The sequence below is a fragment of the Benincasa hispida genome, chromosome 11 (assembly GCF_027475165.1).
Source record: "Benincasa hispida cultivar pf3 chromosome 11, pf3_genome.v1.1, whole genome shotgun sequence".
Classification (NCBI taxonomy): Eukaryota; Viridiplantae; Streptophyta; class Magnoliopsida; order Cucurbitales; family Cucurbitaceae; genus Benincasa; species Benincasa hispida.
The window spans coordinates 79,565,569-79,627,439 of record NC_143488.1 but is presented as its reverse complement, the minus strand read 5'-3'; the positions used below and the strand labels follow the sequence as shown (position 1 = coordinate 79,627,439).

The following is a 61,871-nucleotide window of genomic DNA, read 5'->3' as shown; positions in this document are numbered from 1 at the left end:
TGTGGCGTCACACACCTTCTCTTGCCCTGAGAGGTGTTCACAAATAGTTGGACTATGTTGTATTTTTCATTTGAGGAATCAGTGGTACTTAAGGAGTGAGATGTAACTACAGGGGCATAACGGTAATTTGGTCCAGCTGTACTTTTGAGCATTTGTGAAGGGTCATCGTACTCGTGGTTAGTTATCCGATGGACACAGAAATATATCTGTGGTAGGAAGAGTTCAGCTGTTGGTCTTTAGTGGAATACCTGACAGTTAACGGATGATGGATCTCGTGCTAAAGAGTTTAGTCAGCTATTCATGTACCGTTGGAACTTCGAGCCACAGGTCCATTAGGTCCCCTGGTTAGCTTGGATAAAGTGGAGAACCAATATTTGGGTTAATTTGAAATGTTCAAATTGACAAGAGGAAGTTCGATTATATATGATATAATTGGACTGGTTAATTATATATGATATAATTGGCTATATGTATGAGATACTTTATTTTGGAGGAAATTAGATATACATATGATTTATATCAAATAGAGGAGAAAATACTATAGTAGATATGTGATATCAAACTATAGGATAAAAATATAATATGATTATATTAATTAATTAATTAATTATATGATAATTAAGCCAAAATTCACGTTCGGACGTGGGTTAGTGGGCAGCATCAATTATTGTAACCGATGAGTTAAAATGAAAATTGTTTTCATTTTTGCATTCTCCATCATTCGCCCAAAATTTTTTCGTGAAGTGTGCATTGGAGAATTCTAAGCGATCGCTTAAGAAAATCAAAAGACTATACGATAGCTCTTCTCTACCTAAACGATTGTCCACCTTGCGCTAAACGATCACACTCTCTCGTTTACACGATCGAATAGCTTCTCTAAACGATCTTATAATGTGCTGATTTAACTAAACGATCGTATACATTTTCCTAAACGATCGTTCAGTAAATTCTACACGATCGTGTAGCTCCTCCTAAACGATAAGCAATTCTGCTATGCGATAGCATTGTTTTCCCTCCCACATGCTTATTGCCTACACGATTTGTGTTTGCTCCTTCCTCTACCAAACTCACCAAATCTCTCCCTTTGGGTTTTCACTCCGAGAATACTCGGGGCTCTTTAGTGCTGGTGTTGTCCCCATTGTAGTCGTGAGTTCGCGTTGTTCATGCTGCTGTAGTCAACGCTTCTGCTGGACGTTGGTAGATCACTTGGAGGGTTCCGCTGTGTTGGAGTTCCGAAGATTGAAATTTGTCTTCAACTGGTATGGAACTCTCTCCCTTATTATTTATCTTGTTAAAGCATGCCGATAATTAGATTTGTTTGTATAACTGTATGTGTTGAATGTATATTATTGTATTTCGGTCACTGTGAGATCGGAGCGATCCGAACGCGCTCATGAAACTCTTAGATATGAGATCCTTCATAAACTAACACCAGGGGTTATCTTAAACATGTATGTAGAGATATACGAGTGGATCATGTTTAAATGATAACCTAAATGGTCTGTAGTAGATGGATAAGGCTGTATACCTTATCCTGGTGACACTACGACTATGAACTACTTTGTAGGTGTTATAATCGTTGTAAAGTGCTACAAATGATCTGATCATGATCATTAATGTGGAGACATGTGAGTGGGGATATTCTATACAAAGGAGTTTGTTTAAGACCGGACCACGAAATGTTTAGTCTCATTATATAACGCAGTTCATAATAGAGGCTTACATTTCACCAGGATGATCATAGGTAAGCTTGTATATATATATTATAAAAGGTTTTTTTATTCTTTAGAAAAGTATAAGCTTAAGAGGTTATATATATATATTTGAGGTGGGGAGGGGAATCGGGTTGGGACCGGGGCCGAGGTCGGGGAATATAATCCTGGTCCCCATCCTCGTTTAGCCATCCGGGAGAAAATTCTCCCCGCTCCCTCCCCCATTCCTCGTCTGATCAAGGATTCCTCATCCCACGGGTTGAATGCACATCTCTACACGTGTGCCGGGGGGTGGGGAGGGAGCGCAGTGCATTGTGCATGTTTTAGGTATCCATAATTGCTTCCAAAGCATGATTAATTTAAGTAGTAATCGATTTTAGTTATGCTATGGTTCATTTGTTAGGATTCTAGGATCGTCCACTAGCGAAAGATAATGAAGCCTAAAGAATGAAAATGCACAGGTTAGATTAGGCTAATCTAGCTTAATGTTCTAATCAATCCAAGAGCTTAATACGGTTAGCTAAGTATATAGGCTTGCGTGACACTACTTAGTTAATTTAGGAATCGACATCACGTTGGCTTTCCTTAGGGAGTTTGTCCGAATTTTCGTACATTCGATTAGACTTGAGAAGTAGATAACCTATGAATATTTGCATGATTAATCGAAGAATTGATCCATAGATAACTCAACAACCTCTTAATCGGTGAAGGTAATGTAACACCCCAAATTTTTATTATTAATGTAATTTCAGTATTTTGTTTTATTCAATAACATTTTTGGAATTTTAGAAATTTAATTGGATTAGGAAAATTTATTTACTGAGTAATGGGTGTATCGATTTAATGGTTTAATCAAGGAGAAATTTTGGAAATTGGACTTTTTATGGCGTATGATTTAATTTGAGATTGATGTCTGATATTAATTTCGAATTGGAAGGAAAAGGGTTGCTTTTGGAGATTTGGGGGAAAAGGAATTTAATAGAATAAAATGTAATAGGAAAAAAAATAAAATAAAGTAGATATTTTATTTTATTATATTATATTTTTTCCTTTCCTTTTATTTTCTTTAATTTTTTCTTCCTGTTTTTATTTCCCTTTCTTCCTCGCCGAACATCCCCTCCACGCTTTCTTCCTCACTGAAAGCCCCCCCTCGCTCGTATTCAGCCGTACGCTGAACTCCCCTCCGCGACCCACCGCCTTCAGTCGCTCGGCGCTCCATGCGCCGCCTCTCCCTCACCTCCCTCCGCCCAGTCATCCGAGCCGTGCCAACCACCGCCGAATCCAGCCAGATCCAGCCGACCGCCTCCCTCGCGTTGCGCGACACCGCTCGCCGTTCGTGGGGTGCAGCCGCGCCACCGTGAGTCGCCCAGTCTCGTCAGCCGCCAGATCTGAGTCGGAGCTTCCCCAGCCACGCCATCGAACTTATTTTCACCGTCGCTTCTCCGTCCAGCCAGCCGTCGGTTCGATCTCCACCGCGCGCTGCCCAGCCCCCACCGCCGTAGTGGTTACCGTCAGATCTGTTTTGGGTAAGACTTTAGTTTTAGGTGTTTTCTTCGAAGTTTTGGGTGTTTTGTTTTGAAATCATGTTGGTTAAAATCCATTATGATTGGACTTTCAAAAGCGAGATTCAGATGATTGTGGGACATTGTTCATCAAGGAAGATACCAATTTTCGACAAAAATGGTTAAGTTTGAGTGAGTAGTTGGGATGGTTGTCTTTTGGGTTAAAGTACTAATGAAAAAAATAAGTTATTAATTTTGGACTCAAATTATATTCAGGTTGACCTTTTGGTTTGAGTTTTGGAATTTATTTTGGGGTCAAGCCAGATTTTGGTAAGTTAAATTTTGGGACATTTGGTTTAATTTGGTTAATTAGATTTAGACCTCAAAGATGAGTTTAAAACTTTGAATTTATTATTTTTGGACTAGGGGTGCTAAATTAATATTTGTAATGTATGTTATAGGGTGGATTCAAAGTCTTCCAAGAGTTGTAAGAAGATTAATTACTTGGATTAATTTGTGACCAAGTTTGAGTTAAGTAATCTTACTACTGGAAACTATCCACGGGCCAGGCACTAGATGTATGCTAGCATGACAAATTAATATTATGACAGTACGATGCATGATAAACTGATAGTATAGTATAACCGATATATGTTCTTGTATGAGGATTTGAAAGATTAATTGTGCACATAGATACTTGAAAGCTAGCATGAGATGATATTTGATTCCATGGTTGTATTTGATCTGAGGATATTAAGGCGTATGTGTATGTTGTAGAGTCATGATGTTGAGGAGTATATGTATGTTATAGAATCATGTTGTGATACTTGTGATGTTGAGGTGTATATGTATGTTATAGAATCATGTTGTGATACTTGTGATGTTGAGATTATGATAGTGTCCTCACTAATTAGTTAGATGCTCACTAGATGTTGTGTTTCTTTCGGGATTCACTAGAGGTGGTATTATCTTTCGGGATTCACCAGAGGTTGTGTTTCCTTCGGGATTCACCAAAGGTTGCGTTTCCTTCGGGATTCACTAGAGGTTATGTTTCCTTCGGGATTTGTTCGTTGATTTCGTGATTCGAGCTCATGAGTGTATTGTATAAAATAATTGAAAAAAATGTGTAAATATGAATGTTCATATGCATTGATGTGTTAGAGATGTGTAACAGGACGCATGACACTCCTCTATTGACGTTCAAGTTTTCCTAAATCAAATCCAAGTATAAATCCAACTTAGGTTCCTGGTAAATCTAGGGTCGAATTCAAGGATTCAGATTAAAGCTAACGCAGACCTTGCATTGTAACTGTTGTAGGGATATCCTAAGTGTATGGAGAAATGAGTTATTCGTCGATCTAAGTTGGATGTACACAAACAAGAATATGATGCGAATGAGATGACTAATTTATCTCTATTTATGCGTTAGACTCTATTCAACACTTCTCAATGCAAATATCATACAATACCTATCTCTAGGATGTATGCGTCAAACACAGGATGCAATAAAACACCAGTGCGTCTATCTTTAGATGTACTAGGCATTCTAACTTGATGTTGGCTAAAGATGTTTTTACCAATTGATTTAGTTGGCTTAAGCGTTCAAAATGGAATTCTGCATGAAGTATAGATGCATTCAACATAAACAAGAAATAAACAATGACAAAGTATGATAGATAAAATATGTGAATTTATAAAGAAATTGATTGTCTTTACAAACCCAATACTTAATCAGATGAAAAGATAGAAGCTATAAGTAAGATAAAATGAAATGAGTCAAGCCGCAGAGTACAATCTCTTGTCTTCTTTGGCTCAATTCTAGTTGTGTACAACTACTTGCGGAAGAATTGGAAGAAGTGTAGCTTCGCTCCTTGATCGATGATGGTGGTGGTTCTCTTCCCTCTTGTTCTTCTCGGCACCACAGCACGACGCTAAAGATCTAAAACTAAGACTAAGCTAAAACTGGATCTAAAAACTGAGAGTTGTGAACTTGGAACTAAAAAAACTCTTAACAACTAGTGGGATTTCTTCTATTTATAGGCGTCGTTCTTCTCCAACTTGATGATGGGCAATATTAAATTCCATACCCTGGTCAGTCGCCTGACACTCAGATGCTTTTCAGACGCCGCCTACTGCAGGTGCGCATGCTTGCAAGTGGTGATTTGACACAAACAGCCTGAATCAATGAATCTTCCTTACATCGAATCCCTCTGACACATGCCCCATGTGTTAGACTTTGCCTGCAACAGTTTTCTTAATCATGCATTAGCCTCTTGTTGAGATATCATGCGTTAGTGTCGCAGTACTTTAGCAATGAACATTCTTTTGCATGAGTTTGATAATGTTCGAGTAATTCCATGCGTTTCTTCTAAAAATGATGAGATTTTATCATTAAAAACCTTAATTGTTCCAACTTTTGAGCCACAATAACTTGTATTTCTACAAGTTATCAAGATTCACCAGAGGTTGTGTTTCCTTCGAGATTCACCAGAGGTTGTGTTTCCTTCGAGATTCACCAGAGGTTGTGTTTCCTTCGGGATCCACCAAAGGTTTTCTTTGTTAAATTTGTTTTATAAATTAATTAAATAAAACATACAAATATGATATAGTCTTAGTTATCTAATCTCTTTATTACTTTTAAATTTCACATTAGATATTTATTCTATTTAAATTTAACTAAAAGTGTATTTATTAAAAAATTTATGTTCTAAAATTTTTGAATTAAGTGCATCGCACGTGTCCTCTTACTAGTATTTCTAAATGTGAAAAGAAACACTTGAAAGTAAGGAATACTCATTGAAATAAACAAAATTTAGCCAGAATTAGTATGTACTCCATTTCCTAGAGATCGAAAGTTCAAATCTCCATGCAAACTTTCATTCAAAAGAGCCAACCTTTGATTGACTATTTCTAAAATATTGATTTTTCCTTATGTTTGGATCAGAGTAATATGTCTTATAATAAAATTTAACCACCAAAATTAACTATTTTTAAAATATTTATTATTCCTTGTGTTTGGATTTGAGTAATGTCTTATAATAAAATTTAACTGTCAAATTATTCAATGAGACTCCTATGACGTTTCTAGTAATTTTTTGGGCAAATTACAAAAACCACCCCTCAACAATGATGTTCATAACAATTGCAGCCCTAAACTTTCTTCCAACTATGATAAATGTAAAAATCAATACCTAACTTTCTTTCAGTTATTGAATCCATTTAACTAAATGTAACATTAATTTGAATTAATTATATGTGATATAATTATTATAATGTATTTGATACATTATAGTATAAAGTTTATTTTGAGAGGAATTAAGTATTTGAATATGATTCAAATATTAATTATATGGATGAGATTCATATAACTAAATTTAATATAAATGTGATTTATATTAAATGTCATGCATTATTGAGAGAAATAAAAACTATAGGTTATATTATATATGATACAATATAAAAACTATAGGTTATGTGTTATATTTGATATAACATATATTTAACATATATTATATGATAAGATGGTTATATATAATAATAATAATAATAATAATAATAATAATTTATTAAATAATTTGTTATTTATTAAATTTTTTTATATTATTAAATTATTTTTTTGGAAATTAATTTGGGAGAGAGTTGTAATTCCCTCACCTTTTTTCTCTCTGATGGCAGGTTGATTTTATTCACTTCTCCATCTTCTGTGTCTCTCTGGATGTTGAAGATCTCCCTGTCAAATTTACCTCTTTCTCTCAAACTCTTTCCTTCTCCCAAAAGATTTAAGATCCTACACCTCCTGAAATTTTCAACCCCTAAGGAGAATACAGAAGGTTCAACTTGTAGTGGTGTCCTCGTTGAGATCTGTTTCTGTACGTATTGATTGTGATTATTCGTGATCATTTGGAGAGGAGGAATTTCATGAAGAATTTGTTCTTCAAGGGTGAGTTAAATTACTAACCTTAATTCCCAATTCTTAAGAGCATGTTGTAATTTTATTAAAATGCATGATTCTTGTTTTGTGAATTTTGATTCTGTAAAATATTCGAGATTGAGACCGATCCCGCTTCTGCTACGAACCTCACGGTTCTTTCACATAGCGCATGAAAAACACCAATGCGACCGCTTTTTCGATTGAGATATGATAGTCAAATATAATGACTAATTCTGGAATGTCTCCGATTACCGCCTTCAAATTTTCATGAACTAGGTCCAAGCTACATTGTTCTTACCGTTCACGATACTAAATACAAAGGTATGTTGTTAATAGAAATGTGCATCGATATACATTTGTATTTCTCATGCAAGTGGGTCTCATCATCTACAATGATGGGATGAATGCAGTTCAAGAATCCCCTAATGCACGGTCCTAATGCTATGAAACCATATTTAAAGTATTGTTCATCTTCTATTTCGACCTCAAAAAAGTACATGGATTTGAAAGTTTAAGTGCTTCACTGAATGCATTAACAAAGGTATCTGATCCTTTTGGTAGCCCTCGTGCATATACCAATGCATATTCTCTTGTGCGATAAGCCCGTTCGTAGCTTATATTCATTCCATAATCTCGTTGGGCATCTTCAATTATATTCCTTGGGCGATATGATCGATTGACTTGATTGTATTTAGGCTTAATCAAGTGTCCAATAACCCAACTCTTAGCTTGTCGATGATTACCACTCCTTATTTCAAGTGCACATGTATGTATGCTTGGATACTTTGTCACCTTAAAAGAGTCACTTTCTACCTTTTTTTTTTGCACGGGTCCACACTTATATTCCTCCACTAAGCATTGCACGGTTAACAAGCTCTTCACTAACTTCTTACATGGTAGTCAAAATTATTTCTTACGCAAGCATTGAAAAATTTAACAGATAAATCATACTTGGAAAAGAAAATCTGACTAACCTTTATATCCTCTTCATTCAGACGGTTGTGAGTTACTGAGTTAAGTTCATCATAAGATGGGTCATCAGATACACTAGGTATATCTACAAATGATTGAGTATGAACACTTTGCTATAAGATCTGAGGGCATTGCCATTGGTGGGATCAAAGCAGGTGGGGTTGGAACACAAATGAAAGGTGTTGAAACTGTTGTGGACCCAGAGGTTATCCGTATCTATATTCAGTATGAGTCTGTGAAGTGTATCTCATTTGGATGTTGCGACCCATCAAGTTTCATTTCCATCATCTCCCAGGTCATCATCATCGACTATATCGATCGGAGGAGCTTGGACCAATAGATTGTAACAACATTTGATGTGTATGTCAAATCTATCCGGATCAATATTCAGTCGTTGGTGTAGAAGGCTCACTAGTTCACTAATCTTTAGACCTTTCATGTGACTGCCAACATAGTTACTTTTGATCTGGTCTCACTCCCTAGCATAGCATATAAAGATGTAAAGTAACGTCATTGATTTGCAATACGCCAATTATAATAATCGATCAAACCTTGAAATATTACAAAAAAAAATAGTGTATGTTAAATGATCGCCTATAAAAAGGTATACAATTGTATATCATGAGGTACACGATCATATACCACAACATATACAATCCTATACGATCTAATATCTAATAATACACAGTCATGTATGATGTGGTACACGAACGTGTACCTCTTGATATACGATTGCAAATACAATGATACACAATTGCATATATAATGGTACATGATTGATAAAATAACAGTGAACGAACTTCTAAAACTTTCGGTTAACACTTATCGTATTTGTTTCTGGGTGTGTAGAATGATTTTCTTCGAAGAATGCTTGCTCTAGATCCACAAAATAAATTCAATGTAGTTGAAAAGGATATGTGTTCGACTGAAAGTGATAGTGTTCGAGTGGAACTGAAGAGTTGAAAATGATATTCATTTACTTGTCTCATAGTTAAGATCCAATAGCATTGAATTCTAATGGTACAATGTTGGTTGAGAATAAATGGTTGCATTCAATTGTAAAGCGATGGGTGGTTGGAAGGGAAGATCAAAGGATGAATAAGCGTAAAAGGAGAGTAGCATTTAAAACCAGGGACAAAAATGTTATTTCATGGGCAGAAAAGGTCGATGAGAACAAAGGTTTTAGAAAGAGGTCATTTATGGAAGATTTTTTGGTTTTTGAATTATTTTATGAAATTTTCCAGAATGGACAATGGGTTTTTTTTTATAGAGCAATGCTAGTTTTTGAAGAGCCTAAAGGGAGCAACTACATAACCTCCTTTAGAGTTCAGGTATGTCTCCTTTTGGATACATTTTTATAATCTTCCTTTCGCAGGGCAAACTCCAAAAATGGCAGAGATTTTAGGGAATCTTGTGGGTACGTTTGAAAGAGTTGATCTTGAGGTTTTTGGTAGAAGATGGAGTCAAACACTAAGGGTTAGAGTGCAGATTGACATACTCAAACCCTTAATGAGAGCTGTTAAAGTAAAGAATGGTTTGATGGCTAAGGAAAAAAGGATACCAAAAATTTGGGAGATTTTTGTTATGGATGTGATTTAATAGAGTATAATGTAAAAGATTGTGACAATTTTAAAGACACTTCGAAGGCTAAACAAAGGTGGAGGGAGACGGAACCAGGATGAAAAAGGGGAAAGAAACAAACTCATGGAAGCTTAGATGGAGGTATCGAAAGAGCTATTCGGTCTACTCTTGTGGTTACAATGGCCGAAGATGGATTGATTGGAACAACACCAACAAATGAGTTCCAAAATTTAGATAAATGTTAGACAAAGGACTAGAGGCAAACGGAGATTGTTGAAGAGCTAGTTGGTTGAACTTTGGTGAACGTTCAGAGGTTAGAGCAGCAAGGGGAAGACGAAGTTGCGACCGGCGGCGAGAGAAGCAAAGTTGAAACGATAGATTACTATTCAAGAGAAAAGGACAACCTGTTAAAAAAGTATGAAGATGTCAGAAAGAAAGAGACAATTGAGGAATTAATGTTGAATCACATTAATGCTTTTTGACCATTGGAGCAAAAGAAAAAAAGAAAGAAAAAGGGAAGAAAATATAATTAGATTCAAATGATTCTTCAAAAAGTGGTTTTTTCGGTTTCAAATGAGTTTCATTTAAAAAACAATAAATTTTAAAGTTTCATTTGGAAAAATGGAAAAAAGTTTCAAAATTATAAAAATAGCAAAATGAATTTATATAATAAAAAAATACTAATTAGTAAAAGACAAAACTACTCTAAAACAATTAAGTACAAATAAAAATATAGATATACACTACTTCAAAAATAACAAGAATACCACAAATATACTCTACATTCTAGAATCAGTATCGAAACATTCCAAAAGCAAAATTAAAAACACCCAATATGGTCCTTTATGCAAGGGAAGATGACAAGCAATCGATGGGGGTCATTAGTCATTAGAAATACAACAATGGACTTCCTCCAAGGTGAGAAAGAGTAAAGTTGATTTTACCAGGAAAGTTGTCGTTGGCAAATGAATATGTGAAGGAATTGCAACTTCATGATGATGTGACCATTGGAAGTACACCAAACCAGTTGTAGGGAGTCTCATCATCTTCATTTCATGTGGCCATTTTGCTCATTGGATCTTGAAAGCCAATTTTATACACTATCAATTCCAGAATGTCATTGTTGAAAATGATGTTGAAAGTAGAAACAAAAGCAGAAAATATGTATGCAAGCGAAAAAAGATCGGCAACCTGGTGAGGGTGGTCGTTAAAAGTTAGCCAAGATGATGGAATTCAAGAAAGAGTTGTTGAACCAACTATTGAAGACATGAGATTACAAAGGAGAAAATTAGATTTTTGGGCAGCTAAGTGAAGAGAATGAAAAATATGAGATTTATGGTTTTTTTTGTTATCTTTTTTTAATAAATAATAAGAATAATAAGAATAATAAGAATAATAAGAATAATAATCTTATTAATATTAATAATAAATTGAAAAATATATACATACATACCCACATGTTTCAAACATTTAAAATTTAATTCCCATTTATATGTTTCTTTTTAGGTTCAATAAGCCATGCCATTTTTACATGTTTGTATATGAAAAATTGAAAACATTGAAAATATAAAGAAAAAAAATCAAATTGATTTGATAACAATATGTATAAAATAATAATAAAAAAAAATATGTAGATGCAATTGAATTTGTAACAAACATATAAACAAATCAAAAGTTAGTTGGATAAAATCAAATTTGATAATAAAAAATAAATACAAATATAAATTGGAGAGGAAAAACTGTAAGTTTTTGTTTATTCTAATTAAAAAAATTGATAAGTAGTTAGATAAAATCTAATTTGATAATAAAATACAAATTCAAATATAATTTGGGGAGAAAAATCAGGAGAGTTCGTTTATTTATAATTACAATGTATTCATAATTCCATTTTCATAAGCTTTAACAATTACATTGTATTTATAACTCCTATGAAAAAGCCTAAATCGTTGTAGAGGCATAGTAACAAAAGTTATGGCAATGTTTGGAGCAACAATCCAACTTGCAACCAACACATGAACATTTTTCTAGGAAGTGATATTTCTTTTCCCAAAACGTTAAAATAATATAAAAAAATAGCATATACAACTAATTTATTAAAAATATGAGAAATATACGGCTAATTCAAAAAATGTATGTATACAATTATGAAAAACAATATAGAGATTTGAATAAAATATATGGATAAAAGAAGTTTTAATAATATATGGATATTTCAAATATAAATTTAATTGAAAAATCTGGATATTTTATTAAGGTGAGATAAATTCGAAAAGTGGTTAAATAGAATCTAAAGTAATAATAAAATATAGAGATTATGTTAACTACATGTACAAAATTAGGAGGGCTAACTTTGTATATATACCTTGACCCTGTTTTCTATTTTGAAATTACCTGGTATTTGTAATTTCATCACCAACATCTACAAATAAGACAAGGAAAAATTCGAGATTTAGAAATTTGTGGTCATGTGCATGTCACATGAGTTGCCATAATTTTTATTCATGTGCGGTTTTGCCATTTTTCAGAATGAAACCTCAAATTCCGTTATACACTCCAATTCTCCTTTAATTGCACCTTTGGGCCTGAAGCGAATCAAATCAATAATGGGCCAATTTTGATAAAGCAAGGGCAAGAGAATTATTTGTCTAAAGATGGACTTCTGAAAAATAAAATAGAAAAAGAGTGACACAGTGTACAACTAGGGGTGTTCGTGGGTTGGGATGGGTTGAAAGATTTTTTAGATCCAATCCAATTGTTCGGGATGTAAATTTTTTCAACCTAAATAACCCTTATTAAAAAATGAGTCCAACCCAATCTAAAATATTTGGGTTGGTCTGGATCGGGTTAATCGGGTCATTTATTTAAAATTTTACTCAATTTCAATTTATATAGGAAAAATTTTCTTTCAAAAGTACAAAGAAACTACTTTTAAGAGTTGTTGAAGTATAAATTATTCAAAAAATATTAGAATTAAATAAAATTAAAATCAATTAATGTATAAATAATTGTATTATAAGTAACAAAATATATATATTATAAATTTAATAATAAATTCGGGTTGGTTCGGGCTGGTTTGGGTTATATTAAGTGAACCATGAATCAATCGAACCCATAAAATTTTCATTTATTTGAACTCAACCCAACCCCAAATGAGTTGATAACCCAACCCAAACAGATTGGGTTGGGTTGATCAGTTTTTCGGTTCATCGATTTTTTTGAACACCACTATCTACAACAAAGGAAACAAATTTAAAAAACCCACCCATCCTAGTAAATAAAATATGAATTGGATTCTTTTAAATCTTGGAAGCAACTAGCGCAAGCTGATTTTTAGAGAGGTTTAATTTCAAGAAATAATTCGAAGCGTGGGAAGAAACATGATCTCTTAGACTCATCTACTCAAGTAAGTTTAAAGGAAATGTGTAGAGATGATTCCTCTGAATTTATATTAGCGGAGGTTTCTAAGCAACCCTGTCGGTCACTATGATAACATTATGCTGGAATGTTCAGGGATTGGGGAATCCTTGAACATTTCGTCAACTCCGACATTTAGTCGATAAATTCAATCCCTTTTTTATTTTTCTCTAAAAAACTAGAAATAGAGTTGGGTTGGAAAGTAAGCTGAAGGTTAAGTTTAATATATGTTCTTATTCAATAGGTCACTTCGATTCTCTTGTAATTGATATAAATGGTTTATAGAGATTTACTAGTTTTTATGGCAATCCGATGAAGGAGAAAAGACCAAACTCTTGGAAACTTTTGTGTCATTTAAGTGAGATGAACAACCTTCCTTAGTTGGTGAGGGTCAATTTCAACGAACTAGTTTGGCAATCAGAAAAGCTTGGTGGCAAAGCAAGGAAGAAAAGCCAGATGGAGGAGTTTAGAAAGGCTATAAACCACAACAATTTGATTGATTTAGGCTATCATGGAGTACATATATGTGGTCTAACAAGAATCATTCGAGTGAGTTAATTTGGAAAAGATTGAACATATTTTTTGGAAATCTAGAATTTATGGAAGCGAATCCTTATATCAGAGTTGACCATCTCAATTTTAATTGGTCCGACCACAAGCCAATATTAGCTAAGTGGCTTTCCTAAAAGAGTTAGAGTGATTTGTCTAAATCAAGAATTACAAAGAGTTTTTGGCTGCATAGCTTTGAAGAAATATGCTTTACCCAAACGCTTTTTCATAATGGCTCGCTTCGAGGGGCTACGGCTAGAACGGAAAATAAGTTAAATTCTATCAAAAACTCTCATAATGGAAGAACTGACTTGATTGGGAGAGCTTAATGGCTTCGAGCAGAAAAAGAGATAGAAATGCTTTTGGATGAAGATGAGAGATATTGAAAAATTTGTTCTCGGGAAGATTAGCTTCAATGGGGTGACCAAAATAAAAAATGGTTTCATCATAAGGCCTCTTCTAGAAGAAAGATGAATGCTATCGTCGGCTTATTCGATGAAAAAGGTGATTGGATTGAGGAAGATGCATAGTTGGGTCAAAAAGCTACAAAGTTTTTTAAAGATATGTTTACATCAATGAATCCGAATGTAGGGGATATTTCAAACTTCACTAACTTCATTGAATGCAAAGTGACTGAACCAAAATTCGGAGTTATGTAAGAGTTTCTTGAGGTGTGAGGTCGAGGTATCTTTCAAAGAGATGCACTCTACAAAAGCCTCTGGCCTTGATGAGATGCACACTCTCTTTTATCATAAGTATTGGGAGGTGGTGGGTTGTAGTTCAGATACAATGGAGCTTTGTTTGAATATCCTCAACAATGAAGGTAGGGGATCATAATTGATCAATGCTACCTATATTTCCCTCATTCCTAATTGCAAAGACCTAAAATCTATGACTGGCTTTAGGCCTATAAATTTGTGCAATGTGATATATAAGATCATTGCAAAGGTTCTTAAAATTGTCTTAAGCGGGTGTTAGATTCAATTATTTCCCCTTCCCAATCAGCTTTCATCCTTGGTCATCACATTATTGACAATGTGCTTATCGGTTTTAAGTATTTCTAGGCCACTAGCACCATAAGGAAAGGAAAGCAAGGTTGGATTGCCATGAAAATTGACATCAACAAAACGTATGACAGAGTAGAGTGGAGGTATCTCAGGGAGGTTATGAGGAGTTTGGGGTTCGATCAGTGTCGGATTTCTCTTGTCATGAAATGTGTTGAGATTGTAAATTTTGAGGTTCGTCTTAACGGAGTTCCTAGAGGGAAATTCAGGACTTTTAGAGGGTTGAGGCAAAGGAATCCACTCTCTCCATACATCTTTCTTCTTTGTGCTGAAGGGCTTTCAGCGCATCTTGATAAGGAAGTGAAGTTGCTAACTCTATCATCTCCGTTATTCAATTAAAGAAAAATTGTCTTGTTTTATCTCATCTCTTCTTTGCCGATGATAATATCTCATTTTTTAAAGATTTGATGTAGGAATGTCTGGCTATCAAGAAAATTATGCACGATTATGAAAAAGCGTTTGAGCAAAGGATTAATAGGAACAAAATTAATGTTCATAGATAGCAAAATATTGATCAGAATAGACGCTAAGAGATAAACGATTATCTGGAGATCAATCATGTGGAATCTTTTGAGACTTACCTTAGGCTTCCTGAAGGAATCAAATTCCTTGCAGAAGTATGTGAAGGTCATCTTGATGTTAAAAAATTTTGAAAAACATAAAACTATGAGAAATCAAGATAGTACAAGATAAACAAAATTACATAAACATACTTTTGGGAGAGATAGGGTAACATGAACTTACCCTTAAATACCGTCTTGACGTAATTCTTCTTCTCAAATCGATCTTCTCCCTTCTAATGGTGTTGACAAACAACATGCAAAAGCAATTAGGATCTTAAGCACTCTAATTCCATCAATTTTCGCAATCTAGCAAGCATGGTCATAATAAAGAAAATAGGGTTTCAGTAAGTATACCTTTGAAGAATTCTTCTTTCTTTCAATTCCAGCTCGAAATCTTCTCTTTAACAAGTTATAGAACACCATTTGATCTTTCTTACTATCCTGTTAGACCTTAGATTGGATTATGGGATCTAAAAAGAAAATGAATTAAAGGAATTTGGAGAGAGTTTTTTATTTTTTTTTTCAGAACCAAAATGAGAGAGAACCTTTCTCTTCTCTAAAAAATTCAGATTCACAACCCAACTTTCCAACTGATCCAACTCTCTTTTAATAAACAACAGCATGCAAAATCAATTTCTTGAGAAATTGACACCATGAAGACATGCAATTTGAGTGAAGAGTGAGGTGGTCAAAGTTGGAAAAAATCACTAACATGATTTTTCCTTTCTCTAAATTGATTTTACATTAAAATCAATCAAATTAAAATTAAAATTTTCAAAAATGAAACTAAATTAGTTCAATAATTAATTTTTTGATACAATAAATTTTAAATAGAATTAATTTCAATAGTTAATTCTAAATTAATTAAATAATTTAATTAATCAGAATAATTTAATATCAAATATTAAATTAATTGAACACCAATTCCTCAAACATGAATCCCTATTCATGTATTTAATATTTAAAATCATATTTAAATATAACCAAACTCTCGAAATTCGTTTAGTTCAATAATTAAACTTTTAATTATATCATATATAATTAATAATTCCTTTAATTTGAACTTGAACATTTCAAATTCTCTCATCATGCTATTTTAAAGTTTAGTCCATTTATGAGCAAATAGGGGACCTAATGGATCTACAAATCATGGACTCCAACAATTCAAGATTAATTAGTTAAACCATTTAACCCAATTAACCAACATTCGCTGACGACTAGGTCACTCCACTAAAGCCCAATAGGTGTTATATTTATGTCCACTCGATATAACCATAATCAGTAAGTCAACCCTTCACAGGTTGTTTGTAATAACGACCGGGTAAAAAGCTATTTTATAGTGAGATTACATCTTGCTCCTTAAGTCCCATTGATCCTCTAATGAACAATTGGCTTGTGATCCATCATTAAACCGAGTCCTTCTCGAGCCAATGAGAGGGTGAGACCTCTTATTCAGGACTCGGAGTCAGCACTTAAGGGAACAACCTTTCTACTATCCCTAAAAGCAGGTACGAGTGAATTCCATCTTACACCCTATGTCCCCAACTATTTACCCGATGGAATGGGGGGCTTATTGAGCCGACATTGTTGAGTCAACCCTCACTCATGCAAATCTAAGGATAATCTCGAATAAACAGGAGTTCATTGTTAGTTTAGGATTAAAGTCAAATTAACTAGGTCATCGTTTTGAAATAGTCAATCTTATACAGTAAACAACGTTATAAAGTAAGAGTGACTTATTTCTTGGTTTAATCTTATACAAAATTTTTGCCCAGGACGCTCCCACTCGTATGTCTCCACATGAACGATATAGGATCAGATCGTTTGTACTAAATACAAAGTGAGTCGCATCCAATAGTGTCCCCAGAATAAGGTACCCTGTCTTATCCATATACTATAAACTGTTTTGGCTATCAACTCGAACTTGATCTACTTTTATGTCTCCATATATAGTTCAAGTACTCATGTAATAGCCATGGATCTTAGTTTATTGGATTTAGTTTCTTTCTAAAACGAAATGAGCAATTTATATATTCAATAACAACTTTATTGAATAAACTTCAATAACATCTATATTGATAACAAAATAAGTTTATTGTATACATACCATGAGTTTTAGGACATAAAACTCAACACCTTCAACTCAACGCACTGTAAAAGGCTTCTCTCGAATAGAAATTCTTCTGGACACCACCACTTAAGCTTCTTTACTATTCTCAGGACAAGGAACTTAGATTGTGGGTCTCTTGTGTTTTGGGAGAGAGAATGGAATAATGCAGAGAGAATACTTGAGAGTGTTTTGAGAGAGTTAATGTTCATTTTTTTTAAAAAAATGTTTTCTATGTAACAGTACAGAACACGCTTTCTTGAGAAAAATTAAACAGATAATGGTCATGGAGGGTAGTTATTGAAAGAAATGGTTAAGGTTCGTGAGAAAAAATGGGGATCAGACCCAAATCCCAAAAATTACACAATAGTAAAATTTACAGAAACATACAACCATTATGCATTTAAAACTGAAATTGTAGCATACTGATGAAATAAAGAATAGGGAAGAAAAATACATACCCTTGAAGAGCACCTTCTTCGCGTAATTCCCTTGATCCACGATCACGAATGCTTCGATCTGGATCTTGATCTCCAAATCAAGACACCACTATTTGAGAACCCTCTGTATTCTCTTGGGATTGAGAATTCAAGCAAGAGTTGTGGGCTTTGCTTGAATTCAAGAGAGGAAAGAGAGGATGAGAGGGGGAAAAAGAAGAAGATTTCTCTTTTGTGTTTTTTGGGAAGAAAGAACCAAAGAGAGAGCTCCGTCAAAAGCCAAAATTGTGGAAGAACTAAACCTAAACTTCCACGTATAGGTTGGGAAAGATCAGGGGAGGGGATTGTAACTCTCTTCCATTAATTAAAATAAAATAAAATAAATAATATGTTATATCAAATATAATACATAATCTATGGTTTTTATATTAAATCAAATAAAATATAACCTATAGTTTTATTTTCTCTCATTATTACATGACATTTAATATAAATCATATTTATACTAAATTCAATTATATGATTCTCATCCATATAACCAATATTTGAATCATATTCAAATATTTAATTCCTCTTAAAATACTTTATATTATAATGTAACTGATACATTATATTAATTATACCACATATAATTAATTGAATTAATTATATCATATATGATTAATTCTCTCAATTAATTTGAACAATTCAAATTAATCCAAAATTAATTATGTATAATTCCTACAGAGGAGACCTTATGGACCTGTAGATTGAAGCTCTAGTGGTACTTGGATAATTAGTTAAACTATTTAATTACATTACCCAACATTCATTAAAATGTGAAGGCATGTTCCACACAAAATCATTTTCATGTCTCAATCATTTCTATAAATGATCTCAGATCTTTGTTGTTGCCTTATTGATGCTTTACCAAGGCAAATCCACATCGTGGTGTCTTCATTTTTTATTGCTTGATGCATATAGATGTGGATGCTTTAATTTTGATTATTGGCGTTTTGATTTTGTAGATTTAATAGATTCAACGGATATAGAGTTTGATGGAACTGATACTTCAAAAAATGTACAAGATGTAGATACGAATGCTAATACAAATACCACTAATGTTGATTTGGATGAGACATCAGATGTTCCAAATCCACCGTAAAGAAGGAAGAATATGAAACAGTCCATGGTCATTAGAGGAATTAGTGGTATGTAAGGAGTTAGATCTAACTACAGGGGTAAAATGGTAATTTTGGCCCAGATGTACTTATGAGCAATTTGTGAAGGGTTAACACACCGTTGATTAGTTATATCTTATGGACACATAAATATACCTGTAGTGTGAATAGTGCAACTGTCGGTATTTAATGGAGTGACCGCCAGTTAATGAAAATTGGTTAATTTAATTAAATAGTTTAATTAATTAATCAAGTAGCATTGAAGCTTCGATCTATAGGTCCATAAGATCCACTCGTTAGCTCAATTGGGATTAATAAGAATCAAAATAATTTTGCATTAATTTGAATTGTTCAAATTAATAAAGAGAATTAATTATATGAGATATAATTAATATAATGCATATGATACATTATAATATAAAGTTTTATTTGAGAAAAATAAATATTTGATTATGATTCAAATAATAATTACATGAATATGATTCATATATAAATTATAGGTTATATGAGAGATTAATAAACTATAGGTTATATTATATGCAATATAATATAAACTATAGGTTATGTGTTATATTTGATATAACATAAGATCTGTTATATACATACATACATACATATATATATATAATAAAGTAGTCAATATATATTTATATATACTTAATTAAGCTCATTTTTTTTAAACTTAAATTAAATAATGGGGAGCGAGTTATTGTAACTCTCACAACCCACTCTCTCAGATAACCAATGTGAGAGTTGGTTTCACGATAAAAATACAAGAGAAAGACACAGGTTTTTGCTTGATGAAGGTATCTCAAGATCTCTCTCTTTGAATTTTCTGTGTAAAATTTCCTTTAAGAAAAGAAAACTCTTCCTCTCCCAAAATTAATTTTCGCAAGCCTACACACACTGCTTGATTCTCTACCTTGAAAATAATGCGGTAACCCTGTGGTGGTGCCCAGTAATAGTGTTCGTGATTTTGAGGAAAGAGTTTGTACTATTGGAGAATTTGCAATAGATTGGAAAGGAAGCAAGAAGATTAGGGTCTTCAAGGGTAAGTTATGATTCTCCCTTCGTTTCTCTCTTTTGTATTGTGAAAAGCATACTATATGTATGAATATTTATCATAAGTTTTCATCATCTCTGATTTGGTACTGTTCTGTAAAGTTAAATTAAGAGACACGATGTCTTTCATGCTTCTACTTTGGTTTTCAGAATCTTCAATTGGTATTAGAGACAGATTGAGTCTCTTAATTTCATTTTTGAACATTAAAATCAAAGTTTAAGGTGGTTGCATTAGATCTGCATAATGGATATAAGTTCTATGGTTTGCAATTTGGATGTTTCAAAATTGACATTTAGCTTGTTTACTACTTTAAATTACTTGGTTTGTAAGGACTTGTTGTATTTTTTGGGCATTTAATATTGCAATCGAGTCTATTTTCATGTCTGTGTCGATCTGGTCGTGGTTCTGACTCCATTTTGGAGGCTTTTGGAGAAACATTGGATGAACACGGAATTAGGCAGTATCATTTTGTCCCAGAGCACAACTACCCCTTTGTGCAACGTATCGGTGCTTGATAAAAAATACATAGAGTACCATGGCGCTCTTTACAAAGCGCAGCGACAATATGTAGGTCACAGTGCTGCTGCACTTCGACGACTGCGTGCGCATAAAGGTCGTTCAAGCGATCATGGGTTCAAGGCAGCCAAGGAAGTTCAGAAGCTGTTTTATTTATTATTTATTATTTATTAATTTGTAATATTTAGTTCAATTAAAGTTTAGGGATGCCAATTTTGGTTCAAAATTGTTATTTTATTTAATTGTACATGTGATGTATGGTTTTATATTTATATATTTCATGTTGTATGTCATATAGTAAAATTCTACCTTAGGATAAACATTATTCATGCATTATATTTATTATAAATGTTATAATATATAGTTACACGAATTATTTGGAAGATCTCGTGATGGTGTTCTTTGTTGGAGCATCACTTGCTGTTTTCAAATTGCTGTGGACGGGAGGATATGTGAAGATATAGTTGTTCAAGGGTGAATTTCTCAATCCCCTACCCTCTCTCTGTAAATTTGGTAGAAAGTAGGGGTGTACGTGGATTGGGTTGGGTTGAGTTGGGTTGGGTTAAAGGTGTTTTTTTGGACTAAACCGAAAATTCGAGTTGGTTGGGTTGGCAACCCAAAGAACCCAAATAAAGTCTCTAACCCAACCTCAACCCAACCCTTAAAATTCGGGTTGGGTTGAGTTGGGTTGTCGGGTTATAATTTGTTTATTTCTTTTTAATTAAAAAATATGTAAATTTATATACAAAACATAACTAATAACTAAAATCTCATAAAATTCAAATGCTAAATACCGATTATTTCTAAGATATTTATTGCAAACTTCAAATAAAGACAAATATCATAACAATTTTAAAATAAAAATATTTAAAATTCACAAATTAATCAATACAAAGTAATCAAATTTTAAATAAAGAGAAATATATATAGTATATTTTATTTATATATATAAAATTCGAGTTGGGTTGGGTCAACTCAAATTTTTTTTAGCCAACCCATGACCCAACTCAACCCAATAAAAATAGAACAAATTTAACTCAACCCAATTCAAAAATAAAACTAACCCAACCAAACCCTTATATTTTGGGTTGGGTAGTCCAGGTTGTTCGGGTTGTCGGATTATTTGAACTCCCTAGTAGAAAGCATGTTTAATTATATTTTTGTTTATCCATGTTACCGTCCCTTTAAATTTTATGTTTTGTAGAACAAAATTGGAGACACAATTGCATTCGTTTGCTTCTGCTTCAGAATATTCAAAACCCTTCACCTTTAAACGTTCATTTTAACATGGACAAGATAATTTGAAACTAGGATAAGAAAGGAGAATTCACCATTAAAAGCACTTATCGTCGTGGAATTCAATTATCTGAGTCTTCTTCGACTTCGCAGTCGTCTAAAGATAAACTCGTTTGTTTCTAAAAGGCGGTCTGTGACTCAAACACTCTACCAAGGGTAAGGATTGTTGGATGGAGAATTATTAATGATATCATTCCTATGGCTTGTAATCTTTCTAAGAAATAGATTGTTACTAACCTTTCTTGTTCAGTTTGCAAGGCTCATAGGAAAACAACTTGTCATCTGATGTAGGAATGTAAAGTTTCTAAGAAGATTTAGAATATTTTTTCCCTTCTAATGTTAGAAAGTTTTATGTGAACAGGGGCTTTTGGGCTGCTTGTGATTATTGGGAATACTCAAAGGAGATTAATCATAAAAAGCTGATGGGTCAAAGAACATCCTCAATAACAAACTCCCATTAAACCATGGAATCAGAAAAGTGACTAACACCCATGTGAGCAACATGCTCATGAAAAACTTTAGGTGGTAAACCTTTAGTCAATGGATCTGCCACCATAGAGTTTGTTCCTATGTGTTCTATTGAAATTTGACGATTCTGAACTCTTTCTTTAACAAACAGAAACTTCACGTCTACATGCTTTGACTTCGTTTCTATTGTTGTTGGAATACATCACAGCCGACTTATTATCACAAAATAATTTTAGTGGTCTTTCTATGCCAACCACTATCCACAGCCCAGTGACAAAATTTCGCAACCATATTCCATGATTGGATGCCTCATAACATGCTATAAACTCCATAGCCATGGTAGAACAAGCCATAAGTGTTTGTTTAACACTTTTCCAGGATACAGCTCCTCTAGCCAACATGAAGATATAGCCTGAAGTGGATCGCAAAGTGTCTTGACATCTAGCATAATCAGAATCAGAATACCCAATGATCTCCAAAACTTCTGATCTCCGATAAGTGAGCATATAATCTTTTGTTCTCTGTAAATACCTCATAACCCGTTTAGCTGCTTTCCAATGATCCATCCCCGGGTTACTCAAATATCTGCCTAACACTCTAACTATGAATGCAATATCTGGACGCGTACATACTTGAGCATACATTAGACTTCCAATGGCCGATGCATAGGGAACCTTCTGCATCTCCTTAGTCTCGAGTGTGGTCTTGGGGCATTGACCTAAATGAAATTTATCACCTTTAGCGATCGGGGTATCTCCCGGCGCACAGTCTTTCATGCCAAATCTACTCAAGATCTTTTCAATGTAGTTCTTTTGTGACAATCTCAAAATACCTTGAGAACGATCTCGCAGTATTTCAATTCCTAATACAAAAGAAGCATCACCAAGATCCTTCATCTCAAAATTTCTTTTGAGAAATCTCTTAGTGTCATGCAATAAACCTACATCATTACTAGCTATGAGTATGTCATCAACATATAACACCAGAAAGATTGATTTACTCCCACTGAACTTATGATATACACAATCTTCCACAATGTTCACCTCAAAACCAAATGAGGTTATCACTTCATGGAATTTGTGATACCATTGACGAGAGGCTTGCTTGAGACCGTAGATGGATTTCTTTAATTTGCACACCATAGACTTTGAATTATCAGACACAAAGTTTTCTAGTTGTACCATATAAATCGTCTCATCAATGTTCCCATTGAGAAACGCAGTTTTTACATCCATCTGGTGTAGCTCTAAATCAAAGTGAGCTACCAGTGCCATGATTACCCTAAAAGAGTCTTTCGATGAAACCAGAGAGAAAGTCTCTTTGTAATCAATGCCTTCCTTTTGAGTAAAACCCTTTGCAACAAGATGAGCCTTATATCTTTCGATATTGCCATGTGAATCCCTTTTGGTTTTAAATATCCATTTACAACCTATGGGTTTCACTCCTGATGGCAGTTCGACAAGTTCCCAAACGTCATTGTCTTTCATGGATTTTATTTCCTCTTCCATAGCACTTATCCACTTTTGAGAGTTAGAACTTTGTAAAGCTTGTTGGAAGTTGATTGGATCATCTTCCATTACGCCCACATCATCCTGATGTTCTTGAAGAAACACAATATAATCATCTGGAATTGCACTTCTTCTCTCTCTAGTAGATCTTCTTAGTGGCACTTCTTGAGGTTGTTGAGTTTGAACTTCAGGTTCAACAACGGGGACTTCAATGTTGTCTTGTTCTATAATTGGTTCAATAATGAAGTCAGGAATTGAAGCCTGAACATCATTTGTAATCACATGAGGAAAAGAAACCAATTCCTCTTCAAAGACAACTTTCCTTATGTTATCTTCCCCTTTAAACTCAACATCCTCAAGGAATCTAGCATTTCCTGTCTCAAACAATGATCTAGAAGTGGGATCATAAAACTTGAAACCCCGAGAGTGCTCAGAATACCCAACAAAATAGCAGCTAATAGTTCTTGAGTCCAATTTTCTTTCATTAGGCCTATAAGGCCTAGCCTCAGCTAGACAACCCAAAATGTGAAGATGCCTAATACTAGGCTTCTTTCCTGTCCATAGCTCATAAGGGGTTTTAACTACTGCTTTACTAGGTACCCTATTAAGGATATATGCTGCAGTCTTTAGTGCCTCACCCCAGAGGGATTCTGGTAGAGAAGAATGACTAATCATACTTCTTACCATATCCTTAAGTGTTCTATTTCGCCTCTCCGCTACACCATTCATGCTGGGTTTGCCTGACATAGTGTATTGCGGGACGATTCCACATTCCTCTAGGTATTTAGCAAAGGGCCCTGGACGTTGTTCACCTGATCCATCATATCTACCGTAATATTCACCACCACGATCAGATTTGACAGCCTTAATTTTCTTTCCAAGTTGAAGTTCGACTTCAGCTTTGAAAGACTTGAAAACGTCCAAGGATTGAGACTTCTCATGAATTAAATATAGGTACCCATATCTTGAATAGTCGTCTATGAATGTAATAAAATATTGTTGTCCATTCCAAGAGGCCGTAGGGAATGGACCACAAATGTCTGTATGTATTAGTTCTAAGACGTCTGAGCATCTGTTGGCACCTAATTTTCTTATGTTTGTCTGTTTTCCCTTAATACATTCCACACAAACGTTGAAGTTACTTAAATCAAGGGAATCAAGAATTCCATCTGACACAAGTCTCTGAATTCTCTATTTAGAGATGTGACCTAAACGCTTGTGCCATAACATAGCGGAATTCTCATTTAATTTACGCTTTGTACCACATGAATTAGATAACAAGATCTTGTTAAATGAAGCAAAAGAATCAAGCATATATAGATTATCAATTAAAGAACCAGTACCAATAAGCTTAGAATCTTGAAAAAGAAAAACAAATTTGTCCAAACTGGAAATAGAAACTAAATAAATGACGGTACAACAAAAGTCTCATTCAGATCAAAATAACAACCAGTTTTTAAAAGTAGTCTAAAATTTCCAATAGCTTCAACTGGAACTGCTTTGCCATCACTCACATAGATGAATCTTTCAGCATCACTTGACGGCCGGCTCCACAGGCAACCCTGCATTGATATACTTATGTGAGTAGTAGTACCAGAATCTACCCACCAAGTATCTGTAGGTACAGAAGCTAAATTAACTTCAGAACAAACCAAAGTAAGAAGTTTACCCTTCTTTACATGCCATTTGGCGTATTTGGGACAATTTTTCTTGAAGTGATCTTTCCTTTTGCAGAAAAAACAAGGATTTTCAGTAGCTTGTTTCTTGTTTTTATTCTGCTAACATTATGAGATAAGCTCACATTATGAGATAAGCTCATTAATACTCCCTTAATCCTATCTTCTTCTTGCACACATTATGAGAGCATGTTGCCAAATGAGTACTTTCTGTCCTTTCTCTCTTAATCCTATCTTCTTCTTGCACACATTATGAGATAAGCTCATTAATACTCAATTTATCCTTCTGAGTATTATAGCTTATCTTAAACTGAGTGAATTGTGCAGAAAAGTGATAAATACCAGATACACGAGTAAATTTTCATTTATCTCGATATCAAGTGCATTTAATTTACCTTTGAGATTGGACATTTCCATAATGTGCTCCCTTATGTTTCCATAGCCCTTATACCTCATAGAAGTTAAAGAAGTCAAAAGACTACTTGCTTCCCCTTTTTCATTTTTAGCAAAATATTTCTCAATTTGAGCAAGAAACTTATTGGCATTTTCACTTTCTGTGATAGAACCCCGAAAAGACTCCAGAATGGAGTGCCTAATGATCATCAGACACATGCAATTTGACCGTTTCCACTTCTCTATATTAGTCGTATTTGGTTGTTCCTCAGTAGAAGTAGGTTTATTGGTCCTTAATGCAAGGTCCAAATCCATACACCCGAGAAGTATCTCTAAGCTTTCCTTCCAAATCTTGAAGTTCGATCCATTCAACTTAGAGATTAAACTCAGATTTTCAGATATTTGAGTAAGACCAACTGAAACAATAAACAACAAAACATATGCTCACAATTAAAATATAACAAAATAATTTCACATATGTGGTGGGCCCTTTTAACAAGATACTAACACAACATTGTTGTCCAGTCTTTGGACAAAAACACTAACTATAAATGGTACTCTCAACGTAATGATCAAAGTACTAACAATTAACTCGGTCAAAAAATAGCCTTTCTTTGGACCGACTATTTTTCACATGAGCAATCCTTATAATTTTCACATACTATTGCCACATGCAAACCCACAATTTGACCAAATAATTATCTTCCTTTCCGCATAAATTTATGAATATGTACATCTTATATTTTAGAATTAAATTAATCTAGATAATAAAGACTACTTTGGTAACATATTATTTTGACCAATTCAATCTAAAATATAAGACACAATAATATAATAATATTATTGTACAAAAATAAAAGAGGAAGACACCAAATAGTCTTTACTAATATTCACTTAATAATTGCATACACATAATATAACTAAAGTAATACAAACATGTGAATATCGTCAAATATTATCAATCATATTTAAACTTAATCCATAACATGATCAATTAATCTTGAATCCACAACATGATTGATCAAATTTAACCTTAAATCATCAATATGCTAATTTAAATTAGATCTACAAATGACTATCAGATACCCATTAAATTGCAAGTAGATGCAATAAATCAAACTAATTATTAAACGCAAATTCATAATTTTAGCTTCAGATCAAGTAGTAGTCACCAAAACCATACTGAAAGCAAAATAGTTATAACATTGAGTTGTAGTGAGGAAACAAGAAATCACTTGGATTTCTGAAATCGGCAAGAACAATTTAATTAAAAAAAAAAAAAACTTTCAGGCAGGCAACAATTGTTGTGAAACCCACGCACGCACAGCCGACAAAACCAAAATTACTTTAAATCTTTGAATTCTTTAAACCAAAAATACTTTATCCCGCCGATGAAACCAAGATTTAAAGAATTAAAGATTCTATAAGTTCTTTACTGAAACCACAATTATATAAAAAAAACCAATGAAAAATAAATTTAAACCAACAATCCAACATGAAAGTCAGGCTCTGATACCACTTGTTAGCATAAATACTCTATATCTATATTGAATAGATAAACCCTAGAATCATTCATGTCAAATTGTCGAGAATATATACATACCAGATTCCATTGAAAGATTTATGATGACTCTAAAGTGGCGGCTATTATCTTCCTCAACTAAAGCTCCAAATGCCCTAAGTGGGATCTCTCTCTGGATGGGATTCAAGAAAGATTGAGTGCTTATTACTTTGGTATGTTGGGGACCATAGCCTAAGATCTCTTTATATACTAGTTCAATTAGGGTTCCCATTAAACCCTTATTAACCAGGAATGGGCTTCTACCCATTAAGTCCATACTCAATTAGGAATCTAGGGCCTTAATTAATTAGATCGCATAATAAGGCCCAATCTAATAAAATAATCCAATGTGATAAATTATTAATCCACATACATAGCTCATACTTTAATTAAACATATTATTATTTAAATATATCTAACATCAAATTCTCACTTTACTTTGGTGTATCTAGAATCAAAGGAATGCTATTCGTTTCAACCAAGGGTCGTCGAATGAAAGAGACATTATCTTGACAATTGAAGCTTCCTTCAAAGCCTTCTCTGGAAGGTCTCTCACCCACTCCCCTTCGCTTTCTGCCCCAATTCTTACAAACATTACCAGGGAGGGGGTGGTTAGAAGGCTCTTGAGGAAGGTCTTTGGAAACTTAATGTTGATGCGACTTGGTTGGACTCCAAGCGTTGTAGCGGTCTGGGCTGGATTTTGCATGATCATTTTAGATTGCCAATTTTGGAGGATGCAAACATATTAATCATAACTGGGAGGTCAAACGGTTGGAGGCGAACGCTGTGGTGGATGGCTTGATTGAAGTTGTAAGACATTAACATGGAGAAAAATCCTTCGGTGGTGGTTGAATCTAATTCTGTTGAGGTGGTTCGATTGTTGAAGCTTCAGAACTTTGATTTGTCTGAAGTTAATATTTTTGTGAGTAAGGGTCTTAACCTTGCTAAGTTTGTAAATATCTGTAATCTTTATTAGATCTCTAGAAAAGAGAATAAAACTACTCATAATCTTGCATCTTTGGCTTCCTCTCCTAGGTATTTTTTGGTCTAGAAATATGACTTTTCAGCTTCTATTCTATCCTTTATTTCTGAGAGGGAGTGAGTTGTGGTTTGGCATGGTGCCTTTTCTGGTTGATGTATCTCTGTCTAAGAAAAAGTACAATACATTTATCGATCATATATATATCTTTACTAGTTGAAATATGTTTGAATTTATGACCCAACTAACTATTTTATTACCATAATTTAATTGAATATTTCACATAACATTCAAAATTTAGAGGCTCGTTATTTCTATTACAAATATTACAAATTATGTGTGAAATAGATACCCATTGTTAGTGTAAAAAAACCAAATTTCACTCCCTCTTCACTCCATATTTATAGTCACATGTCTTGTAAATAATCATTCTTAATGTCCATGTAATTCATCTCGTATTTGTCAAATAGTGACATTTTGTGGGTTTTGAAACACACACATTGGATAAATTCTATGAAAATTGGAGAAAGTGAAGAATTTAGAGAATTCTCTTATTTTATATTTTGCTAACTTGTTTTATTTTGTTTATTTATATATTATGTTTAATTTATTTGAATACTTGTTTATTTTATTACTATATTTTATTAGTACACAACTATTTTTATTTTTTGTTTTTAATTTTCTTTTAAAGTTATTTTTAGGAAAATTTTCTTTTAAAGTTAAAAAAAACTTATTTGGCATTAAATAATAATAGGAACCATTCGCATCTCATTACATTACATGAGCCATACCATATCCGTGTATGAATTCTCAAGAACTCCATCTTCTTCCTCACAGCCTCCATTCCTGCAAATCGATAACTCACCTCAAACAAATCCATGGCGTCGCCATTAAAATACCCTCTCTCTCTCTCCCCAACAAATTCCTCTTTCCCAAACTCATCTCTCTCTCTTCCTCCTTCTCGGACCTCTTCTACATTCGCTCCATCCTTCTCACGCACTCCCCCGATGCTCAATTCCGCCTCAATCTCTGCAACGCTATCATCCGCAGCATTTCTGCCAACTCCACCAATCTCGCGGCCATGGAATTCTTGAAGGAAATGCTTCTCATCGGCCTCGAACCAGATGGGTTCACATTGCCGCATGTTCTCAAGGCATTGGCTCGGATTCAGGGGATTAGAGAAGGTCAACAGATTCACGCGCGTTCAATCAAGACTGGAATGGTGGGATTCAATGTGTATGTGAGTAACACGCTGATGAGATTGTATTCCGTCTGTGGCTTTATTGACGATGTCCAGAAGATGTTCGACGAATGTCCTCACCGAGACTTGGTGTCTTGGACCACGCTGATTCAAGGGTTTACGAAGGCTGGGCTATACAGGAGAGCGGTTGGAGCTTTTGTGGAAATGTGTGATTTGAAGCTAAGGGCCGATGGGCGGACTTTGGTGGTTGTCCTCTCTGCTTGCTCCAACTTGGGAGACCTGAATTTGGGTCGAAAGGTACATTCCTATATCCGCCATTACATTGACATGAATGCAGATGTATTTGTTGGTAATGCCTTGATAGATATGTACTTGAAATGTGATGATTTGATCTCTGCTAACAAAGTGTTCGACGAAATGCCTGTGAGAAATGTGGTTACCTGGAATGCCATGATTTCGGGATTGGCTTACCAAGGACGGTACAGGGAAGCTCTGGATACGTTTCGTATGATGCAAAACAAAGGGCCCAAGCCAGATGAGGTAACCTTAGTTGGGGTTCTGAATTCTTGCGCAAACCTTGGAGTTCTTGAGCTGGGTAAGTGGGTTCATGCATACATACGTAGAAATCATATTTTAGCTGATAAATTTGTAGGGAATGCGCTTCTTGATATGTATGCAAAATGTGGAAGAATAGACGAATCTTTTAGCGTGTTTGAGAGCATGAAAAGGAGGGATGTATATTCATACACTGCCATGATTGTTGGGTTAGCCTTACATGGTGAAGCAAACTGGGCATTCCAAGTCTTCTCCGAGATGATAGGAGTCGGTATCGAGCCAAACGAAGTAACATTTTTAGGTCTTCTTATGGCTTGTAGCCATGGCGGATTGGTTGCTGAAGGGAAGAAGTACTTTTTTGAGATGTCAAATACATATAAGCTTAGACCTCAAACGGAGCATTATGGCTGCATGATTGACCTTCTTGGTCGTGCAGGGTTAGTGAAGGAAGCAGAAGAGATTGTCCACAAAATGGAAATCAGGCCTGATGCCATTGCTTGGGGAGCGCTATTAGGGGCGTGTAAGATTTATGGAAATGTCGATATCGGCGAAAGTGTGATGCAAAAATTGACGGATTTAGATCCCAATGAAAATGGTACTTACATTCTTATGACGAATCTATATTCTTCTGTTCAGAGATGGAGAGATGCACTGAAATTAAGAAAGACAATGAAAAGCAAGAAGATGAGAAAGAGTCCTGGATGTAGTTTGATTGAAGTTGATGGTGGTGTTCATGAGTTTCGTAAGGGTGATAAGTCACATCCAAAAAGCAAAGTTATATACTCTGTATTGGAAGGAATTGGTACTCATTTAAAGAGCTATGGGATTGTAGAATATAGTACATTTTCCTGATAGATTAAATAAAAAAATGTTTTTTTTTAAAAAAAAAATTAATTTAAACCCCGTTTTGAAGAAAAGAGTTTAAAATACACTTTGAAGGTATTTCAAAAACTATCATGAGTGATTGTCAAACACTCCAATTTTTCCAAAACGACATTTTTAAGGGGGGGAAAATACTTATTTTCAAAATTAAACATTTGAAAAATTAACTAAACACACTCAAAACTTTCTTTGTCACTTGACTTGGTCTTACTGTTTCTTATTAAAAAAATGAAAAAAAGAAAGAAAGAAGAAGATTTGGGCTTTATTTTAAGTCTTATATATGTTTTCCCTTCCAACTAAAATCCAAAATTACAACTTGAGTCAAATTCAACTAGTTATGACATATGCTTTTGACCAATAGGTTTGTGAGTCCATTATCCCAAAGTAGATTGTAAACTTATTTTGCTAGCTATTTTTTTACTGAATTGTTCCTTTTGCTTCTCCACTTTATCTCTCCATATAATTTTTTAGTATAAAATATACTTTTTGACTTTTGAAATTTGAATTTAATTTTTATTTGATCTTGAATTTTCAAAATTTAGATTTAATTTGTATTTGGTCTTTGAGATTTGTAAACACCTATGTTTGATCCTCAATGTTTGAATTTGATTTCTAAGTCCTTGAAGCTTGAAATTGATTTCTAACTCGTTTTTAAATTGTTTTGATCATTGGTTGACTGATATATCTCACTATAATTGTTTAATATATATACTTTTACGTGATTAGACATTCTTTTTTCTCATTTTTCATATTCTGGAACCAATTAAAAATCCCTCCAAATTTTTGTAAATTAAAATATGTATAATATAATATATTATAAATTATATGAGAGACCACGGGATGGTTGAATGTAAAGGAATATTCAGGGTCTATGATACTCTGCATTTGGAGTTGAGGGCGATTGAAGAGGGGGTAAGGATGATTGCTTTGTCTATCTTTTTTCGACCATTGAATCAAATAGTCTCGGGGCTATTAGACTACTTTGTCAAGACAGGAAAAAAATTATCTTTAGCTAAAGACGATTTCAGATGATGTCCTTCGATTGATTTCTTCATGGAGATTCAATCTTTTCGTCATATCTATTGATCCCAAAACAAAATTATTGGTTTTCCTCAATGGGTGTTGAATGAAAATTTTGTTTTTTCTTTAATGGGTGTTGAATGAGATTGATTCTCATGTATGGTTGAGGGTTTTTCTTCTGTGGATGGTAACTCTTGTCAATCAAGTAGGGGTGGAAATAGCTCGGTTTGGTGGTCAAACCAAATCGAACCGAATGTTTTAATATGTCAAACCGAATCGAACCGATTTATTGGTTCAAATCGAACTGCATATGTGATTCGGTTCGGTTTCAAATTCGATTTTGACATTTTAAAAAAATTTATGTTATATTTTTTAAATTAAAAAATGGTTCGGTTCGGTTTTAAATTTGGTTTTGTTCTTTAAATTAAAAATGGTTCGATTTTGAATTCGGTTTTACTCTTTTTTTAAATATATATATATATATATTAGTTAAAAACGGTTCGGTTCGATTTCAAATTCGGTTTTCGAAATTGAAACCAAACCAAACCGAATTAATTCGGTTTCAAAATTTCTTCAAATCGGATTGAACCGCATTTTTCGGTTTCACTGAGTTTTTAGTTCGGTCCAATTCGATTTTCAGGAACGTTTCAGTTTTTACAGTTTGAATGACCACTCCTGCAATCAAGACAAGGATGCTATTTTGTATATTTAATTTTTGTTGCACATCTTTCCCAAATTATATATACACAATTCCTTTTTGACAATTTTATAGTCAAGTTAATATTTAATGAGTAATTACAAGTGGTTCTATGATTTATAAATATAAGGTAAAATACATTTTTTATCTTTGAGGTTTGAGGTCTGAGCTTGATATTCAACTTTTAAAACTGTGACTTTAGTCTCCAAAGTTTGAAAAGTAATACTAAATAGTCTCCCAGGCCAATTTAATAATTATAATATTGTTTTTCTAAATACATGTCATTACAGGACCTTTCCCTTTGCACCAAATACTCCAAAATTGTCCCCCATCCTCCATCTTCTCTAACAGGAGGCCCCTCACCTCCTCACAAACTAGGGTATGTTTGCTGAGTAATCTGAAAACAGAAATTTAAAAAACAAGAGATTAAATGAAAACACAGGTGTATTTCATATTCAAATATATGTGTTTGTTAGCCGACTCAAAAGTTAAATTCCAATTTTAATAGTTTTTCAAAATGTGTTTTATAATGTATTTATAAACCATGAGACTAATTATGGTTACTCATTAAATATTAGATTAAATATAAACTATTTAATTATTATTTTATATTATCAAATAATATATTGTATATTATATATTTTAATTTAACAAAAATAATTGAGTTTATAACATGAAATACTATATTTATTAATGTTTTTATATATTTTTCTAAATATAATTATCCATTTTAAAATGTCAAATTCAAAATCTGAATATATTGTAAACACAAAAAAAAATTGTTTTCAGAATTTTCACCATTTGTATTATAGGACTTGAAAACAGTTTTCAAAAATAGAATTCAAACTGCTTACCAAACACATATTCGATAAACTTAATGAATATGGAAACATAAAACAAAATTTTACTCATTTACCAATAAGGTCCTAAGCTTTCAGTAAGAAAATCCCAGGCTTTCCAACCCAAAACATGTCCTCTATGTTTTATTTGGGTCATTTCCATTATTTTTCATTGTTTAATCAATAAAGGAAATTTGTTCTTCAGATTTGGTTTTTTACCTTTAAAATGTTCAATTTCATTCATATTTGATTTGAGATTGCACATTAACATAACAAATTTTCTTAATGACTTTTAACTCTAGATGACTTCCATTTAGATTTTACTTCTATTTTTAAGAAAAATTGGGATAAAGTTTGGAAGGTCCAAATTGCATATAAGGTTGTTAGGTTCTATCAAAATTTGGTTTATATATGAAATAAAATTCTACGATAGACTTTTATGGAATTGATTTCAGATGAAAATTTGATTATGCCCAAATTCAATTTGATTCAAATTGAATCAAATTTGAAAAATTTATCAGCTTATCTTTCTATTTAAATTTGACCAATTTGTGGATTATAATTTGAATCAAAATTTCTAATTTGATAAAAAATCCAAATTGGTAAATTTGTTTAGAATGATTTTTTAATTTGATAGAATATTTATTTTAAAATTACTCTTATTTTAAGATGAAGTTATTGGAAACATATTGAAGGAAGGGAGAGAGAGCGGAAGATATAGTTTTCAATAAATGTGCATATTTCAATAATAAAAATTGTAAAAGTTGATAGAGTTAAGTTATTAAACATGGGGATAAATGAGATGAATATTGTAATTTTAATTAAAAAAATAGCAAAAACGTGCAATTTATTAAAAATTATTTAGATAAATAGAGTTAAATTTTTGTCATTTGTTAGAATCCGTCCTTAAGAATACGAATTCTCTATCCTCAAAGAAAAAAAATTAAATAAGTGCACACTAAATTTTGATTGTTGGGGGTATTTTATGTAATGTTGATACGTTTTGTGTAGGTTTTTGGTTTGCTGCAATATTTTTTTTGTTATTTAATTCGTAAAATTTATAAATTTAACTTTTTTTTCTAAGAAAAACCTATAACTAATGACTTTTTTTGTAATATAACTAATAGTTTTTCTTCTCTTTACTTATGTTATAACTTATTTTAATTTTATATTAAAATTTTAGATAAATATCGAATCATACTCTTACTCTTAGTGATTGTATTAATTTTAACTCTGAACTAATAATTATATCAATTTAAACTTTGTTTCATTAATTCTATCAATTTAAATCCTAAACTTTCGTAAATGTATAATTATAAAATTTACACAAAGTTTTTCCTATATGAAACATAATGGATGATGTAAATTGATATACTCACATGGTTTAAATTGATATAATTGTTATTTTCTGGTTTAAATTGATACAACTTACAAGCATACATTGATACTTTTCCTAAATTTTTTAAATTATAATTTATTTTATATTTTAGATTATAATTATAAAATTATAATTTAATTACCTAAATAATACTTTTTTCTACAACAAAATGTTTTAGATTTTTTTTTTTAATTTACAAATACAATAAAATATCAAATTAGTCATGACTTTTATTTTATAATATCAGTTTACACTTCTAAAATTTGAGAGTTATATCGATTAAAATTTTAGAGATAATTAAATCAATTTAAATTATAAATTTTCGTAATTGAATTGATTTAGACCATATCCATGATTTGTAATTATTTCTATTTGGTTCTATTCAAAATCATATAAGTAAATTATGATTCAAAAGCTCTAGGGTATGTATCGATTTATACCATAAACTTTAAAGGTTGTATCAATAAAAATTTTGAACCAATAATTGTACCAATTTAAAACCTAAATTTTCATTTATAAATGTTAATGGATTCGTTTATAAATGTTTATAGGTTAAAATTGATACAATGGTAAGTTTCATACAAGCTAAAATTTTTTCAAATGGAATATAACGTAGGATGTAAACAAATTTTACAAAATCTTAGAGTTTAAATTGATACAATTATTAATTTAGAGTCTAAACTAATACAATCACTAAAGTTCATGATATAAATTGATATTTTTATAAAATTCTAATATAAAATTAAAATAAGTTGGAACATAAGTTGAAAGTAATACAAAATATAGAAAAAAATATATTAGTTATATTCCAAAAATCATTAGTTATAGGGTTTTTTTTTTTTTTTAAAAAGGTTAATTTATATTTTTTTACGAATTAAATAACAAAAATAAAGTTACAGCAAACCAAAATCTATACAAACCGTACCAACATTACTTAAATACCCCAAACAATCGAAATTTGGTGTGCTTAGGTTAATCGGAACAATAAAGTAGTTTTAAAAATAATTTAGGAAAAGAAGTATTTTTGAAAGAAATTAGGAAAGATGTGTAGTTTTTTTTTTTTTTTTATTGAAACGTATTCACCTTCGAATTTGTGTCAATTTTTAATTGTGTGGATTTTATTTATATATATAAATTGTTTATATGTCTACAATTTATTCTACTTTGGAATGGTGATTGACATTCTTCTCACACCACCCAACATCAAATCCAACTCCAAGCTTTTTTTTTTCTCTTCTTTTTTTATTTCCCTTTTCTTGTTTTTAAAATTTTAATATTAAATACAAATAATTATATCACTTTGATATAAAGAATATTATAATTATTCTCGTTTATTCTTGCTTGTTAACCTTAGGGACTCTAACTCCTAGAAGTCGAACTCGCTCGCTCACCTGATTGCTTTCCAGACAGGAATTTACCTATCAGTGGGAGAGGGGAAAGGCCTGGAGAAGAGAATGCCACTATAAGAGAGAATCTCTCGGGTGTAAAAAGTATTTGCCGAATCCGAATCTAATAAGGGAAAGGATATTTTTCTAATGAACACTGTTATAATTTTATAAAGATTGTATAAAATTCAAATATAAAAAAATTATAACAAAATAAAGATTTCTATTTGAGATTCAAACTTTTTTATATCTCAATAATTATAAATTTGAAGAACTTCTTAGAACTTCTTAGAACTTCTTAGAACTTCTTATAAATTTTTAGAACTTCTTTATATATAAAAAATAGCTCTGGACCTTTGGGTTATAAATTTCAAGATAATTATTATAAATTTTTAGAACTTCTTTATATATAAAAAATAAATAAAAATTAAAGAGATATTATTTTATAAAGAAAAAAAATTAAATAACTGTTGTTTTAGTATTTAAATTATACTTCAACTACCTAAGAAAGTCAAATTAATAGAAATATTTATTAAAATAATTATTATTTTAGTAGTTAAATTATAATTTAACTATCTAACAAAATAAATGGTATAGAAATCTTATTTTTATAACTGAATTTTTAGAAATCTTTATTTTATATTAATTTTTATAACATTTTTATTAAAAAAAGTAAAAATGAAAGAGGAATAGTTCTTTTTGGATAATAACAAATAAATAATTATTCTTCGCACCAGGTTTCCGGATGAACTTGCTTCGTGGAATTTGAACTTAATTTTTTTGTATTAATTTTAGTATAGCAAGTATAATCTCTAATACATAATTCTTTGATGCTTTCAAAATAAACTTTAATCTTTAAGCTAGTTGATCTTCTTGGATGATCGACCTTTGAGTTTGTTGATTTTCTTGGATTATCGGCCTTTGAGCTTGTTGATCTTCGAACTTGTTGATTTTTTTGGATGATCAACCTTTGGACTTGTTAATCTTCTTGGATGATCGGTTTTTGGTCTTGATGATCTTCTTGAATGATCGCTTCTTGATCGGCCTTTGTGCTTGATGATTGACCTTTGGGCTTGATGATCTTCTTGGAGAATAGTGTTCACATGAGGTTGGAGAAATTTGTTTGGGCTTGATGATCGACCTTTAGGCTTGATGATCTTTTTGGAAAATAGTTTTCACATAAGGTTGGAGAAACTTGTTTCGTGAGGTTGGACTTGTGTTTGTGTTGATATTGACGACTTGATGTGGATGTGATTCGATCTCTAATATTTGATCATCTGATTCTCTCTCGATTGAATGCATACACTTGATGTATGAAAACGGACTGTGTGGATATTCTTGAGTTTGGAGTCCAGAAAGAAAATCGAATTTCAATCATTTTTAGGAAAACTCTCTGAGTAAAATTTCTAATCGCACAAATTAAGAGAACTTTTCTATTGATAAGATCTTAGCCCAAGTTATAATATCAAATTGGACCAATTAATTTCATCCAATCCAATAGTCATGATGAAAACAAATGACAACATCAAAACCTGCCAATTTATGTTTTCAATTTCAATTTGGGACATATGTCAGATTTTAAGTAGTCCCAAATTCAATCTTTTGTAATTTCATCATTAATTTGATAAATGACGTGATAATTTTTAATTGATCCAAAATTTCACCTTCAACAATTATTATTTTAGTATTTAATTTATAATTTAACTATCTAGCTAAGTAAATTATAATTTAATTGTAATTTACTTAACTAGATATCTTTTATAGCAAAGTGATAAAATTATTAATATTTAGGATACATACTAATTTTATATCACTTTACTATTTAAGATAATATTTTCATAAAAAATTAAAAAAAAAACTAAAAAATAATAGTTTTTGCAAAGAAAAAAAAATAAATAATAATTATCTTAATATTTAAATTATAATCTAACTATCTCGCCATGTGAATTGCAATTGAATTAGTATAAAATTAAATAAAAAAAAATTAAAATATATATATTAAAAAATAAAATGATGTAATAATTATAATATTGAAATGTTGAGAACAAGAAAAATGGAAGAAAAAAGGAAAAAGAAAACGTATGGAGTAGGAATTGAAACATGAGTGGTGTGAGGAAAATGCCACCACCCCACCCCAAGGTATCAATTTATATGTAAATAAAACCTAACCCGTTAACAAATTTAGACACCCGTTGTACTCCCGTTAGTTTTGTTAAACGAGGCACAAATTCTGAGATGAATGCATCTCTTCAGAGACGCCTTCTAATAATAAAGACAAATAAAATCTTGCCCCTTTCCCTAATTTCTTTCGAAAGTACCATTTTTCCTAAATTATTTTCGAAACTACCCTATTATTCCAATTAACCCTATATTTGATTTGTTCAATTTTTTTGCGTTGAGGAGAGAGAATTCGTATTCTCAACTGAACAATTTTAACAAACGACCAAAATTTATCACTATTTATCTAAATAGTTCTCAAATGTCATGTTTTTACTAATTTTATCCAACTCTCAAAACCTATCAATCACGATAACAAACTATTGTGAGGGAAAAGAATATACATTTCCCTGGTACTTGAGTTCTGAATTAGATCTACAAATGAAGTAAAATATATCAAGATTGTCTAGAACAAAGCAGGAATAGAATTTGTTTGTTCATTGAAGAGAGGTGGAGAATATGCTCAGTTTACATATTTTTTAATGAAAGGCTAAGTTTCCATTGAGATAGAAGAATATAAAAGGGCTATCTCAGGGTCCAACATGAGATGATATATCTCCACATCCTATATCATTTCAGTGTTTAGAGTCCCATTATCCTATCTCATAGATTTTAATTGTTTGTGGGCCCATTTTCGGAATGTGTTTTGTATCTCACCGTCTTTTTTCTTCCGTATATCGTATATCATCTCAATGCTTGAACATACTCGATCGTTCACACCCGATCAGATCACCCCAGACATCAGAACTCTTCAGACATCCAAACTTTACACATCCTATATCATCTCAATGCCCCAAACAGCCCCAAAGAGGAAAGAAAAAAACCCTTCTAAACGTTGTATAAAGAAACCAAAACTAAAGATTACATAAACTGTTTATAAAACGCAAACAGTTGCAAAGCTCCTTAAATACAAAATTCTAAAGAAAATTATTATTATTATTGGCCAAATGTAGGTGCGGGAATCAAACTTCTTATCTCGAAGTCAATAGTATAAATTTCATGTTAGTTGAATTATGTGCATGTTAGCAAAGAAAAATATTATACCAAGCTATAAATCACATCTCTCGTAAGTAAAGGAAGAGCTTGATTAGGGGATATTAAAGGGAAGAAGATACCTTTCCCAAGAGTTGAGTTTTGAAGCTATCTTGCTTCACGAAAATTCAACGAATCCATGGAGTAGTTGCATATATCAACTATTTTTACCATTCCAAACTCTAACAAATTGTCAGGAACGTTATTTTCCGAACTAATATGGCTCATTTCATCTACCTCCAAGCTGAAAATATCTTGACTAAGCTAAAAGATTGCCCAACCTACCAAAACAGAATAGAGTATACCATGTTGAGCCTTAAAGCCATTCTTTTGGATGCTGAAAAGAAGCAAGAACAAAATCAATATCTACATGATTGGCTAAAGGAGCTTCAAAATGTCTTTTACCAAATTGAGGACTCCATAGATGAATTCAAATGGGAATTCTTCAAACAAGAGGGTACCAGAAAACAGGTATGTGCCCATTTCTCGTGCTCTGCTCAAATTTCTGCAAATAAATTGAGACAGACTCGTAAAATGGAGAAACTATGCGACCAACTCAATGCAATTACAGCCAGAATGTATGAATTTCATCTCAAAGAAAAGCACATTGCTTCCTTAAGTATGGAGACAACACACCCTTTCCTTAGTGCAACTGAAATTTCAATTAGACACATGAAACCAAGTTGGCAATTGCTTTACCCTTTAACTGATGCTCCCAGGGATGATGATTTTGCCGAACAATATAACCAAAGATATAAAGATCTTCTGAGTGATTTCAATGGATCTACTCACAGGTTCTTCCACATAGTTGGGGAAGCAGGTATGGGTAAGAGCACACTTGCCAAATTCTTGTACAATCATAAAAGTGTAATTGAAAAGTATACTTCAAGATACTGGGTTTGTGTGGAAGAAGGCTTTGATACACAGAGATTGATGAAAGAGGTATACAATCATGCAGACAATAAAGAAATTTGTGAAGAGTTGACTATGAAACAATTGCTTTCTAAGGTTCGACGATCTCTGAAGGAGAGAACTTTCTTGCTCATCTTTCAAGACCTTTCAATCACCAACTTGGGTGATTGTGACATATTGAAAAATATATTGGAGATGGGGAATCATGACAGCAAAATCATAGTGACCACACAAAGCGAGGAAATTGCAAAAGCTCTAAAACTAGAAAGGGTCTACAGGTGGCCAATGACGGAGAAACAATCAAAGCAGAAACTGGTGGCCAATGATGGAGAATCTGTAGGCAACAGTTCGATAGCAGTAGATGCTCAGAATCAGGCAGTTCCAGGTCCACATGATACGGGACCTATAAGATTTAGCTATGACCTGAGGTTCCATCCATCTATCCCTCAGAATGAACAAGATGTCATGACATATCAGACAATTTACACACTTGAGAGGCTGTCAGAGGAAAATTCAATTTTATTATTCAAACATTATGCTTTCAAAGATGGACAAGAAGCAGAAAAAACAGAGATAACTGAAATAGCTAAGCAAATTGTGCAGAAATGTAAGGGAGTTCCTTTGGCAATAAAATGCCTGGGAAACTTGCTATCTTCAAAAACTAGAATAGCTGAGTGGCAAAATGTCGAAAACAAGTTGAGGTCACTACAGGAAAAGGATGACAGTATTTTACCCATACTCAGATTATGCTATAATCAAATGCCCTCACAACTGAAGCCTTGTTTTCTGCTTTGTTCTCAATTACCAAACGATCGCATATTATCATCAAATGATATGATTCAGTTATGGATGGCACATGGGCTCCTCCATTCACCTGAAGAGATTAACTTATCTATGGAAAATATAGGCGAGAAGTACTTCATGGAGCTATGGTCAAGATGCTTCATTCAAGAAATTGAAGAACATGGCCTTGGCTACTGGGTTAAAGTGCACCCTCTCATCATAAAACTTGCACACGTACTCACACAAGAACAATCTGAGGGCTCAGAAGGCACCAAACCTCCCAAACCATTCACTGAAATAAGATCCATAGCCTTCCAAGTAAGAAATATGGTGCTACCTAATGCATCCCTACCTGAAAAGTGCATTTCGAAGTTCAAATGTTTAAGACTGTTGTATTTAGGCAATGCGAACCTACAGGAAATTCCAAATTCTATAGGAACACTTAAGAACCTGAGATACCTCGACTTGCATGGAAATCAGAAAATCAAGCAGCTACCGAATGCAATCTGCGATCTACTAAGTTTGCAAACCTTAATTCTTGAATCCTGTTCCTCACTTGAAGGATTGCCCAAGGATATAAGGAATTTGATCAGCCTAAGATACTTGTGGGTAACAACAAACAAGCTTCATTTGCACAAAAACGGAGTTGGAACCATGAGTTCTCTGCGTTTTCTTGCCATTGGAGGGTGCCATAACCTACAAAATCTATTCGAACAGCCAGATTGCCTTGCAGGCCTTGAAACCCTAATGATTTATGATTGCAATACTTTGAAATTGTTGCCAAACGAGATGAGATTTCTAAAATCACTACAAAATTTGATGATTTGGAGTTGCAAGCAACTTACATTGACCTTAGAGGCAGTCGAATTCAGGCTTCAAAGATTCACAATCAAAGAGCTTCCAAAAGTGGAGGAATTACCCCGATGGCTTGAAGGATCAGCCGAAACTTTGAGAAGCTTGCAGATCATCAATTGCCCCATAAGAATGGGAGGGATGTTTGTATCGCTCAATGCAGTTGAAAGGATCATAATTTATGGAGCTGTAAGATTTGAAATGACGGCGCCGGGTTACTGCTTCGAACATCGGAATTTTGTAATCGGTGGTGGTGCGAGTGAGAAGATGAAATATTATTGTTAATTTATGAAGCTTACATGCCTAAGTGATTCAGTCCAAACTTAAAATCTCCTTGTCCACCGATAAACTGAAGTCTCACTTTATAGAAATGTCGATTTGTATCGGGTCCTTTGAGTTATCCAACTATGTTCATTGTAATTTCTTTGGATTATGGTTTATTTTTTTCTATAATTATTTTTTAAAATCATACTTCTATTACATATAATGTAACAACTCAAATTTTGAGGAAAATTTTATTGAATTTTCTTGAATAATTATGTAAAGATTGAGATGAAATTGAGTTATTATATTTAAATAATTCAATTGTAAATTAGTATGTTAAGGAACTAGGGGTTTGTTTTAAATTAATGGAAGGATTTGAAAGTGTTGGATTTTATTTGAATCTTATTTGGAATTGAGTAATTGGATTATTATAATAAGATAATTCTATTCTATTTAGTGGTAGGAGTTTTGAGATGTTGGATTTGTTGGATTTATTAGGGTTTTGGAATTAAATGGTTGAGTTTATTGTTTGAGTAATTTGGGTCATACTACGTATTAGGTAAATGATTTGGGAAATTTTAAGATAATTTTATATATGGAATTAAGCCTAAAAGTTCAAATTGATTTTTGGTTCAGATAGTAGTGTTTGACTCAAGGTTTCTCAAAGCTAAAAGGGAGATTAAGTTTTTTATTCTAGATTTTCGAGGTAAGTGATTTACTACCGGTTCGCCCTCGAACCCAAGTTGGCGTTAAGATTGTGTTTGCACTGAAAGCATGATTCTATTTTAATGGGTTGAATTGCTATAACATGCTATGGTTGGATTGTTGAGGGTGTACTGGAAACTTGTGTTTATGTTAGGGGAAAATATGATATTATGTGAAGGTTTTGTTATGTTTGATTGATGGATGAACTATTGAGACTCTTTTGAAAACTCGTGAGATATGTTACTATGATTATTATATTATTTTATGGCTTGATGTGAACTTGGATGAAGTATGTTGCATGTAGATTGATTGTGGCTATTAGCACTCCTATCAGACTGTGTTCATCCCCTGGGTATGTTTCGGCGTCCTTATAGGATCGCCACCTACGTTATGTTATTGTGTCTCTTCGGAGTCACTTCCTATGAAAGCGTGCTTTCGGGTTCGTCCCTTATGCCTATGCCTATGCCTATGTCTATGCATATGTTGGGATGCACACCTTTGTCTTGATAAGAAGGCTAACATGTTCACCTAGTGGACCCAGTAGTGGGTCACTTACTGAGTATTTTTATACTCACCCTTTCTTATGATATATTTTTCAAGCAAGAGTAAGGACAGACCAACGAATGACAAGGAGAATCTGTAACCATGTCATTGGGACTAGACAGAAGCGTCCGCACATATCTTTCATATTTCTCATGTTACAGTCGTTAACAGTCAAATATTTGGAGTTTTAAATTATGTTTCTTAATTGACTTTTACGTTTTAGGGGAACCCCGATCAAAGATTTCTAGTTATTTGAATTCTTGTAAAAGTAATTTATTTTATGAAATTCTTTTGGTTTTAGTCATAATTTTTAAAGAGTCGTTTGAGATTATGCATGCATGTAATAACGGTCCAATTTCAGTCCTAGAAGTTGGGTCGTTACAACATATATCATAAAATATGTATAAATTAGATATTCATGCTTAGTATCCAAATAACAAATATCACTTTTTCATTACCTCATGTGTTAATCATGTGCCGATCATGTGTCATACAACAACTCATGCTTAGTGTCCAAGTGTGCCACATCATGTGTTAATCATGTGCCGATCATGTGTCATACAACAACTCATGCTTAGTGTCCAAGTGTGCCACATCATACTTGCCAAAATCTATATAAACATTTGTAGATTTTGTAGACACACATGGTTGAGAAAATCTACTTCAAATTTCCATTTTCCATATTTTCTATTTATGTAATTTCTTATATTTTGATATTTTATTTTATTTTATTTATTATTATATTGTATTTTCTTCATATCTGGGTTCCCGTTGTGTTTCTCAATTTTACAATACGTTATCAGCACGAGCTCTTATCATTTCTCCCTCTAAAGATAGGTTCTAAGAGTATGTTATTTTCCCCATCTTCACTACAATTAATAAATTAAATATTGTTTTGCATGTTTTAAATTCCTAATATAGATACAATGTTTTTAGTGTTATCATGAAAAATCTTACAAAATTAGAATTTACTGCTCTTGATATTAATGATAATAATTATTTATCGTGTGTGCTTGATGCTGAAATATACGTGGATGCAATGAATATTGGGGAAACAATTAAAGAAGATAATACGACATCTAGACAGGAAAAGGGAAAAGCCATGATCTTCCTTCGTCATCATCTCTATGAGAGATTGAAAATGAAATGTCTAATAGTAAAAGATCAGGATCACCAGAAGACAACTTGTTTATGAATGGATGCATCTTAGGTTCCAAGATTTTAAATCAATAAGTGATTACAACTCCACATTATTTAAAATTAGTTCAAAATTGTTGTTATGCAGAGAGAAATTTACTGATTCAGAGATATTGGAGAAGATATTTTCCACATTTTATGCCTTGAATATGCTTCTACAGTAGCAATATTGGGAGAAATGTTTTAAACAGTATTCTAAACTAATTTCATGTCTTCTCGTGACCGAACAAAATAACAAGTTATTGTTGAAGAATCATGAATCTTGACAAATTGGAACAACACTATTCCTTGAAGTGAATGTTGTGCATTTTAATAATCGTGGTTGTGGCCGAGGTTGTGACCGTGGCAGAGGAAGAAATAATTATTATTGTTGTGGTGGTTGTTCTAATCATCCAAATTTCAAAAGAACCCCTCAAAATGATGATCATAAAGGAAAAGCTCCGAAAGATAAGAATTCAAAAAAGATTTAACAGAAATGCTTCTAATGTGGTATGACTGGACATTGGGCACGTATATGTCGTACATCAAAACATTTAGTTGATCTATAGCAAGCTTCCTGAAGGAAAAAGGAAAAAATGTGAAAACAAATTTTGCATATCAAGATAATGATATACTTGACTCATCTATATGACAAATTTGAATGTGGCGGACTTCTTTGAATCTCCCGAAGAGAAAATTAGCGTCATCGATGGAACAAGTGTTTCTTTTGATTTTAAGAATATCTAGGATAATGTTGTTTTTTCTTTAATTATTATCTTTCATGTTTTTTAGGCTAAACTTTTGTATTTCAAGTTTTGTTTATCTTATTGTGATTATCTTGTTTAATGAAGAATGGTCTGTTTTCATATGTTGAGTAACTTAAAAAGAAGAATGAAGATCTATGTCTGGCAGACTATGCAACTACAGATACAATACTTATAAGTAGAAAATATTTCTCCAAACTAACAATGCTGGAAGCAAAAGTGAATATAATATCAAGTTCTGCAAACCTAATTGAAGGATTTGGAAAAATAAATATCATTTTGCCTAGAGGAATAAAATTTACGATTAACAATGCATTGTTTTCTAGTCAATAAAAAAGAAATCTACTAAGTTTTAAAGATATACGTTGTAATGGTTATCATATTGAGATTGATAGAAAAATAAAATAGAATATCTTTATATCATATCTACTGTCTCACATGAAAAACATATACTAGAAAAGTTGCCTACCTTATCTTCTGGATTATATTATATACTCATATACAAGTAATTGAAACATATGAAACAATGAACTCGAAGTTTATAAATCCATACATATTTATAATTTGGCATGACCAATTAGGTAATCCAGAGTCTATAATGATGAGAAGAATGACTGATAATTCACATGGACATCCATTGAAGAGCCATAAGACTTTTTAATCTAATGAATTATCATGTGATATTGCTCTCAAGACAAATTAATAATTAAACGATCACCAGCTAAAGTAGGAACTAAATCACTAACATTCCAAAATTTCAGTAATTTTAAATTAATGGGTTTTAGTTTCTCTTTATTTTTTATTTTAGAACTAAAATTAAGATAATTTAAGAGGTTAATTGGCTTAAGTTTTTCTGTTGAAAGATTTGGAGATTTTAGAGTTAATTTATTAAAAGATTTCACATTTTCTTAAATAATTTGAGATTTATCTTTTGATTTGGTCTAAATTAAATTATTTTGGAAAGATAATGCATGCTTGTGTGCGTGTGCGTGTTAATAGAAAATTAAAATCTGTGTGTGAGTGAGAGTTAAAGAAAAAAAAAAATTCAAATTTGTGTGTGAGTTAAAAAAAGAAATAAAATTTTGTGTGTGAGAGTTAATAAATAAATAAATAAATAAAAGTGTGTAAAAAATTAAAATCCCTGTGTGTGAGGGAGAGTTAATTTTTTTTTTTTAAAAAAAAACTAAAATCTGTGTGTGTGAATCTGATAAGAGTTAAAAAATAAAAAATAAAACTTATGTGTGTGTTTGAGAGTTAAAAAAATAAATTAAAATGCGTGTGAGAGTTAAAAAAAAAATTAAAAAAAAATAAAATCTGTGTGTGCGCGTGTGAAAAAGAAATTAAAAATAAATAAATTTTGTGCATGCGTGCGTGTAAGAGAGAGTTAAAAAAAAGGAAATTAAAATCTATGTTGTTTGAAGACCAACGTACTAGCCACAAATAAGATGTCCAATTTCGCGGGCCTATCCTCGAATGGAGTGGAGATTCCCCAACTAGGTAAGGAATGGGGGAGGGAGTGGGGAAAAAAAAATTCCCCGTGAGCTAAACGGGGATGGAGACGGGGAATGCATTCCCCGTTCCCGGCCCGCCTCATTCCCCATCCCGCCCCGATTAGCTTTTACATATTTATTTAGTATAGTTATCTAATGTTATGTTATTATTATTATTATATAAATATTACATTTAAATTCAAATTTGATTATTTATTGGGAAAGATAATGAATATGTTTAAATTTAGATTATATATATGTGAATAAGTTGATTTATATTTATTTTTTTTCTACTAAAAAATTAATTAGCTTTTTTAGGCCAAAATTTGAGTAATTTATCTTTAAATTCAAATTGTCATATAAAACTAACCATAATAAACAATTTAGCGATAAAGTTAATTATTTAATTAAAATTTGCTCACATTAGTGATTTAAATTAATTGGCATTTTACAAAAAATAAAGTAACGGGAAAAAATTCTCCGTGGGGAACCCGATCTCCGTGAATTCCCCGCGGGAATCCCTGCCTCGATTCTTGTGAAGAATTTCACGGAGACGGGGAATGAAATGAGGAGTGGGGACGGGATGAGGAATGGCATCCCGACCCCACCTCACCCTGTGGACATCTCTAGCTGCAAAATAGCCCCCTTCTCTCACTTTCTCTCTTTACTCATCTTCAACCTCACAGAAACACACCTCACACTAGCAGCTTAGGCCTCCTCCTAATCGATCTCTCACTCTTTTCAATCTCTCTCCACTGCAGTCAGCACCTAGGCCACCACCACTGCAACCGGAGCCGCCACAACTGTACCGCCAGTCGCCAGAGTCCACTATTTCTCTCTCTAGTCTTTGTTTCTCTCTCTAACTTATTTGGATTTCACTTTCAGTTGCATGCGATAGCCTCTATCCACTTTACCGGAACCACACTGCTTCCCCTACCGTCGTCTCCTCCCGTGCGCCGCAGTCTTGATCCACTGGTTATTGCTGGATTCTCAGATTTTGTGGGTAAGATGTTTTCCTTAATTGTTGGTGAAGTTTCTTTTGTGGTTTCATTAATTCTTGATTAATGCATTTATTTGGGCTAAATAGATTAATTTACCTATAATGCTTGGATGCTAGAGGTGCTGTCTGACAAGATTTAGGTTGTTTAACATTGTTTTTAGTAATTTTTGTAGGTTTTGTTTGAGGTTCATAAGTAGAAGTACCCATTGATTCTTGGTGTAGATTCATTGATACCCATACTATGTTAATGTTAGATTTGGTTTTTGGAGGATCATAGCATGCTATCTAGCAGGATTAAAGGCTATTGGGTGACTTCTTGGTGAGTATTAAGGCTCTAAAACCCTTCTTGGACCTTTGTATACATTTGTAGTTTTGAGAATTTTGAATCTAACCTTTATTATTGAATTGCACTTAGATTCGGATCATTATTTGAAGTTTGGGAGCGGTATTGGATTAAATCACTTTAAGTAAGTTATTTGGAGAGTTTTTAAGATAATTTTAATTATGTTTGGGAATTAAGCCCTAGCTCGATCTATCTTTCATGAGTTGTAAGAGCATAACTTTCATATCCTCCATCTCAACTTGTCTTTTGACATCCTGTTCGTCTAATCTAGCCAATCTAGCCTTCAAAGAGTCTATCTCTTGTTGTTGCTCCTCTATAATTCTTGATGAAGATGCACTGGACGATGATCCCCTAGATTTTTTTCACTTTCTTACCCTTTGGTGTCCTACCAAGGCCCACTCTTAGGCCCAACTGATGGAACACGAGACATACGCAGTGGAATTAGGACCTAATTACACTCTAATTGCTTCTAAACAAAAGGAAATAAGCATGCAAATTGAAGAGAAAAAATAGTAAATAAAAGTGGATAGCATACAACTTTTGAAGCTCCCGAAACCAACTTTTCCCCATTGAATCTCGATCCGAACACAGACGGACCACCACTGGAGTTGACCTACTATCCTCTGGACTCAGAACCGGATTGTGGGACCTAGTGGATGAAGAAAATCGAGAGAGAGAAAAGAGATAGAAAATAAGATGGAATTTAGGTAGGGTTTGGTTTGTTTTTTCAGCCCAATTTTGAAAACAAAATTGTCAAATTATCAAAAAACTTTAATTTAATTTCAAAAGCCCATTTTATAGAAAAAACCATGCAACAATTGCATGAACCAAATCCATAAAAACCCAACACCTATAATCCACTATCTTAGTGAGTTTAATGTCTCCACTATAAGCCAACACCTAGCCCACTAAATTTTTAGTGGAATTATCCAACAAAAGTTTGGATTTTCTCACTAACTATAGTCAAAGGGCAAAATAGTCATTTGGTCAAAGTAAAAATTTGACCAAAAAGTCAATATTTTTTACTTTTTATGATTTTTTCCGTGTTGACTAATTTTGACCTCTCGAGCATGAATTCGCATTCATTTTCTCGAAATTCAAATCATATTTGAATATAAGGTCAATCAAAGTTTGACTTTTCAAAGTCAAAAGTCAACTCTTTGACTTTTTACATCTTTGACCATTTCCATTATTTCCGAGCTTCTAAATATGAACATATTCATATTCTTGATATTTAAATCACATTTAAATATTAAAGTTGTATCTCTAAACTGAAAACCCCACTATATCACATATACTTGTCGGTTTCTCTGTCTTCACCTAATTCGAACAATTCGAATCATTCTATCATACTATTCTAAATTTATTCATATGAGCTAGTAGAGGAACCTAATGTACCTATAGATCATGGGCTCCAACGATCCGAGATTAGCTGGCTAAACTCTTTAGATGGAGCTAATCAACATTCGTTAACTAACGGGTCATTCCACTAGAGTCCCATAGTTGCACTTCCCTCATTATAGATATATTTGTGTCCATTTGATATAACCATGATTAGCAAGCTAATCTTTCACAGGTTATTCGTGATCTCGGCTTGGTCATAAAAACCGTTTTACCCCCGAGACTACATCTTATTCCTTAAGTTCCACTGATCCTCTAATGAAAATTGGTTTAAGGTCCAACCTATAAACCGAATCCTTCTCGGGCCAAGGAGAGGGTGGGGTCTCTTGTTCAAGACATGGATTCAGTATTAAAGGGAACAACCTATCTACTATCCCTATAACGGGTAGGAGTGAATTCCGTCTTACACCTTATGTTCCTAGTTATCTACCCGATCTTACCCCTGAAATGGGAGGCTTATTGGGCCAGCGATGATGAGCTGCCCTCACCTATGCAGATCTAAGGATAATTCCGAGTGAACAGGAGTTCATAGTTAGCTTAGGATTAAGATTAAGTTACCTAGGTCATCAATTAACGAAATAGTCAGTTTTATACATAAAACGACATTTAGAATGTAAAAAGTGACTATTTCATGGTTCAGTCTTATGCAAACTCTTTACATAGGATGCCCCCACTCACATATCTCTATATGAACGATTCAGGATCACATCGTTTGTACTAACTACAAAGTGGGCCGCATCTATAGTGTCCCCAGAATAAGGCGTCCAATCTTATTCATATACTATAGACCATTTTGGCTATATATTTGAACTTGATCCACCTTTATATCACTACATAAAGTTCAAACTACATTAAATAGCCTCAGGACCTTAGTTTATTGGATTCAAGATTACAATTTCAATAACAACTTTATCGAAAAATAAAACAGAATATGTTATTAATTTACAAACTACAAGTTTTAGAATATAAAATCCAACAAACTCCCACTTGGACTAAAACTCCTAGTGGAGTATCACCATGTTGAATTTAAGTGAGAAACATATGAGTACAATAAACATATGAATATAATAAACTAGGGCATATACCCAAAAGTTCTCCCACTTGTCCTAGTTTACAAACTTCGTAGACCTAGACTCTGTAGGTGACCTTCAAACACTTTAGCCGTGAGTGCCTTTGTAAAAGGATCAACAAATTTTTGCTCAGAAGGTATCTGGGTTATTACAACGTCTCCACGATGTACAATCTCCCAGATCAGATGGTATTTGCACTCAATATGCTTGTCGTACTTGTGGCTTCTTGGTTCTCTTGAATTTGCAACTGCACCACTATTATCACAATATAGGGTGATAGGCAGGTGCATATTTGGAACGACTTCCAAATCTGTCAAGAATTTCCTCAACCATACTGCTTTCTTTGCTACTTCACAAGCAGCTACGTATTCAGCTTCCATTGTGGAGTTCGCAATACAGTTTTGCTTCACACTTCTCCACACTACTGCTCCTCCATTAAGAGTGAACATTGATGTAACGCTTCTGGGATGTATGGTATAAGTGCTCACAATGATGCGATACTAATTCTATTTATGCATTAATTATGAGTGTTCACGTAGTATGCCATGCATTGTCACAAGTTTCCTTATGATGGAACCAAGTGTAATTCTACCGCAAGTTTCTCGGTGTGATCTAAGGTCGAACACGGGAAAATGGTTAGGTTATTGCGGTATGTTCATGGTATATGCGACCAAGTTTTCAATCTTTTAAAAATGAGTTTGTACAAGTATGTATTGCGATAAAATAAAGGAAAGTAGTAAAGATGCGATAAATCATAAAAATACAATAAACCTAAGCTAGATGTTACAAGATACAGACTTTATGTACAAGATGCTGGGATTAAGGCTGGCTGTGAAAGTTGTGCAAAGATGTAGGTTGCGGCAACAAGTCTTGTGGGCAGAATAGAAAGAGAAAGACAAATAATATAAACAACGCAAGTTCTTAATTGGATTGAAGGTACAAATACTGTTCCGCTCTTCTCTTGGCGTACACCTCTCAGTGATCGGCCGCGCTTCTACATATCTGTGGTGAAACAAAGATTAACATAATGAACGCAAGGTTTCTTCCATGTTTGGAAGTACTACTCGCTTTAGTTAACACACTCTTCTGACCTTCTCTCGATAGATCAGAATGACATCTTCACTTCTGGTCTCACAGGTGAAGAAGTCGTCTATCATGTTTTAGCTAAACGTATATAACTTTAATACAAATTAAGTTTTTAGTGATTCATATTGCTCATCAAAGGATTAAGAAGACATCATGAAGAAAGTGAGTAATGGGTGAACGAAAATAGACAGAAAATGGTAAATGAAATCTATCGAAACATTTAATATTTCTACTAAGCGTTTGATACATGATGTGTGAATGAAGAGATAAAGAAAACATGAAATACACAGTGAAAGAGAGATAGAACAAATACAAACAAGTGCCAATGTCTTGGTACAAATTTGATGGAGATCTGCTTGCTGGATAAGATGGTTTCGATGGTAGGAAGAGCTTCCCTCTCAGGCTTTCTCCACCGGTAGCATGGTTCTTTGCATAGAGCTTCGATCGGATGTATGGCAGGTCGGATCTGAGATTCACCTCTCGGCCTTATCTCGTTTTCTTCTTGGATTTCTTCTCTTAAGTACTCAGCTCAGCCTTTTCTCTCTAAAATCTTGCAGCACTTAGCCCAGTATCAAGTAGCATACCTTTTTTCTGAAATCAATGGGGTATTTATAGGTGTAGATCTTTGACTCAGGCCTTGTGGTCCTCACTTGATTGTTATGGTAATTTCGAAGATGGAGGGATATTATTCCTTCTGTTATGCAATCAGACCACAATTCTGCACAACCGTTAGCTGTACACGTGTCTTAATCCTCTGCTCTTGCATTTCTCAGTTGCATCTTTCGATCATAGGTTCACATGCGATGTTTTTTTTTTATTACCGCATGCGGTTGAAGCATAACTTTGGATCGACTGTCGTATTGCGTCCTCACTGCGGTAATCGTCTCTTCATGATTGATCAATGGGTGCAATGTGACAGAGATGCGTTGATTAGTCTCTCATGAGCCTTGAGCGCAAGCGGTGACTTGGTCTCCTATAAAACAGAGTAAAGTTCGGCTTGTCTTCCATCTTTTTGGCGTTAGTGGGTGTAATCGCAAACATTTATAATTATTATCATACTAGGCTAATTTTCATACAATTGGCGCATAATTACTAACTTTTGGCCGCAATATCTAGATAAGGTGATATAAATAACTTGTATTTCTACAAGTTATCACACTCCCAAATTTAGATATATGCTTGTCCTCAAGCATATCTTCTACCAAGGCAATCATGCTCCATTCTTATCCTATATTTCTGCGATGATTGGTTGCTCCGAATGTTACACTTAGGCACATTACCTGACATCACACTTTCCTTCTATCCTCGCTAATTCTTAGCAAGCCCTACTTTATTCTTCTATGTAACAAAATTCTGCTCAAAGACACTTTTCTAGTTTTCCAAAATAGAATGTTTATCTCTTCCTTATCAAAGCAACTTGATGTATCTATATGCGATGAGCAATACTTTACGTCATTTATTCACTTAGAGACAGTTGGTCATGGTTACATTCTTCGTTTTGGCTTATCCCCACGGGTGTCATGCGAACATCCAACTACGGTTGTGTGCCAGTTTCAACTTTAACTCATGATAATTAGAGGAGTTGTCCCTTGCATTATTTTATTTTTCTCTTTTTGGTTTATACTACGTTGTTCTTGGAAACCCACCTTCATTTTGGCTTGCTCCTACGGGTGTCATATGAACATCCAACAATGAGCAGACTCCTTTCACAACTAAACTCTTATCAGGTTGGGAACAGTTTTGAAATTTCCCCTTGCGCTGACATTGGAGTTTTACATTTTTTTTTTTGGTAAATGGACACATTTTCTTAAATACTGCATATTTCTGATCTCATCTACTCAGACCTTCCCCACCCCCAAATTTAAAGATGAACAAGGTTCTCATTGCGTTGTTTGGACAGACTAGAAAAACACATAGAAGAAAATTTCAAAAAGAAGGTTTGAGCAGAACTTTGAAAGAAAAAAGTTAAAGTACTGCTAAACTAAGAGTTAACTAAGTGTTGGTCAGACTTTACTAAGTATGGGAAATGTTTCTAAGTTTAACACATAATACATCATAGCAACACAATGAAGATCGTAAAAATAAAAGAGGAAGAATATAGCAAAGATTATCAAAGGAAGATAAAGAAAGAGGCACAGGCAAAGAGTAGAGTGAATTATGTACTCTGATTGTATTGACTATCAACAAAGTATGTGAATATAATACAAATGAACGCATTACAAAAATTTTCCTATTGCCTGTATAAGAGTCAAAGAATTTTATTAACTTACAAAATAATGAAAGAATTGAATAGAAATAAAGAATGGCCGCATAAGAGAAAAAAACTCAAATTGGAAGAAAGAATAAAGACTAAGGTTGAGGAGCAGGGGGATCCGGTGGAGGATTGAGGCGGTGCAACAGAGCCATCATCAAACAGTAAGTGTTGCCTTAGATGCGGAGGCACCATCGGACCATGCAGATAGGCGGTAAAAAAGTTGAAATACTCCTGATTGCGCTCCGCTATTTGTCTTTGGTGTTGGAAGATCCTGTGCATACTGTGCTGGATATTGATGAGTGTTTCCCTTGAAGTCGCAGCACTTCGTTGAATCTCATCAATGCGCTCCATTGCTACCTCAAATCGATGGTTGAAGAAGTAATGCTGCTGAGAGACAAGTTCTTGCTGTTGAGCGAAGAGGATTCTCATTTCAGTTAATTCAGCAGCCAAGAAGGTGGAGGGTGGTTGCGCCTGCGATGTCTCGCCAGCACCGTTTTGGGGTTGGGTAGATGTGCCTTCACCCAAATCTTATGGGTCATCAACTTGCGGCGGTGGAATGATGGGATGTGGTGATGAAGTTGTTGGTGAAGGTGGGGATGCTGGTTGAATAGGAGAGTTGGGGACAAGAGAAAGGTTTGTTTAAGGTTCGTGTAAAGGGGAAGAAGGTTGCGCTGGCGGGCTTGGAGGGTTTGAAGATCGAAAAACTAAGGGAAGAGGGTTTATGGGCCCTAAATCTTGCGATGGTGACTCATGAACCCTTTCTTTTCCCTTATCTTCTCTTCGTATTCTTTTTGGTCTGGGTTCCTGCGGCGTATTCAAATTGATCGCAGGTCTCTTTGCTGGCAGCTCGGGGCAATGCGGGGAATCCTTGAGGAGCATCCTCAGAATTTTGATGTTGATGAGGCTGTGGACTTCTGGCATGGGCTTCTCATCAATGCCTACACCCGCAGTCAGGCATAAACTTGAGATGATCCACGGGAAGAAATACTACCTCCGTATATGCCCCATCAATGCTCTGATCTGCCTTGCGATCAACAGTCCCACGTCGATAGGAATGCCGCGAGCAATACAGTATGTGGCCATCACCCGATCCTTTGATACAGTTCTGTCATGCATTGTTGGGATCAACCGCTTCTTGACCAGATAAACCCAGAGCCTTCCCTCCAGTAGCAAAGACTTGGACTCCAGAGTGCGGATGCCTTTAGGTGAGACTGTCCATCTTGTGCCTGGTTGCGCTAATACCTTCAGCGCGTCTCTCATCAGTTATTCTGTAGGATCATCAATGATCTTGTTCCCTGGTGCATCAAGGTTGTCCTTCATCTGATAAAGCTCATTGATGTCCTTTGCACTGAAGTGTACTATCTCTCCCTTAAAAGTCACTGCATCCCTATTTCCGTGAAGACGCCCGCGGTAAAAGTCCCGCACTACCTGAGACATGATGATGGATGGGCACTGACAGAACATGTCCCACCCATGCTCCACAATGACGTTTGTGATGAGGTCAGGTAGTGGGGTCGGTGCAGGGTAGAAACCCATCTCGTTCAACATGTCATCATTTTCTTTTCTTTTTGATAACCGCTTCTTTGCCGATGCAGGCTCGCTGCTTTCTGCTACGTCCTTGCCTTTTGCTTGGGCAAGGCGGGCTGCTTGCCTTAGTCTCTTTTCCCATTCCATGCGTTGTTCCTCTTTCTTGTATTCAGCAAGTTCTTTGCCCTTACTCTTATACAAGCGCTTCTTGTTAGCTTCCCGCTTCCTCCTCTTCTCCTTCAAAAACAGTCTTTCCTCTTCTTCCTTCTTCCTCCTTTCTTCTTCTTTTGCCTCTCTCTCTTCTCTCTCAAACTCTTCTTCAAATTGCTCAGAGGCCAGCAATAGACGCTGATCCTCCTCGCTCTTCTAGATCCCTTCAAGTCGGGCAAACTCATTATTGCTTCACATCTTCTCAAACTCCAATCTTCTTCTTCTATTCCCCTCTGCAATGATGAGCTTACCCTCTCCATCTTTTCTTGCTTCTTTTCTTATTCTTTTCTTTTTCTCTCCTCCTCTTCCAAAGCTAAAATTAAACTTTGAGGGTCGACGTTGGACCCTTGCGGTGCATTCTCCCTGCGACGCAGCATCAGAGGGGGTTCCCTTTGTTTCTTTTCCTTCATCCGTCGCAACCAATTGTGTTGCTTCAGGTTGCGATGGCTCCATCAGCTGTGCCATTTCCCCCTATCCTCCCTTACGGAGGTTGATTCTCCATCCTTCTTGGGGCTCACAGCCCTCTGCCTTGCTTTTTCTTCTTCTCTTAGGCGCCTCTTCTCTTTTCGGCGCAATCTTTTCTCCTCTTTTTTCTTCTTCTTCTTCCTTTGGGCCTCTTCATCTTCATCATCATCCTTTTTCTCTTTTTTCTTTCTTGACTTGCGATGATGTGAAGACTCTGCCTCTCCAGCCTTCTTCCCTTTACTCTTCTTCTTATCTTCCTTTTCGGCCTCCGCTGCCTTCTTCAATCTTTCCATCTCTTCCTTCTCTACCTCAGCTGCCTTATTCAATTCTTCCTTCTTGGCCTCTTCTGGCAGCACACCCTTAGTAACCTCCTCCATCGCAATGTCAGGGGTTACTAATGCTATCTCCGTTTCCCCGGCCTCTTCGACTGCGATCTCATTTTCTTCTCTTTCAATGATTGCAATTTTCTCTTCTTCTATTCGTGGAGGTTCATCCAAAATCTCTGCGATGATGGCAGCCTCCGGAGTCTCTGGGACCAGGATATCCTTTTCCTTTTTTTCTTCTTCATCCACCACTTCTTCCACCACCACTACTCCATCCTTTACTACTTCATCTACCACTACTGCTGCCTCCTCCTCCATAGGTAGTGGCTGGTTTACAACCCCTGCCTTGGGCAGTCCACCTCCTTGATCCAAAGTAATTAGGATGTTACCAAACACCTCCGTATCATCTCGTCTCTTCCTTTCGCTTTCAGTGGAGACGATTGGTGTGGGCATGCTCTCAGTGATTCCTCCTCTCTTGAACACAGGAGGCCTAATGGCCAAAGGATTTCTCTGGGCTCTTCTGGTGAGTCTGGGGCGGTGCGGGCTTGTGCGGCAAGCTTGCGACTGGCAGCCAGGAATGCTGCCTCTCGCATGGTTGCTTGGTCAGGGATGGAAGGTGAAGCAGATTGGTTTGGTGTTTGGTCGGCCATTGAAACGAATTGGAAAGTCTGGTAAACTTCGTTTAGAGTTTGAAAGAAAGGCTTTGGGAGAAAGAAAGGCTTTGAAAACAAAACTAGGATTTTTGATTTGCTGGTAAAGGGACGGGGGAGGGGGTATTCATAGGTTGGGTCGTGGTGAGGCCCAACGCGATTTGTGTGGTGACTGACCTCGAGCAGCTCAACAAGCGCGTCGTTCTACCTCCCCCATTTATGTAATTTTTAGATAAAGCGTCCTTTTGTCTGCCAAGCCATAATTGTTTGGGGATACAAATCGATTGGACTTCTTCCGGAACTACCAGACAAAATTTTCTTTAATATTTTATTTGAATGGACGTATGATAAGGTATGACACATTGTGTTCACTAATGCAATTGTATCTTTGCAGAGGACGGGCAACAGCGCATGCATCCCCGCAACACCCCCCTTAACCAACGCATTTCTGGAGGATACCTCAACATAGTGCATTTGGCTAAGGACGAGCAAAGGACACATGCGAGTGCAACACACCCCTCAACTCAATACAGTTGAGTTAGGTGAACGCAAGACATTCCTAGTTGGTTTGGTATGATATGCATCCATTATCGTCTTGCTTTCTTGTTGTTAATTATTTTATTATCTTTACATATATTTTACACACATTTTATTATTATTATATATATCTATTTTTAGCGCAAGTGTTGTGACTTGCGGCGATACATTTTTTTCTTTATTACTCAATCATTCACAATTTAAAGTATACACACTGATTACAAAAAGTCAAAGAATTAAAGGCAAGAACAAATTAAATGCACAGAAGTAAATGAAGAAATAAATTCGTAAAGTCAAAATTTGAATTAAATGAAGCATTGAAACAGGATTCATAAATTAAAAAGACAGAATTCAATAAAGCAATTTAAACATAGTGTTGAGATATGGACCGAAAATTGCATTGCCTTTGGTGATCGCAATCCACATCTCCGCAAGCGGTCAGGCTTGCCTGCTTAATGTCTTCACAGACATTACTTCTTTCCTGTTGATCCTGGGCTTCAGAATTGCTGGACAGTGTTCCAGGTGTTCGACTTTTTAGCTCAAAGGCCAGCTGGCCCACTTGGATCTCCAGATTTCTTATAGAGGACGCTTGTGCTTGCATTACTGCATCATTTTTGTCCATATACTATCTTAGCAATGTCTCTAATGATACTCTTGAGGCATTGGATGATGATGGTGGTTGCTGGTTATGCGGTCTTGATTGCCCCTGATTGTGGTGAAACGGAGGAGTTCCTCTGCTGCCTCTTTGATGGTTCATTGGCCCTCTAGGTTGGGATTGCCGCCCCAACTGAAGTTAGGATGGTTCCTCCAGCCCGAATGATAGATGTTGCTGAAGGGGTTGTTCTGAATAGCACATACTTGCTGAAGATTCAATGGGCATCCTTCAGCTCCGTGAGCCCCTCCACAGTTGACGCACCCAATTGTGGCCACTTGAGCTGGCGCAGCGGGTTACGCTGATTATAGAGCAATGGCTCCTTGATTAATTGCCATTGATTGGAAGATCGAGGTTACCATGGCCATCTGGGCGACCAACGTGGTCATTGTCTCCATGGGGACAATGGTTGTTTCAGTTTTTCTTCTATCGACACCTCGGCCTCCATATCCGTCATCTATCCAGTCATCCATATTTCGCGAGATGCGATCGAGGATGAATTTGGCCTCCGTGTATGTCTTGTCCATAAAACCTCCTACCGTAGAGGCATCAGCAACAGCCTACGTTGCTCTGTTCAAGTCATTGTAGAATGTTTCCATTAAGACGCAATCGGGAATCCCGATATGCGGGCAGTTTTTCACCAATCTTTTGAATCGCACCTAGGCAGTGCTCAGGGTCTCATTCTTTTTTTGTTCAAAATTCAACACATCCTTGCGTCTTCTTGCATTGACAGCAGGTGGGAAGAACTTCTACATAGACTGCTCAATCAATTGCTCCCATAAAGTGATTTCGTTGGGCTCCAATGAATAAGCCCACTTCTTAGCCTCATCCCTCAAGGTGTATGGGAACAGATATAACCTTATATTCTCCAGGGTCACGCAAGGTAGGGAGAAATTGCCGCACATCTCGACGAAGCTAGTCGATGGGCATGTGGGTCTTCATCTTTCAGACCCCCAAACTGTCCGGCATTCTGAATCATCTGCAATATGACCGACTTGATCTCAAAGCACGTATTCTCCTTGACAGTTGGCCTTGAGATTCCCGGCAAAAAATCATACAAGTTGGGTGTCGCATAATTTCGCATCGGAATGTTGCAATCGGCCACCAGGAATACAGGATCTTGAGCCGGTCGAACAGCCCCTTGGTTTACCATTGGCACCGCGTCATCATTATTATCTGCCACAGTTGGCCTTGAGATTCCCGGCGAAAAATCATACAGGTTGGGTGTCGCATAATTTCGCATCAGGATGTTGCAATCGACCACCAGGAATACAGGATCTTGAGCCGGTCGAACAGCCCCTTGGTTTACCATTGGCACCGCGTCATCGTTATTATCTACCATGTTGGTTGCTTTCTTTCGCCGATTTCTGTTCTGATGTACCCTTGCGCGAAAAGTTTGCTCGATCTCAGGGTCAACGACGAATTCTAGTTCAGTACCAGGACTCATAAACCGTCAGGCTTCTCTCCACATTGAACAGCCAATACAATGAGATATGTCCTACAAAATACGAAAAACCACTCAAACAATAAACCATTAACCAGTTCCCCGGCAACGACGCCATAAACTTGTAACGCTTCTGAGATGTATGGTATAAGTGCTCACAATGATGCGATACTACTTCTATTTATGCGTTAATTATGGGTGTTCACGTAGTATGCCATGTGTTGTCACAAGTTTCCTTACGATGGAACCAAGTGTAATTCCACTGCAAGTTTCTCAGTGTGATTCGATAGGAATTCTCGCAAATTGTTGAACATATTTATGTGTTGTCATAAGTTTCCTTACGATGGAAAAAGATTTCTGAACATTGGTATCAATAGCATTGCTAAACTTCATTGCATTGTTGCAAGTTGGTTTCTGCCATTCAGGGTCAATCTCGATAGGAATTCTCCCAAATTGTTGAACATATTTATCCAGATCAACATTTCGAGAGTATCCACGTCCAGCCCTAGTAGTCGTATTACCAGATTATGCAAAAATTATACGTCGTTAGTTTAATGAAACATTAGTTTATATAAAAATGTGACTCTAACATAACCTATATTATCTCCCACAGAGGATGATGCACCAACGGGCTCGGACTGTAAGAACTCCAGTATTGGCTCCTCATCAGTATGACCTATCATTTTTCCTGTGTAAACAATAATATATATTTTATACAACAATATGTAAATTATGAAATGGAAAAGAAACAAGTGTTTAACCTACATGCTTATGGAGAAAATACATATTTACATGCTTATTCTGTATCATTAAGATATTCATCGAAACTCTAACTCTTATTAGAAGATGATTGAACATCCTCTTCCTCATCATTTATGAAGTCATTATCAACTCGTTGAATTAACCGTTCTATGACTGTAGGATCAACATCAACTCTACATAAACTGATATCATTCATTGATTCATCGATTGTACAAGTAATACTATTCACCACTTCTAACAAATCATGTTGGTCATTCTCACGTTCTTCTGATTCTGACATGTCCCACACATGCTTGTTTTGTACTACTTGCACCACCTTCCAATTATTACCATATTTAGGATCGTTGATGTAAAACACTTGTTTGGCTTGACTGGCAAATACAAAAGGCTCGTTAACAAACCAATGACGAGTTGTATTAATTTATATATAACTCAAATCTATGTGTACTTTATTGATCTTTTTAGGATCTGTATCGAACAAAGTACACTTAAACATAATTACATGTCTTCTCTTGGCATACTGAAAGTCCAATACTTCATTGACAACACCATAGAAATTATTGAGATCATCTCCACCTTCACTTTCTAAAGGCACTATGATCCCACTATTTTGCTACTCCAACAATTATCACACTCAATACTATGATAGCGTACTCCATTAACAATGCATCCACTGTATGAGCGCACTTCTGAACTTGGCCCCATCACTAGTGGATATATGTCATCAGACATATCTCCATTTTCACGCAGTGAAAGAACCTGTTAAAAAGTAATGTCACCTGTCATTAGTAGTCGATTGATTTTTATTGGTCTTTTAAACTCATATACTTACATGAGATTTGAACCAATCAGGAAAGCCTTGTTGGTGCCTTCTGTATAAATCATCTTGACTTTGAGCTTCATCTCAAATTAGTCTCAAATATTGCCTATAAGTAAGAAACGTATCTCAATTTTAGATTTCACACTTTGAATCAAAATTATCAATTACAATGGAATGTTC

The 61,871-nt window shown here is 34.4% G+C and overlaps 2 protein-coding genes and 1 long non-coding RNA gene across 4 annotated transcripts; all 3 read left to right on the top strand.

Moving 5' to 3' along the window:
• Positions 1–2,671: 2,671 nt before the first annotated feature.
• Positions 2,672–7,384, top strand: LOC150032933 (uncharacterized). The gene is made up of 2 exons (XR_016524242.1): positions 2,672–3,238; positions 6,890–7,384. It is a non-coding gene; the product is annotated as an uncharacterized LOC150032933 (long non-coding RNA).
• Positions 7,385–29,213: 21,829 nt separating this feature from the next.
• Positions 29,214–31,098, top strand: LOC120089700 (pentatricopeptide repeat-containing protein At1g08070, chloroplastic-like). 2 transcript variants are annotated; one of them, XM_090306585.1, is made up of 2 exons: positions 29,214–30,248; positions 30,645–31,098. In XM_090306585.1, the coding sequence occupies exons 1-2, from the start codon at positions 29,255–29,257 to the stop codon at positions 31,058–31,060; spliced, it is 1,410 nt and encodes a 469-aa protein (XP_090162711.1). In that variant the 5' UTR covers positions 29,214–29,254; the 3' UTR covers positions 31,061–31,098. The 2 variants fall into 2 exon arrangements, with proteins under 2 accessions (XP_090162711.1, XP_038902993.1); XM_039047065.2 differs by having other exon boundaries at positions 29,214–31,098.
• A 7,637-nt stretch (positions 31,099–38,735) lies between these two features.
• LOC120090848 (disease resistance protein RGA2-like) lies at positions 38,736–42,782 on the top strand. The gene has a single exon (XM_039048551.2). The coding sequence runs from the start codon at positions 39,878–39,880 to the stop codon at positions 42,488–42,490; it is 2,613 nt and encodes an 870-aa protein (XP_038904479.1). The 5' UTR covers positions 38,736–39,877; the 3' UTR covers positions 42,491–42,782.
• The last annotated feature ends 19,089 nt before the right edge of the window (positions 42,783–61,871 follow it).

Bases quoted from the DNA above. Each gene is read 5' to 3' on its own strand.
- LOC120089700 (XM_039047065.2), top strand. From the start codon at position 29,255: ATGAATTCTCAAGAACTCCATCTTCTTCCTCACAGCCTCCATTCCTGC.
- LOC120090848 (XM_039048551.2), top strand. From the start codon at position 39,878: ATGGCTCATTTCATCTACCTCCAAGCTGAAAATATCTTGACTAAGCTA.